Source organism: Schistocerca cancellata, chromosome 2, assembly GCF_023864275.1.
Source record: "Schistocerca cancellata isolate TAMUIC-IGC-003103 chromosome 2, iqSchCanc2.1, whole genome shotgun sequence".
In the NCBI taxonomy this organism is placed as follows: domain Eukaryota; kingdom Metazoa; phylum Arthropoda; class Insecta; order Orthoptera; family Acrididae; genus Schistocerca; species Schistocerca cancellata.
Window position 1 is genome coordinate 559,063,678 of NC_064627.1, and position 72,089 is coordinate 559,135,766.

Here is a 72,089-nt window from a genome sequence, read left to right on the forward strand (position 1 = left end):
CCTCTCATGAAATGAATGGGATGTATGACTACATCTACGAATGGCGGTGCCCTCTCAGTCTTGTTTTATTTCTCCCCCTCCCTCATATCCCCCTAGATAAACTGACATTTGAAGGGACCAATGCTATAGCTAACCAACGACGGTGTCATATCTGACCAAAGGAATGCAGGAACTTGTACTTAGTAATTTACCCAAAATAGTCTGGAGACGTAATTCTGGATCTGGAGAAATCATGTGTGGGGATTCCCAAGATTGAGCCTTCGGTCCACTGCTGTTGCTCACATATGTAAATGATCTTCTATCAAATCTACAGTAAGCAGAATTAGTTGTTTTTTGCAGGTGACACTAGTATTGTAATCAATCCAAGCATACATACAGGACCAGAAGAAATGTTAAGCAGTGTTCATAAATGTATCATTGACTGGTTTTCTGCATATGGCCTTACCTCAACTTTAGAGAGACAACATATTCCGTTCTGCACATCTAGAGGTACTACTCCAATGATAAGCATAACACATGGTGAGCAAATAATAAACAGGATGGAAACTTCAAAATTTATGGGTGTCCATGTGTTATGGTCTTCAGTCCAGAGACTGGTTTGATGCAGCCCTCCTTGCTACTCTATCCTACGCAAGCTTCATCTCCAAACAACTATTGCAACCTACATCCTTCTGAATCTGCTTAGTGTATTCATCTCTTGGTCTCCCTCTACGATTTTTGCCCTCCAATACTAAACTGGTGATCCCTTTATGCCTCAGAACATGTCCTTCCAACCAATCCCTTCTTCCAATAAGTTGTGCCACAAATTCCTCTTCTCCCCAGTTATATTCAGTACCTCCTCATTAGTTACTTGATCTACCCATCTAATCATCAGCTCTCTTCTGTAGCACCACATTTCGAAAGCTTCTATTCTGTTCTTGTCTAAACTAGTCATTGTCCATGTTTCACTAACATACATGGCTACACTCCATACAAATACTTCCAGAAAAGACTTTCTGACACTTAAATCTATACTTGATGTTAACAAATTTCTCTTCTTCAAAAAAGTTTTCCTTGCCATTGCCAATCTACATTTTATATCCTCTCTACTTCGACCATCATCAGTTATTTTGCTCCCCAAATAGCAAAAGTCATCTACTACTTATTTCCTAATATAATTCCCTCAGTGTCACCTGATTTAATTAGACTACATTCCATTATCCTTGTTTTGCTTTTGTTTATTTTCATCTTATATCCTCCTTTCAAGACACTGTCCATTCTGTTCAACTGCTCTTCTAGGTCCTTTGCTGTCTCTGTCCATATTAGTGGGAATTTAAAGTGGAAAGTGCATATTTTGGAACTCCTAAAACAAAGTAGTGCAGCCGCATTTGCACTTAGAATCACTTCAGATCTTGGGGTGAGACAAATCATTAAGTTGACATATTTTTCATATTTGCATTCAGTAATATCCTATGGCATAATTTTCTCGGGTAACTCATCTTTAAGCAAGTATTCATTGATCAAATGTAACGGTAATATGTGGTTCTCACCCATGACCATCTCGTAGGCATCTGTTTAAGGAGTTCGGCATCCTGACTAGCGCTCCACAGTATATTTATTCCCTCATGAAGTTTGTTGTAAATAATCCACTACAGTTCAAAAGGAATAATGATGCACATAATTACAACACTAGAAGCAAAAATACTATTCATTACTCCACAATGAGGTTTCCTTTAGCACAAAAACGGGTGCACAATGCTGCAACTCAAGTTTTTATCACTTACCAAACAATATAAAATGTCTGACAGACAGCAAAATAACATTTGGAAACAAACTGAAAAAGTTTCTTTTTGAAAATTCCTTTTATTCTGCAGAAGAATTTCCACTATTGCACTGTGTAAAAGGGGGTGGGTGCAGCTTAGTATATGATCACAATAATACAGACAGAGTAAGGCTCTTCTTGACAACATGAAGTGCTTTGGTTCATAAAACAAGCAATGACTGTGGATTCTGCAATGATGCAGCATTGATTTCTATTTGGCATCATACCATTGGGTGCCCCATATTTACATTCTTATTGCCACAGTAAACTGTTCTTGAGTCTCTTGGTATTAATGATATATTTACGTTGCTGATGTTACTAATTCTGAGGATGATATCAGCTACTTCTCACTGTTAAGCCATATCAAATTCCTGTAATAGGACACTTGCCACCAGCATGATGTAGGAGCTGAGTATTCTGTAATGGTGGAAGGCAGTGTCCACAATCATCTACAGATGAAAATACAAATACAAACATAAATTTAGTAAAGAAGAATAGTAATTGTCTAAGTTCCTACACATTTTATTTCTGCATTGTCTGTTACAACAACTTATCCTTTTGGCCTTAGAAGAACAGATGTTTTTACACATGGCAAACATTATTGCATTCATTTCATCCAAAGCTCATCCACGTATTTATTCTAATTACTTTCCTCAGATTACATTATAGAGTTACAGAAAATGTAACACACTCACAGAGACCACCTTTCACATGTCCCCATACATAACAAAGTTTTTAGCAGTACTGCAGCTCACTTTTTGCAATTAACATTATTAATTTAAATAAATTTTTTCATCATAAAATAAAAACATATAACAAATGAATTTACTACTGATAACTGTTGGTGAAACAGACAGAATTTTTAATGTAACAAAGAGCAGCATCCTCAACTGTAAGCCAAATAAACCGAAGAGAGGGAGGGAGGGAGGGAGGGAGGGAGGGAGGGATGGTTTATTTCAGTTTTGAAATCTTCTGCTTATTATTCTTTCCACACAACAGTACAACATTCTTCAGCCAACAAACAACCAGTGTTTTAGTACAAAATTTCACACACATTTATGTCCCGATCACAACATTTACACAGACTGGAAATGATGAATTGCTCTAGCTACCAGTGCCATGTGCATGTTGAATTCCTTCTGCCACTAGTTCTTGTTGTTTCTGGAGCTCAAGCAAAGTCTGTATTGCCAATTCCAATTGCCCTCGCCGTCTGCAGTCACTTGATGAGATATATAGCTATCAACAACAATAATTTTAATTAAAGATCACTAGGCATCACTACAACATACTAATTGGAAGTAAATTAATTCTGTCCTCAGAGAACACTTCTGGTGATTTGATACTAAGCACACCAAATGACATTTTAGTACGAGAAAAGTTGATCATTGTTTATACTGAAAAGAAAGAAACAAAGAAAAATATCTTCCTTAGATGTGTACTGATGACGGCAGGAAGTGCACAAATACAATATCGTATTTTATGCAAGAAATATGCTGGAATGGAAACTTAGTAAGAATGCATGTTGAAAAGGAGGAATGCATGTTGAAAACATTATAGTGAGTGTGTTTTTGTGTGTGGGGGAGGGGGGCAGCCACTTGTGTTCATTTCGTGACTGTGTAGAAACTGCCACCTGCATAAAATGAATTTGAGTAATTTGCCATGTACATTTAAAAAAAAATTATGTAATGCAAAATGGGCTACACACATGGTGTAGTAGAATCACACACAACCATTACTTAAAATACACTAGATACTGCAATGAATAAACAAATAAGAAGTCTGTAGATTCCTAAGAGCACAACAGCACCTTTAAATAACGCCCCCCCCCCTCTCACCCCCCGCTTCTTTCATCGACAAATGCCTACGGCTCTTTAACTCTTGGTTGTTATGGGTGGAACACTACACCAAAAATTTCTCCCCCATTTTCTAAATTTGCATTCAGATAATTTGTGCAGCATGGTAATATGACCATACAGCTTCATCTAGCCCACCCAAACTTCTTCTAAACAATTTGTATCCTAACATATATAAAATATGTATTTCTTTCCGACTGCTTCCATTCATAGCAACATTTTATGGACACTGTGAAATCCAAAGGAAACTGGAAGACCAGACAAGTCATACCATCAACTAACTGTGCTGTTATTAGTTGTACGAGACATAGGTGTGACTACCAATAATACATCTATAGGGAAGTGCCAATGATTCATTCACCGAGGTAGCATAAAGTACTGGTATTTGAAGATATCATTATTATTAATGTTATTAACATTATTCTTTTGCTCTCAATCTATGTGCAAGAGTCAGAATGAATGGTAACTGATGAACATGTACTATAAATGATTAATGGAAAATCTCATATAAAGATGTGAAACAAATACTAACAAAGAGATAGAGGGGCTGGCCAGTACTTACCTCAGCTCAGTACAGCCGATAGATACCACAAAACAGAACCGAAAATTTACATTCCTAGCTTTCGGAACAAATGTTCCTTCATCAGGGAGGAGAGAGGGGAAAGAAAGGGAAGAAGGGAAAGGAGATTCAGTTACTCACAACCCAGGCTATGAAGCAACAGGGAAAGGAAAACAGGTAGGGTAGCAAGGATGGAGGCATGGTCATCAGAGGCCTCCCTGATGAAGGAACATTTGTTCCGAAAGCTAGGAATGTAAATTTTCGGTTCTGTTTTGTGTGTATCTATCGGCTGTACTGAGCTGAGGTAAGTACTGGCCAGCCCCTCTATCTCTTTGTTAGAACATGTACTATAGTCAGTCAAATCTATCTTCTCACAAAACATACTGCTTAATATTATTCTTGTGTCAGAGGCCTCGACAACCATGCCTCCATCCTTGCTACCCTACCTATTTTCCTTTCCCTGTTGCTTCATAGCCTGGGTTGTGAGTAACTGAATCTCCTTTCCCTTCTTCCCTTTCTTTCCCCTCTCTCCTCCCTGATGAAGGAACATTTGTTCCGAAAGCTAGGAATGTAAATTTTCGGTTCTGTTTTGTGTGTATCTATCGGCTGTACTGAGCTGAGGTAAGTACTGGCCAGCCCCTCTATCTCTTTGTTAGAACATGTACTATAGTCAGTCAAATCTATCTTCTCACAAAACATACTGCTTAATATTATTCTTGTGTCATTCAGTTATCTTATTTTGTATGTAGAAAAGATTATTCCCTCGAGTAATACAGGCCACTGTAACAGTGAATGATGTGTGTGTCCACTGTAAGTATTGTTTAAGTACAATACAATGGAGGAAAATTCTGTTATTCAAAGAAAAAATTTAGTACAGAAATAATAACTGCTCAAATTGTGCACACTTTTGCCTTGGCAAAATTTTTTAGTCTCTTACTTGAACAGTGGTTGCCCTGTTACTATACTAACTTCTGTTGGGAAATTATATTCAATACTATGAAATACTCACAAACATTTAAACTCCTTAAGAAACAGTAATTAAAAAATAAGGTTTACTCATTCAAAGCTCCAATAAATAATAGTACATTAGTTTGACAATATGAAATGACATCCTAGATGACAATTTAGTAAAAAGTTCTAATTCCTAAAAGTCTCAGAAACAAGGAAAAATAAAGGCACATAATACACCAAAAACATTTAAGAAGATCACAATAACAATATATTACAGAGTGCACAAAGGATAAAAATATGTTATCCACATTATCACCTGAGGAGTTATCCATTCTTTGCACATAGTTTATAGAATACTGAATGTTTTCAATAATATAAGACTTACCCTTATCAAGCCAAGGTCATCTCCTTCATATTCAGCAGCAGCTATTGCAGACTCTGAACTTGGATTCAGTTTATGAAACAGATTAATCAAAGCTGTGGCCTCATTTAACCTGTTAAGGAATGCCAATGTCAATGAAAATGAACAATTTGTATGCAAAACAATATAGAAAACCAATGATGTACGTAAGGCTGCAGAATTCTATTAATAATTTAACCTGCACTGAAGTCTACATTGGAAATGCCAAAGTCTTATTTCGAATTTTTTATTTAAATTAATACACACATATTACTTTTACCACAGATAAAATAACGTACTGATACCTGAAGGTATTATTATTAAATTTATGTTTATGAATAATTCAAAATTCTGTGGCTTTTCTGATCAATGCATTACATTTATTTTCCTCTTCTTGGTCTGTACACTGCTTTTTCTATCAGATTATTTCTGTCACTGGTCTAGTTATTTGATGCCATATTTTCTTTATTGTATGAGGTATCGATCACTGATGCACACACATTTCAAAATGTACACTAGTTCAGAAACATCTTACTTTCAATTCTTACCAGTTACATTAATGTGAATAATGTCTATGTTCAACATCAATATGTAATAACCACTTACAGATAGCAGGTAGCAGCACTAGCAGTGGAGGGTACATACAGCACGTTGTAGGGAGGCGGAAACAGTACAGTCATTATTGTAATGCTGAAACAGACTGATTTACCTGACTTCCAAAAGGGAGTGATCATTGGCTTTTGAGTGAAGGGTGAAGCATTTCCAAAACAACTAAGTTTATAAACTGTTTGCATACGGCCGTGGTTAAAGTATACCACGGATGGCAAAACAGTGCTATCTAAAACCGGCTCTGAAGCAACTGTAGTGCACTGTGAGCCATAGATGAGGGGGTGAATGACAGCTGTGCAGATGCATATGGGCGACTAGATGTCCAATTGTTGAGCACGTCACCACCCAAATGACCCAAGGGGCTACCAACAATGTCCCTCCAATAACCGTTCAGCAAACATTGTTGCCTATGGGCCTCTACAGCAGGTGCATGGTTCATGCACCCATGCTGACTGCTGTTCACTGGCAATGCTGAAGGCTGGAATTTACATGCCAATACCACACTGAATGTCCACAGAATGGTGGCATGTGGCCTTTACAGACGAATAATTTTTATGTTCTATTGGACAGATGGCCATTGGTTCTTAGGAAGGGTGCAGCCTGGAGGAGAGAGTGTTATGGTCTGTGGAATGTCTTCATGGCATACTCTGGGAGATCTCATCATTCTGGAGGGCACAATGGATCAACATACCATATTTACTCGAATCTACGCCGCACTTGAATCTAAGCCGCACCTGAAAAATGAGACTCGAAATCAAGGAAAATAAAAATTTCCTGAATCTAAGCCGCACCTGAAATTTGAGACTCGAAATTCAAGGGGAAAGAAAAGTTTTAGACCGCCCCTCCAAATCGAAACAAAGTTGGTCCATTGTAACATGAGACACAACTGAAGTCGAATGGATGAAGATACAGCTACAGTAGTTTGGTTCGAGTCGTAAGCTTAACAGTTAAGCTTTACAAAGTAGCCATTGCTATGTGTCAGGCGCTCCGTCCGTATTTATATGGGTACCCTTCCTTTTTCACGTGCTTCGTCTGGTTTGAATCAATTGCTTATTTTGCTTTGATCTGATAAGTGCTGTTCTCTTTGTTATATGTGTTTATGTCACTCTAAGCTGAAAATGCATTATTGTACTGTGTCATGCATTGTTTGTCGCTTTCTGATAATGAGTGTTTACGACCTGTCGCCGCTCACGGCATGGCTTGCTTTTGTGCACGCTACTGTGGCTTACAAAAAACAAAAAGAGGAATTGTCTCATAACCAAAACAACAGCTGTTATTTGTTGTTACTTACACTGCTGCTTTCTTTGATAATGATAAATAGACTGCGTATGATAGAATTTGTTCCGAATGAGAGTTTAGCGAAAATTTTTCTCCGTTTGAAAATCTTTGCAGACGTCTCTTTAGTACATTACATTCTGCAGAGAAATTGATGACTGTATCATTATTCAGCATAAGAATAATATTAATATAAACATGACAGTATATGTATATTCTTCCGCGTTTGCTGTTGTCTCACTCTAGTTTCATAGTTTATTAGGCAGACAGGATTTAAATGAGATAGCAGCAAACACGAAAGAATACATGGCATAATGTTTACATTCTTCAACCTTTTCTTCTAATTTATTTACTGACGCATAGGTTTTGGCGCCAGTATTTATCTTTGTGCCTGCAAAGCATGCCTGTGTAGTGCTACATATATTAGACGGCAGAAGTTAGTTGTGGCGGCACCTACCAACATTTTTCAGAACTTCCACTTACTTTGCACTCGATTCTAAGCCGCACGCGGTTTTTTGGATTACAAAAAGCAGAAAAAAAAGTGCGGCTTAGATTCGAGTAAATACGGTAGGTATGCATCTATCCTTGGGGACATTGTCCACTCCTACATGCAGTTCGTCTTTCCTCAACATGATGGCATCTAGTAGCAGGACAATGCCATGAGTCACACAGCTCACAGTGTATGTGCATGGTTTGATGAGCACCAGGATGAGTTTACCATACTCTCCTGGCCACCAAATCTCCCAGTTTTAAACCCAATCGAGAATCTGTGGGACAACCGCAATCAGGCTGTTCACGCCTTGGATCTTCAACTGAGAAACCTAGAGCAGCTAGCCATGTCACTGGAGTCGGCATGGCACCACACCATTGTCGGTACCTTCCAGAACATCATTAACTCTCTTCCTGCTTGTCTTATAGTGGTCTGCACTGCAAAAGGTGATTATTCAGTCTTTTGACAGGTGGTCACAGTAATGTGACTGGACAGTGTATAATGTTCCAAACTTTACATGACTTGATTTATGAGATATAATTAATTTTTATCTACTAAACTGTGCATGTTTTGTGCAATATTCTTAACTGACAATTCTTAGGCTTATTTCAAGTAAGAGTTCAGGTAACAGTCATCACAAGACAAGTAAACTCAGATGCATCAAAGCACTAGGAACAATTGTGCCCAAGTCCTTTGATATCCTGACAATAAAAAGCTTTTTTATTTTACTCCGAGTTCTCAACTTTAACTGAGCAAGAGACGGGAGGAAGGAAGATCGGGGTTTAATGTCCTGTTAATATTGAGGTCATTAGAAATGGATGAGCAAGACACTACAACAACACTTCCACATAGCAGTGAAAAGTTCTACCAATAGCACAATTATGGATAATATAAGAGCAACAAATAGTTGGAACATAATTCCCAATGTTTACTAGTATTTATATGTCTCATCCAGCTATCTGGGCCCTGTTACACTAGTGTACCATTGCCAGAGATGAGACCATGGCTTCATGTCATAGGGAAAGCTCTGCTACTTTTGCACTCACACCTTGCTCCACAAAGATTGGCTTAACAGACAATAATGTGGACTACTACTTCTTCTTCTTCCTCTTGAGAAGCAATAATTTATAGGTTAAAAGGGATATTAAGTAACAACAAGTGAATTACAGTACAGGTATCAGAAATATGGGGAAAAAAGTAATGGTCAAATACAAGGCATATTTCATATTGATTTACACATTTCTATATATAAATACATGCACTAAGAACCTCTATGCACTTTCTCAATATAATCTCCACTGAACTGTACACACTTGCACCACCAGCATGGCAACTTCTATAGACCCTCCTAGAGCCACATTTTTGTTGAAATCTATCATATCCACTGCAGAACAGCTGCTTGCCATTCCTGGAATTCTGCAAAATGATGACCACACAGAGGTTTCTTCACAGCCTGAACAGCTGATAATCAGAAGAGGCCAAGTCAGAATAATATGGTCAGTGTGGCAGTACCTGGAACCCTATGTCATCTGATGGAAGCCATGGTTGTCCTTCTTATACCGGAGTGAGTGTTGTTGTGTTACAAGAACAAATCATTTTGCCCATTTAATTGGCAGTTTCTTTTGAATTGCACATTGCAACCTCTGAATCTCCTTATATGCCATGCTATTAATGGTGGTCCCTGGTTTCACCTGGTCAATGAGGAGGATGCCATTCTTGTCCCAAAAGACTGTGGCAATGTGTTTTCCTATTAAAGGTGTGTACAGAACTATTTCTGTGGGAGCTGCCTGTATGCTTCCACTGCATTGATTGGACTTTGGTTTCCGACTCTTGGTAACAGAGCCACATCTCATAGCCAGTCACAAGTTTGGACATGAAACCTACTGGGTCATGGCTGTGACGTTGAATGAGGTCACAGTACATGTGCTGTTGTATTTGTGCTACATTCTGGGATTTGGGAATTAACCAAACAGACACCATCCCAAGCTTAAGGTGTTCATGCACTATGTGCTGTAGGGTGCTTCTGGAAAGTCTTGTGGCCACCTCCATCTCTGTGAATGTGAAGCATCTATTCTCCCGAATATGCTTTTCTACTCTCAAAATGTCAACTGGTATTACCTGTAATTTTCCTTTCAGAACTTGTTCTTTTCTCCATTGATGTGCGTCCAATTTTCCAGCCATCCAACCAGTTGTACATGATTTTTCATGACAGTGCACGTTCTTTACACACTGCCACCAATTGCATGTGAATATCCACAGTGTTTACACTGCCTTTCTACAGAAACCATGGTATACAGCACTGTCCTTGATGGTTGGAGTCCATATTGTCCACTATGACAGCAACTGGAAAAATGGGCTGCACTGTGCAAGGATTACACTTCTAGTGATTGTCCTGTCACGTACAGGTATGAGTAAGCCTTGCAACTCATCATGTGTTAGATGGCACACAATGAGAAATGAGAATAAATAAAGTGTAAATCAATATGGAACACTCCTCATAGAATTAACATCAGGATATATGCTACACTACAGAGAAACTGACCAGTGAGGAAATTAAGGTCAGCACTTCACTGCAAACAGGAAAATTATTTTTAAAAAATTGTTGTGCATATTAAATCGATCTCATCCAAAATAGCAAGACTTGTTTTAAATCCAAAGAAACAAATGTAGAAAACAATGCTGTTCACCCCCTATCCACCAAGATTCTCACAAACTGAGGAGGAGGTGGTAGAAGACATATGACTGTGAGGGACATGACTGTGAAAATGAACTGAAGACTAGAATGAGATTTTCACTCTGCAGTGGAGTGTGCACTGATATACAACTTCCTGGCAATTTAATACTGTGCGCCAGATCGAGACCCTGTAATGTCCCCACAGAAAATTACCCTCTACCACGCACCAATTAATCATGGTCAATTAAATCATCCACATTTATTCACTTTGGAAAAGTATCTGATCTGGTTTTCTAGTAATATATGCGCCGAAAGCTCGGCGACGCCAAAGTATTTTCTAGTGCGTTTATTCTTTGGAATAACAGAGATACAGGTATGTATTCTCCAAGGTTGTTAGACGGGTAACTAGGACAGCTTCGGAAGTATCTGTTGAAAGATTGACGGGTTTCTAAAAGAGACATATTTGCTTTTCTTCTCGCTAAAGCAAGCTATTAGCATTTGTGCCACTAGCGGGTTATTTGAAGAGAGAGAAAGACTGTAAACGGAAAATAATTAAGACTTGGAATCAACAGAAATCTGGACATGTAGTGGAGATGGATTGAATATACAATTTCCTTCATAAATAAGGTTTGTGACCCCTTTTATTCTGGAGTGAATGAACGAATGAGTTCTTTGTCTGAATCATTGATGATCGCGTTGGCCCTGTAATTAGTGGGGAAGTTTCAGCTGTGTCGAAGAGAACCTGCAATCACCGAGTCTTTGTTAAATCGTCCAAAAAGGCTTCGTACACACCTGGAATTCGAAATCTTTCGTAAAAGGAACAAATTGTTCAAACGATTGATTTTCCCAACTGAATGCAGCGCTTAACAATAATAATAAATGTAAAGATCTCTTACAGCAAGCCAGCCGCTGAATACTAAGACGAAGGGCTCCACCAGAGATTCTATTGGGCTGATTTCACGTAATGAAATATTATATTTAAAACTGTACATAGATAGAGGAGAGAGAGAGAGAGAGAGAGAGAGAGAGAGAGCGAATGAAATTAGAGAAAATACTAATAATCCTCCATTAGTCTAACTTTTCGCCTGTCTTATCACGGATCAGCCTAAAGACAAAAAGGGAGGCCCTTACTTTATTGTATAGATTTATGTGTGAAAGTGAAGGGATCTTAAAGGCAACAGATACACGTCTATACAGACAAGACATTACACAAAGTTAGCGGCAAGCTGCATGCATTCATCATTCAGCATCTATTCTTCTTACATTAATACATTATAACCCGAACTCGGAACCATTGTCTTTCATGGGCATGTGCTCTACCAACTGAGCTACCCAAGTACGACTCACAACCCGTTGCCACAGCTTCAATTCTGCCAGTATCTCATCTCCTAACTTCCAAACTTCACAGAAGCTCTTCTGCAAACCTTGCAGAACTGTCACTCGTGGAAGAAAGAATAATGCAGAGACATGCTTAGCCACAGGCGGAGGACGTTCCAAAATGAGATTTTTCACTCTGCGGTGGAGTGTGAGCTGAAATAAAACCTCCTGGCAGATTAAAACTGAATGCCGGACCAACACTCGAACTCAAGACCTTTGCCTTTCACGTGCAAGTGCTCTATCGACTGGAAGTTTCAAAGGTAGGAGACGAGGTTCCGGCAGAATTGAGGCTGCAGGAATGGGTCGTGAGTCATGCTTGGGTAGCTCAGTCAGTATAGCACTTGCCCCCGAAAGGCAAATGTCCTGAGTCGGAGTCTTTGTCCAGCACACAGTTTCAATCTGTCAGGAAGTTTCAAAGTTAACGATACTTCAGTAGGAAGCTTTGGGTATGACATCAGTAGTGACGGATGATTTGTTAGTAGAATTTACTGAGAGAACAAGTTTGTCGTACATATACTCATCCAGAATCATCTTAATTTTCATGGCCTCTACCATATATCTTAGAGTTGGCGTTTTAATTACTGGATTTAGCAATGTTAGTGGTAGAATGTGGCTGGATGTCCTTCCTCTCACTATCTGCCACCCTCCCCCTCCCTGCCCTCCTCCAGATAGAATTTGTGAACCCCAACTGTTTACATCCAGTGTTATTTGTTACAAAATTATGCACATCTTTTCTAAATGTGTTACTGAGGTGCTATATCAGTATTCAGCTAGTTATATGTGGGAAAGCGCCTAAAAACCACATGCAGACTGACTGGCACACTTGTTCTCATTGTTAATCCACCAGTGCACCTTCCTGAATCCTGGAAGTGGCATGCTAATGAGCATGCATATCTGGATGGATCAATAGAGTCCTTCAGAATAAAACTTAAAAAATGAATTACCAAGGACTAAATGGAGCTAAAAATGAAGTGAATACTTATTTTGTATGAAAAGCAAAATTCACTGAGAAGATCACAACATTATGAAGACAGAACAGCAAGTTCTAGTGATAGACACAAAAGTAGAAACAATTTTTGTACTTGGTACTTGGAATTTTGTGTCCTCGTGGTAGTTGCTGGCCAGCCAACTGGTTTCCTTGTTTCAAGCTGCATTTTTATTAAAGAATAAAGATATTGTAGAGGCTGGGGGTAATCTTGGACCACTCGAAAATTTTCAAAAGGAAAGAGGGAAATTATTAAAAAAACAGATAAGAGTGTAATGCACCCCGTTAAGAGTGATAAATGTATTTCAGGTATACATTGCTTTCATTAGTCACAATGACAAACAGTGAAGTAACTCGACAATTTTACAAAACTTTGGACATTACCTTCCATGTTGGCGCAGCTCAAGAAATAACTCAGAAACACAGGCAATTCATAATGTCCAATGTGAAATTTTGGACAAAGTATGTAAAGTAATTCAAGATATGGAAAAAGGAATGGAAACTAGAGGTGATGGTGCTTTAATGAAAAAGATAATACATCTGAAGGCAACATGATATAAAATTACACTGTAAAACTATTTGGAGATATCTCAAATGCTTCTCTTTTGAAGATGGCATTATACTACTGCCTCTAGGTGAAATGTAAAAACTAAATAGAGCAAGTCTGAAATCAGGCTTAAAGACTAAAATAATGTATAATCAACATGGCAAAAATTGTAAAAATTAACATGAAGTTGTAAAAACAGTTGATATGTTTTTGTATTTAAGAGAGTCGAGGGCATAAACTAAGAGTACAGGAAAATAAATCTACAGAAGACAAACAATTATGGATTAAGGTGCTTTTGGTGAACTGTAGGGGCAATTAAAGTGTTTCTGTTTGAGGGTGTTGCTACAGCATGATGAAATATAGTATGACTCTGATGCGGGTATATAAGCAGCAACTGTGGGCAAAGGATCAGTGTGGCATTTGTGTCTTTCCCATGAGCGTGTAGTAAATGCAGAAACCTGAACTATGGTGATGTTATTACCAAATGCAACCAAACAGGACCAACATGCTGCTATTCTTTCCTCGGCTGCCAAAGAATAAACACCAGTAGACATCCATCAGAGAATGAAAAATGTGTATGAGGCAGCAAGTCGCTAGAAAACCATCATCGGGGAATGGTGTGCCAAGTTCTGTGCTGGTACAATTCGACACAAGATGCCAGTCCATTTGGGAGGCCAGCCTAATCCATTACACTGTCTCCAGAGGTAGACATTCAAGCACACACCCAACAGTCCTGATCTCTCCCCATGTGGTTATCATGCCTACGATCCCTTAAAAAAGGTCTTGAACGGTCAATGATTCCTTTCAGGCAAGCAGGTACGAATTAAGACAGTGAAAAATGTATATTTAACATAAACTTAACCGATAATTTTACTCAGTGAATGATGGTGAGATGTTAGTTTGGAATTGCTAGGGGAGGTGGAAAAACAAAATAGTAAATCAGGATACAGACTGGATTGTAAGACTTAATTATGATGAAAATGAAATGAAGCAGGGTGGGATGTACAACAAGACAAATGGATGAAAGCAGATGGACTGTGGTGAGTTCTTTGTGGTATTTAAGGAAATAGGAAACAAATGAGACAACAAGATAGTGGAAGGAGAGTGGATACAGTGGGCATTCATAAAGTTTTGAGACTTGTCTCGCAACAAAAAATTTACTAAACATTTTTGTTCAGCGAACTAAAAGTCTTCAAAATTCTTATGACCCTTGGGCATCAACACACCACTGCCAGTGTTTCTTCCATTGTTCACAGGCTCCCTGGAACCCTTCACATGGAAGGCTGTCAAAGGACTTCATCAAAGCTGCCTGGACCACTGGAATTGTGTTGAATTACTTCCCTTTCAGGTCTCTCTTAATTCAGGAAACAAAAAGAAGTTTCTGGGAGGTATGTCGGCCCTGTAGGGAGGCTGCAGCAGTGTTGCCACACGGAACTTTGCCAAAACATCACCGGAGGAGAGCGACGGGTAAGAGGGCACACTGTCATGGTGAAGAAACCAATCGAGTTTGATCTCAGGGCAGACATGGTGGACTTGGTCCTTCAAATGGCAGAGCACTTCAGCATCATGTGACAGTGACAGTCCGTCCTGCAGGAACAAACACACTTTCACCAAATTTTCATCAATTTGGCATATTGAGGTCTCCCAATGTAGGGATGGTCTTCAATCCTCGCAGCTATCTCTGAACCTCTTGTGCTGCACGCAAACTATTTAATGTAACATGGCTTCTTCCTTATAGGCCTCCTGAACCATATCAAAAGCCCCTCTAACAATTTTTTTCAATTTCACACAGAACTTTATCGAATAATGCTGCTCCAAATAAAGATGCATTTTAAACTTTAGGAGGTTTCGATGGAGGCACTGACATGCATTCATGCCACTATCGATCTGCTCATTCCACCATCTCAGAGGTAACTGTTGCTAGCGTGGTCTCACTACCTCACCCTATTGGTGGAATATGTGTGCATGCCCTCTCCTACTTAGGAAAAAAATCAGTCTTGAAGCTTTGTGAACACACTCTGTGTAGCATTCAGAAACATGCAGGAGGAACATAGATGCATATAGCCCTGTAGAGGAATCAGTTTTCCACTGTAGGTATCAAATGACAGACAACAAACTGAAACTCATCAGGTAGACAGACACAAATAAATTTTACATAATTAAAAAAAAAAAGGACAGACAGACAGGGGACCGAAGCATTGCTTTTTTTGTAGTTAAATACAGATTATGGTTTCTCAAAATTTCATTTTGATGAACACAACCTTAGTAAGTGTTGAAACCTAGGTCAATGTACCAAACAGTTATCTGCAACTGGTTGGCTGTACAATTCCTATGCTTGAAAATTATATATGGTTGCCAAGAAATGGCCATGTTTAACACTTAAGTATAGTGATCTACACTACATTTTCCTTCATCTTTGTCAGCTTTTCATCCCTTAATCTGGATTCTGATTTATGTCTTCACCCTCCAACTTTCCTCCAATTATTTCATCTTTTCTGTCGCAAAAGAAGAAGCTGTGGTTTTGCCATGAGTATAGCTTTTTTTTATTTATTCTTATACACTTCTTTTTGGTTAAATTCAGTGTTGAGCCTCCTAAAGTCAGTAATTTGGGGAAATGCAAGAAAGAAACTGTAGTATTTTAAGTTTTACACAATCTCTCGGAAACACTGAATTTTATAAATTCAATACCATAATTTTACCATAATCTTTAATTACATTATCACATTTTTATCTGCCTGTACTGTACTTCATAGCAATTATTTTTTATTGTACTTTTCAGTGTCCTTACTTGAAGTGTGTTGAACAAACTAATTATTATGCACTTACCTGCCATCAGACACAATGTCTAAGAGAAGAGAATCAATATTTCTGTGCCACGCAAGGTAGAAGGCTAATGGGCCAAAATGACGAGTTGATCTTAACTTTGAGAAATGACGTGATTTCTCCACATGGTCAAATGTTTGATCTCTAACTCTACAAAAATCTGGAGAGTCTGGATCAAACTGCACACATGCTCGATCCAGTATGAATTCATACTCTCCAGTATCGAGCAACGGCTGTAATAATATGAAGTAGAAATGTCAGTTAAACATACATACACAGAGCAGACATCTGGAAAAGGCAATGAGTAGCTTATATTACATGCTTTGTACTGTTTCATACTAACATTTTATTCTCATCTCTTACCCATACTGCTTACTGATTTTATGGAATAGTGACCTCAAGTTTTCAAGAATGAAGAAATGACACAGAAGCAAGTAATGTCAATCCACAAAAGGCAGAGCCTAATATTCCAGGAAACTCCAATAATCCACTACCTGAGTAAGTTTCACATCTTTCTCCCACACAAATGGGCTAAATGTCATGGGTTTCTGGTTCTCTCGCCTGTCTTATTATTTTAATAACTTCTACCTCTGTTGATCTGTTGTGGATAAGGGACAGCAGCTGGTCAAACATTTACCAATGAAAATCGCTAAACGGCCTATCTTTTGAGAAGTTACTTTATTTAGACACTGAGTTTTGGCATCTCAATAATGCTATCTTCATGCCACTATGCATTCCATGTACAGACAATCAGATAAATTGATACTTGCATAACTGGAGCCATCACTATCTGTATTCCGTGAATTCATTTTTGGATTGTTTACTTCGAAGGCTTGACAACAACTGACTGTTTTTAAGTCTTTGAAGTAAACACTCTAAAAACAAATTCACAGAATCCAGATATTGATGACTCCAATTATGCAAATACGGATATAGGGAGCAGGATAAATGGAATCGACTGAAGCATTTGTTAAATGCAAACAAGAGTGCCTTAACTGTCTAAAGTCATTCCCAATAAAATGGTACACTGTGTGCAGAGATATATTGTTCCTTGCTTAGACCAGCGAATAATAATGAGCATAAATTCTTGATGGACATGAGTGCACGTGCGTTGGCTGTTAGTATGACATAATGGGATGACTGTGTGAATGATTTCATAAATAGGAAGATTAGGATGTTAGAAGATACTACTGGCATTGTGCAAACGGCTATGAGTTGGTTTGATGCAGTTAAGAAAAATAGTGTAGAAGTAGCAGCTCCCTTGTGAAAATGTGGAGTCTGAAGTAGTTGTAGTGCCGAACAAAGCATGTGTGACTAGTACTGTTGTTGTTGTTTTGGGGGGAGGACACAAGACAGCGAGGTCATCGGTCTCATCGCATTAGGGAAGGAAGTCGGCCATGCCCTTTCAAAGGAACCATCCCAACATTTGCCTGGAGTGATTTAGGAAAATCACGGAAAACCTAAATCAGGATGGCCAGACGCAGCACTGAACCGTCATCCTCCCAAATGAGAGTCCAGTGTGCTAGCCTCTGTGACACCTCGCTCGGTGACTAGTACTGTGTTTTGAGGCTGTGGAATCTGGGCCAGATGCACAGGGAAACACGTGCTGGTGATTATTGTGCCATGCAGAGTGGAACTGCAGTGATTTTATTGTAGATAGTATGAAGAACGTACAAGTAGCTGCTGATGATGCTAGTTGTGTTGTGCATGTCATGGATAATGGGGTAGTACAGACTCTTGTGTGTCCAAAGGATGCACATTCCTCACCAATTCTCATGGAGTCACTTTCTGCAAACAGGGGAAGCAAGATGATGATGATGATGATGTTTGGTTTGTGGGGCGCTCAACAGCGTGGTTATCAGCGCCCGTACAATTACCCAATCTTTGCTCAGTCCAATTGCGCCACTTTCCTGGATGATGATGGAATGATGAGGACAACACAAACACCCAGTCATCTCGAGGCAGGTGAAAATCCCTGACCCCGCCGGGAATCGAACCCGGGACCCCGTGCTCGGGAAGCGAGAACGCTACCGCGAGTCCACGAGCGGCGGACGGGGGGGAAACAAGAGAAGAGGGAAAGACATTTATAAGGCTAGTGAGTGGACCGACAAGACTTAATCCTTTTAAGAATGTGCCAGAGTATCAAAGTGGATTTGAGGATTTGCAATGGTATAGGTAATGGGAGTAAGAGAAAAGGCATGAAATTTTTCTCAAAAGTATAGTCAGATTCAGAGAGTCATTGTTTCACCTGAAGGAGACAGCTGCAAGTGAGACATCATTGGAAGGGTCTATTATCATTAAAGTAGAACCATTTAAGCTGCATATGGCATCAATACAATTCAATGCAAATGGTAAAGTGCCGAAAAGTAGCAGGAAGTCAACTTTGAAAAGGAAAGCTATAATGAAGTATTGCATTGCAGGCTGAAGTCAATCTCTAAGTAACTGTAAGATAAGGGAGGTACTTGGAGCTACTGACCAGTACATTGTATGTGGTAGAGCTGCAAGTAGTTTGTGTGCAAATGTACTTTTAAGAATGTGTGTTTTTAGGAAACACAAGGGAAACTTATGTTTCAAATGCAAAGACCCAGTTGATGTACCAAAACAGTAGGTTAATACACTACCTGACCGGCAAAGAAAGAAGCTGCTGGGTATGACTATGAGGGAAGTAAGGGACAGTGGAATCCTAATAAATGGTGCAGTTTGTGACGTACCTGGAACAACTTTCCCCCTAGCCACGATTATATGTGCAACAATGATCCAATTGACACACCCTTTACTGTTCTGGCCAAATAAGCCACTGGAGATACTACTGGTCCAGAACCTTACCTTTTTGAGCAATACCTTAAACCAATACTCATTAGATAAATTTATATCATCATAGAAGGGGTGGACTTCCACAGAACAGATGTTGCAACACACCTAGCAGTACCAAGAGAAGCAGCATAACATTATGAATATAAGCATTTTAGCTACCAATACTGTAGCGATTCTCATCGCCATTTGTGTAATTTGTGTTTTTTGCAAGTGAAAGACTGAATCACACCTAGAATTACCTGTTGCATGGTTTAGTAATGTGACTGGAAATAACAGAGAGTAACAAGTAGAGTCATAGATCTATACATTAGTAAATAAAGGGTAAGGAGTCATCTGGGAATTAATGTAAAATATTAAGTAAATACACGTAAAGGACCATGCTTTGTGGAATTCATTTTAATTAAAAAGGGAAAAAATATCCAGCGATGGATGAAATAATTATGAAGATGGATATTAGTTTGTCAGAGGGAGGATCCGAGTGCAAAAATTCAGGACGAATTTTATAAAGACTGGGAGAATATTGCACAGCAGAACAGTATTAGCACGACGAATAAAATTTTTAAGCTGTCTCGAATGACATGTAAGCATAGTGCACCTGCACAGTTCGAAATGGTTGAGCAACAAGTATTAACACTTGGGAGAGGGTTGCAGGAACATGAACAAGCAACGACTACATTGCCACAGACGGTGCGAGAGAGTGTCAGACACACCCGATTCAGTAGATCATTTCAAAGGAGGCTTAACAATATTCTATTAACAGGCAGTGTGGAGTACAGTACTTTATCATGTAAGCACCTCTCCTCGCATATTCCTGTCCCCTTCTATTTTTCATCATTAAAAAATTATTTTATTAATATTATGCATAATTCCCTCTCCTGATTCATTCTTACTGAAGTGGCCTTCAAATGACTTGACAATGGGCAAAAATGGACACAGCAGTACTTGGCACAAAAATATTTCCATTGTCACAACATATTGTAAATTTGAAAAATGGAGCTGCAGACATTGCAGTTTGTTACAAGTCATCATTCTGTCAAAATATCCAAACTACACGGCAAAATTTAAATTAAATGTGTTATCTTACATCGATATAAATGGAGTGAAAGTTGCGGAAGGCATTTCTCCATTGATCCTAATGCAATATGGTACTGGTGGACAAAAAGATAAACTCATGGCTAGAAAGGCAAGCTCCAAATCTTTCTGTGGGCCTTAAACAGAGAAATATCCTGAAATTAATAATGGTGTACTTGCTTACATCAATGAACTTCAGAATGATGGTTGTGCTGTCTCTTATGAAACGATTCAGAACAAAGCTCGCGAGACAGCTGCCACACCCATCGTTGACAGAAAGGATTTTAAAGCAAGCACTGGTTGGGTGATTCATTTTATAAGATGGCAAAATTTCAGTCTATGAAGGAGGCTACACAGATTAGCTAATCGCGTTCCATGATTACATAATACAAGTGCAGTAGCAATATGACTGCTCTCCCAGGCTGGAAATGCTGTGTTTTTGGAAAGGCCACATACTACCACCCTTGCTTGAACTGGCTTAAAAAGTTTCCTTGTGAAGATGACTGGAGAAGAGAAACTAAGTTGCACAGTGATAATTGTGCATTACAGTAGACGGAAATAAACTTCCACCTATCTTTAAAAGGAAGACATTACCAGAGGAGATTACCACACATGGCATTCACTCATGGGTTCAGGAAATGGGCTGGATAACAGTAGATTCGATGGGGTTGGTTTGAGAAAGTCTGAGGAAGATGACTAGGGGCATTATAACACAAGTCCCTTCTTGTCCTAGACAGCTTCAGGGGTCACCTTGTGGAAGCTCTAAAGGAGAAAATGAAATTAAGTCCCATCCTGTCATCATCCCTGGAGGTTTAATGTCCCATTTTCAACCATTAGCTGTCATTGTCAACAAACCTTACAAAAAACATCTTTGACACCTGTATTCAAAATGGATGGTTGTGAGATCTCAACTGACTCCATGAGACAAGATATGGAAGCCATCAACACCGACGATGTGCAAGTGGAAGTGCATGGAGAAAGTAGTGTTGATATTGTTAAGAAGAGTTTTTAAAAAACAGGAATTTCTTGTACCACTGACAGTCCCGAGGATGACATTTTGTAGAATAATGAAAATGAAAAAGATGATGTGTTATCTGAGCCTGAAAATAGTGATGAAAGTGAGGTCACAGAATAGTCAGAGAAAAGAATAGTGAAACAATGCATTGCTACTATTCATTGTAGCCATTATGAAACCAGTTCTTTTGAGCCAACAGAAAATAAATACCGGTAGGTACCACTTTTTTCATAAATTACTATAAATATAGCCTTTACCTACCAGTAAATTGTTTCCTTCCCTTTCTGAATTCCTAGACGCACCACTCTACTACTCACGTAATTCTCTCTCTAATGTTTTCACAAAAAGAAGGGAGAATTACATGTTAAAATGTGGTAACTACATCTAAAGACTACACAATAACACCTTTCGAGCTCCGAACCTTGCATAAAAGATTGCTCTGAAACTAAACATTTGTCAATCAGAGAATGATGATATGCTCAAAAAGCTGGAGCAGATTTGGTCACACATGTGAGAGGAATCGCGTCATGAACCACTATATTACCCTCTCCTTCCTTCCACTATGGGCCAGAGTTTGGTCATTCCATCTGTATCACAGATACTGTGGAAGACCAGCTCCATTAGTTGCAGGATGACATAGTGACATACAATGAAGTGCTGCCAACTGCTGCCACTTTAGAGCCTAATTCTGTGAGTCCACGGCCGTCCAGCTGTGGGGTGCAACTTCGTCTCTGCAAGCTGTCACTCCTACCAGACACAATGTGACTGAAGATGAAGGCTAAGCAGATATTCTGCAGATGAAGAATGCATCTGTCTGACTGCAAGCTGTTCGACTTGGGAGTGGGGCACCTAGTGCCGCCAGCCCTGGGCAGTGCGAGAAGCACCTTATCGGCTGTATGCTGGGACCACCTCTTGAGCTGTCCTCTGTGCTGCTGTTGGGACTTCTGCCTTCTTACCATCACACCAACCACTAATACCTCGAAGCCAGACCTAAGCGCAGCTATACTTAACGAGAGTGCTGAGGCTTCAATGGACAACACAGACATGCTGGGCTGTCAAGATGCACCGACTGCAATTCTGTCCAATACGGGGCCACTGAAATGACCGTAAGCAACACTGGGTGCTTTGACCGCAAATTTCATGGCAGGTGCTGACGCGCCACTCAGCACATTGCTGCATTGTGGACATAGCATGGCTGCTACCAGGCCACAACGAGGAAGAGACTGAATCACTCTAAAACTCTCATCAACAAATGAATTTTAAATGAATGCTGCCTCACTGACACACTGGATGTGACACATATCCTCATCACTGCCTCGCCGTTCAACTGTCCTGTCCCCTTGCAGGGAGTCACATCCAGTGCAACCCTTATAGTATCGTTCCAATGAACTGAAGTCTGCCACCTGCATTATCCATGACTGAACCTATGTGATCTTTCTATTTCATATCTCCACTAATTGTTACACCCAGGTATTTGTATGAAATGACTGATTAAAATTGTGATTCACTGCAACAAAGTTACACTACAGAATTGACAGCCAGTCTTTATATTCATGTGCTTACAAATAAATAAAAGTACTCTTAAACTACCCCAGAATTTGGAATTATTACTTCCTTTCTTCTTGAGGAAAGGAGGATAGGTTTGGGGCAGTTAAAAGGAAAGACAGATCTCTCAGACTCAAGTATGAGGGGAAACCACAGGGGAGACAAAGATATTTTCAACTTTATTATAGTACAAGAGAAAGGTATTTAGCAAGAAATGTTACAATAAGAAAAAAAATCATACTGCATATTGAGGAACAAGCTAAGATCCAGTACTTCAGAAAGACAGTCTTAATTTCCCCTTTGGAACCATCATGGACAAAACCTGTTGTGCGCTCTAGATGTTGAGAGAATTGTAAAGCATTTCACAGGATGATCTCCAGACAAGTCTCAAGGCAAGGGAACTAATCAACTAAGCTAAGGATTATTTAAGACTCCATCAGTCTGGGGTGCATACTCCTCATTGTAAGCATAGACTGTAGAGCAGTGCTTTGGCCAGACACAATGTTGCAGGTTCCAGGTCAGATATGTGCATCTTGGGTACGAAGAGACTGTGATGTTATGCAAAGTGGTGGTTGCTGGGACTAAGTTATACAGAAACATATAAAATTAGAGCAAATGGTGGCCTTTATCTTGGTTGACTAGGCCACTAAAAGGATTCTACTTGAGGATCTATATTAGTGACAATACTGTAAGTGCGTAATGTTGAGGCATACAGGCAGAGGGTGGGTAGGATAGGGGGACATAAGCTGGTGCCTTACTGATACTGCTTGGATTCTCACACAGCGCCTCTCAATTGTATACGTACTGTCATTGGCACACAGGAAAGGGTATACTGTTCTACATCAGAATAAAATGAGGGCTTAATGTTACTTCATTATTTGCTTGGAAAGGAGCAAGAAAAATCATCAAAACAGTTTGTGACAACTCACTTGATTAGAAAATCAAGATATTACTACAGAAAGTTTTGAGAGCTTTTCCGTAAGAGGATGTAAGTGCTTGACCATTCGGTGCATTCATAAAAGCCTAGCAAACAATACTGAGATAAAACAGCCACTGATCATGCACAATTTAATTCACTATTACTGGTGCCCCACATCAGAAGCAAGCATCATCAGCTAATCAATGCCCTGGTGCCAAAACATTATGGATTAAAAGCACAGTTTGGTACCAAGTTTAAACACATGAAAAATTGGCAATTTTGAACTTAAATATGGGTAGTTTGTGGCTGTTTTATCAGAATACTAATTGTGATGGTCACTGTGTCCCTGGCACATGATGTCTGCATTTGCTAGCAAATGATGGAAACACTTTTTTTTCACTAAAGGGGCAGAAGTTTAACTCAGTGCCAGTCAGAATGCTGTTATGCATAAAAAGTAGAAGACTATTTTTAGAGGCTTCCCCCAGCTTCTGAAAGTGGAAATCAATGCGTTAATATATGGGATGCACATTTGCTGCTAATCTTTTCTTGTAAAAGATGATTTCACATTTAATCAATAGGTTGTGCAAAGTGAGCACCAAATACTACCCAAGACAAACATTTCTACTCAATATAACTGTTACAAAATTGGATCTGATTTTCTGGTCCTAAAATGTTCTTTGGATCAAAGGAGATTCCATTTGTCCTCATTTCTTGGAATGCCATCTCTCAAATACTAAACCTTAAAGAAATGGCCATCAAATATGCAGTCCAGTAGATTTCTTGCAAGTACTAGTGTAATATTCTACCAACATGAATTATATTATCCCTTGAAATAGTTTGGAGATGTACGGTATTCTACGATGTAACTAGTTATGATATAAAACTTTTTTTATATAACATTTCACTAACTTTCCTACAAAAACCATTGTTTTGATTGGTCTCAACAGATAAATGTCAAGTAATCTACAATAGGAATAACTTCAAAACATACCTTAAGGTTTTGTTCTTCAAACATATGAGGTGTCCTTAATTTGCGACCAGGAAGAGGAAAGTAGATTTGATTGCAACGGAAACGTTCATCTCTGTCCGCATGTCGTAAAGTACCATCTGGGTCTCGAGCAACAATCAATCTGTCCTATGGGACAAGCACACAGCATATGACAATGCACACACAGCAAAAAAAAAACTACTGACAAACAACTGACGGATTGAATCAGCATTATTAGCTCCCTGCTACAAAACCGTTACTTTTGCTTTTGAGTTCTTTCAAAGCAAATTTTTTTTCTGATGGGTGTCTAGGCAGTACAGGGCAAAGAAGGAAATTAAAATTCATTAAGCAAAAATTTGTCAGTTGAGCCAAAGTTCTTAGCAAATTGGTTCCAGAGAAATTGGGGAAATAAAGCCAGGGTAAATTTTGTCTCATTATTTCTGAAGTGAGCTGCTTTTCCTGAATCACTGGTAAAACAAGGAAGAAGATAAAATCATTTCATTTCAGTATTGGCCTGGAAATTGCATTCAGGCTGTAAAAAGCAAAGGACTTATAGGAAGTGACTTATACAGAATAGTAAACACATCAACTACTTCACCTATTTATCACCCCCCCCCCCCCCCCCCCACACACACACACACAGTTAGCTGAAATGACAAGACAGAACATCTCCGAAAGATTAGAAATATTTAAGAATGTGATCTTATTTTTCACATTCTAGGTTTCTTAATATCCACTGCTGTCACACATGATCCATGCTAAGCCACCTACATCTATACTCCGCTAACCATCTTATGATGTGATGGAGGGCATGTTGTGCACCATAGTCACTTTGCCCACTTTCCTGTTTGTCACAAATGGTCCCCTGGAAGAACAATTGTTGGTAGGCCTCCGTGTGAGCTCAGATCTCTCTAATTTCCCCTTCTTGGACTCTTCATGTGGTGAATGTATGAGAAATATATATACATTGGTTGACTATTTTAGCTAAGTATGCTTTCATAATTTTAACTGAGATGCACAATACCTCTCTTCTACCACAGGTCACTGGACCTGGATGAGCATGTCCATGACAGTTTAGTCCTTACTAAACAAATTCTCCAGTAACTTTATCAGTTCTATATGATAAGCATGGGTGGCACTAGGATTTTCGGACTCCAGATAAGCGTTCAGCATTCTTAGCTCCTTCCTCTATTTACTTATTTTAAACTTTGATTTTTTGTTTTTTTGGATGAAGTAAAAACAAATTAATGTTAGAGCATCAAAGAATGCCTTTCTTAAGAAACTTTTTTCATTTCTTGAAGTTTACATAAATTCCATACTTAATAAAAGTATACCTTCTTTCTAGCTTTTTTTAGATGTAAACTTTCATTATCCCAGTATAATGTGGGAGCTAACTTTCACTCTACTGTAATTGTAGCTATTCCAAAAAGCCACTCTTGCCACATTGTAGTTCTAAAGCAATTCTTAACTCTTGAAAGAATGGCCATTCTGCTTGGGTAACACTAACAGGCAAAGTGTAGAAAATCCATAAGGCTACCATTATGATCAAAATATGTTATTAAAAATGCACTTATGAAAAGCACTGAGGAGCCACAGATGAGGAAGTGGCTCAGATACAAATTAGCTGTGTGACAATTTTTTGACTGCAAATTTCTTTTTTCAAATCTTATTTATCAACAACTACGCTCTACAAAGATGCCATATTTTCTATGTGCTTTAATAGTGTAGAATTGTATAGGCTTAGCAGTTCCATAAAAAATCAACTGTGTCCATTTACGGCAGCATGCCTGGAGGTAAAGTTTCCTATGATAATATTGAGTACCTTTAGTTTCAAATTGTTCTCCACGGTCAGGTTTAAATGTTGTTCTGGTTTTTCACTACAAGATATATATAATTTTAGGGCGCAAAACTGCTACATCAATGGGAGCGAAAATCCAGAAGGAGGTCAACTAAAAATGGAAGTAAATCTTTGAAAACTGCTATCGAAGGGGAGTAGGTAAAAAGCGTCTCACCGTCCATGGTTGAGAGTAGTGGGGACAAAGCATGGGAGGATCACCACTTAAAAGATGTCGATGATTAAAGAGACAGTGCCCAATCTGGAGTCTAGTTAAAATTACCTTCTCCCGATGACGAGGCCAGGAGGAAGAAGTCCAAGCACAGGGAAGAGGTTTTAGTATATATATAGTATACTGTATCTGCTTATGGCATCAGATGTATTGGACAGCCTGGAGAACAGCGTAAAGCTCCACAGTAAAAACTGAACACTGATCAGGAAGCTGAAATCTAATAGGGTTGTTGCCAACAATACAGGCACTTCCAACACCAGAGGTGGTCTTTGAGCCGTAAGTGTAAATAACTGTGGCATCTTCCATTTGTGCGCATAGAGCAGCAAATGCCCAATGATAAACTGGGGGGGGGGGGGGGGGGGGGGGGGGGGTACTATACTATCCTTGGAAAGGTGGCACACATTATTTGCAAATCTCAAACAACATATTCTTCTTCCTCCAATTTTTACTCCCTTTTCATCTAGTGGACATTCGTCATTCATATTTTATTGTAATTGTAGAATGAAAAGTTTAGGAGTCAGGTAGCAGCCTTTCCTTATGCCTTTTCCTAGTCCTGTCCAATTAGTATTTGCTGCTCTGACTTTCACTGATATTTTTTTATTTAAATAAACTGAGGTTATAAGCTGTCTGTTTTTCCAATTCACTGTTTTTCCCCCTCATTATAGTTGAAAATTTATCCCAAGTCACATGATCTAGTGTCATTTCCTGCTCTGCAAAACACAAATGTACATTCTTTCCTTTTCAATAAACCACTCTCCCAAAATTTGCAAGAGTCCAAATGCATCTTTTGAAATTCTACGCCATCTAAAACAAAATTGCTCCTCACCCAAGCCAAATTCCCCTCTATCTCCTTTTACAGTCTTTTATTATTAACAATATGCAATCAAATAAACACACCAGTTGCACATTTTGTTTTTCTCCAAATGTGGTCGAAACTGGCTGTGGCATTTAAAATAAAAATGTAAGTATGACTGCTGAGTTTATTCGAGTGTATATCAACATTATAGCTGCAGAGCTTGCACCCACATTGCCCCAAAGATGGACAAAAAATAAATGTTATTAATGATTCTTAACATGACTTTGCTGCATGTGAAATAAAGTTAACTTCCCTGTACCACTGCATTTCTTGGTTCCTTGTCTCTTTGATACTGGACTCGTCACCATAACCAGAAAGTCCTCTGGCCATTCACCACTATCATATAATTTGTTACATAACCTCAATATTTCTCTTACTCTTTCTTGACTTAAAACATTTCAGTATTTCACCTGGTATTGTATCTGTATACCTACAGCTTACCCATTTTCATTCCATCTACTGCACTCTCCACTTCTTCTATTACATTTGGTGATCTTTTCTCCTCCTCATTGTCATAATTATTATCGTCATCATAATATACAGTGTTTTACATTTCAAGTAATAGAGTTGTTGGCTTGTAATGTGTGTTACAGTTGTTTTACATACTCTTTACATCTCTGGGGAATGCCTTCATGATCTTTGTACACTATGTTCTTGTTTTCACTGAAAATTTCTATAATAGCACTTCCTTGTCTGTTTTGGTACCATGTTGTATTCTTTACTACACTGTGCAGTAAATCATATTATCCCTTCTTTAATTTTCAACTGCACTGCAATCACCTTTTAGCCATTATTTACTTTTTTTATACCCTGATATGTTTACCATTTCTCTATGCATGTCATTATTCATCAAGTGGTTCATCTTTTCTTTCTTGCAACTTCATTGTTCTGGATTTTGAATATTCTTCTCTCCTCTGTCTTCGGTGTGATGCCTGGTTTTTTCCTCTTTTCTAGTTTACGTATCGTATACTTCTCTGCCCTGCTTTTATGATTCCTTCTTTCAGCACAGTCCAACAATCACTGACATTTTTTGATGGTTCTTTGTCTTGTAATGAGTTACTAAGCTAAAGTGATAACATTTCCTTAACTCTTTATTTTCTTGATCTTATCTTCTCCAGGTCGCACTTCTTCACCATGACAGTCTTCTTCAGTTTTTTTCAGTTTTTTCTTACCTCTGCTGTAAGGAAATTGTGGTCACTGTTTAATATATGCACCTGATAGAGTCCCACTTCTGCTTTCTTCCACCTGTCTAAAATCCATTTGGTTTCTATATTTATCTCATGGTGATTCCCGGTCTTGATCCTCCTCCTGTGATTTTTGAACCACATATCTATCTCTACTAGCTGTCTTTCCCTGCAAAAGTCAACAAGCCATTAGCCTCTGTCATTCCGCCTTCCGAAACCATAAATGCCAACTATGGTTCCTTCCTTCCCTTCTCCCACCGTGACATTCCAGTTGCCCATTGCTATTTTGCATTGTCCTTGATTATTTCCCATTATTTTCTTTATTATGTTTCCTTTATGAGCTGATGATCATGCTCTGAAGCTGGCCTGTATACCAGGATAATAAATATGCCTTTTTGTACTCCTTTCAGCCTCACATCAATAATCCTATCTCACATTTTCCATGTACTTAGCCATTTCCTTTTGTCATAATCACTACTACTCCATAATTCCTCTTATTTATACTCTTCCATCTCTCTTTTAAGGTTTTCCAGTATGTAGCAGTGTCCTGACATTCCAGATAATGATTCTTGTTTTGATATTGAATCTCCTGTCACACTGTGCAATACAAAAAAAGTCAGAATTCCAAGAACAAGGCGAGGGCAACTTGGAGCGTTACTAGGTTGTGTTGTTGTCATCACTCCAGCGACTGGTTTGATGCAGCTCTCCAAGTTACTCTATCCTGTACAAGCTTCTCCATCTCCCACTACCTACTGCAACCTACATCCTTCTGAATCTGCTTAGTGTATTCATCTCTTGGTCTCCCTCTACAATTTTTACACTCCATGCTGCCCTCCAATACTAAATTGGTGATCCCTTTATGCCTCAGAACATGTCCCACCAACTGATCCCTTCTTCTAGTCAAGTTGTGCCACAAATTTCTCTTCTCCCCAATTCTACTCAATACCTCCTCATTAGTTGTGTGATCTATCCATCTAATCTTCAGCATTCTTCTGTAGCACCGCATTCTGAAAGCTTCTATTCTCTTCTTGTCTAAACTACGTATCGCCCATGTTTCACTTCCATATACTGCTACATTCCATACAAATACTTTCAGAAAAGACTTCCTGACACTTAAATCTATACTCGATGTTAACAAATTTATCTTCTTCAGAAATGCTTTCCTTGTCATTGCCAGCCTACATTTTATATCCTCTCTACTTCGATCATCATCTTATTTTGTTTCCATAATAGGAAACTCATTTACTACTTTAAGTGTCTCATTTCCTAACCTAATTCCCTCAGCATTGCCTGATTTACTTTGACTACATTCCACTATTCTTGTTTTGCTTTTGTTGATGTTAATCTTATATTCCTTTTAAGACACTGTCTATTCCATTCAACTGTTCTTCCAGGTCCTTTGCTGTCCCCGACAGAATTACAATGTCATCAGCAAACCTTAAAGTTTTTATTTCTTCTCCATGGATTTTAATTCCTACTCCAAATTTTTCTTTCATTTCCTTTAGTGCTTGCTCAACATGCAGGTTGAATAACGTGAGGGATAGGCTACAACCCTGTCTCGCTCCCTTCCCAACCACTGCTTCCCTTTCATGCCCCTTGACTCTCATAACTGCCATCTGGTTTCTGTACAAATTTTAACTGACCTTTTCCTCTCTGTATTTTACACCTGCCACCTTCAGAATTTTAAAGACAGTACTCTAGTCAACACTGTCAAAAGCTTTCTCTAAGTGTACAAATGCTAGAAACATAAGTTGGCTTTTCCTTAATCTATCTTCTAAGGTAAACTATAGGGTCAGTAATGCCTCATACGTTCCAACGTTTCTATGGAGCCCAAACTGCTCTTCCCTGAGGTCGGCTTCCAGCAGTTTTTCCTTTCATCTGTAAAGAATTCATGTTAGTATTTTGCAGCCGAGACTAATTAAACTGATAGTTCGGTAATTTTCACACCTGCTTTCTTTGGAATTGGAATTATTATATTCTGCTTGAAGTCTGAGGGTATTTCACCTGTCTCATACATCTTGCTCACCATAGGTAGAGTTTTGTCAGGGCTAGCTCTCCCAAGGCTATCAGTAGTTCTAATGGAATGTTGTCTACTCCCGGGCCTTGTTTTGACTTAGATCTTTCAATGTTCTGTCAAACTCACCACGCAATATCGTATCTCCCATTTCATCTTCATCTTCTTCCATTTCCATAATATTACCCTCAAGCACATCGCCCTTGTATAGACCCCTCTATACACTACTTCCACCTTTCTGCTTTCCCTTCTTTGCTTGGAACTGGTTTTCCATCTGAGCTCTTGATATTCATACAAGTGGTTCTCTTTTGTCCAAAGGTCTCTCTTAATCTTCCTGTTTGCAATATCTATCTCACCCCTTAGTGATATATGCCTCTACATCCTTAAATTTGTTCCCTAGCCATCCCTGCGTAGCCATTTTGCACTTCCTGTCAATCTCATTTTTGAGACTTTTGTATTCCTCTCTGCCTGCTTCCTTTACTGCATGTTTATATTTTCTCCTTTCATCAATTAAATTCAATACACCTTCTGTTACCCAAGGATTTCTAGTAGGCCTTGTATTTTTACCTACTTGATCCTCTGCTGCCTTCACAATTTCATCTCTCAAAGCTACCCATTCTTCTACTGTGTATTTCTTTCCCCCCATTCTTGTCAATCAATCCCTAATGCTCTCTCTGAAACTCTCTACAACCTCTGTTTCTTTCAGTTTCTCCAGGTCCTATCTCCATAATTTACCACCTTTTTGCAGTTTCTTCAGATTTAATCTACAGTTCATAACCAATAGATTGTGATCGGAGTCCACATCTGCTCCTGGAAATGTCTTGCAATTTAAAACCTGGTTCCTAAATCTCTGTCTTACCATTACATACTCTATCTGAAACCTTCCAGTGTCTCCAGGCCTCTTCCATGTATACAACCTTCTTTCATGATTCTTAAACCAAGTGCTAGCTTTGATTAAGTTATTCTCTGTGCAAAATTCTACCAAGCATCTTCCTCTTTCATTTCTTACCCCTATTCCATATTCACCTAATACTTTTCCTTCTCTTCCTTTTCCGATTACCGAGTTCCAGTCCCCCATGACTAAATTTTCATCTCCCTTCACTATCAGAATATTTTTTTCTCTCTTCATACATTTCTTCAATCTCTTCATCATCTGCGAAGCTAGTTGGCATATAAACTTGAACTACTGTGATAGGCATGGGCTTCATGATTATTTTGGCTACAGTAATGTGTTCACTATGCTGTTCGTAGTAGCTTACTCGCACTCCTTTTTTTTCATTCATTATTAAACCTACAACCGCATTACCTCTATTTGATTTTGTATTTATAACCCTGTATTCACCTGACCAGAGGTCTTATTCCTCCTGCCACCGAGCTTCACTAATTCCCACTATATCTAACTTTAACCTATCCATTTCCATTTTTAAATTTTCTAACCTACCTACCCACCCAAGTAAGGAATCTGACATTCCACACTCCGATCTGTAAAACGCCAGTTTTCTCTCTCCTGATAACAATGTCCTCCTCAGTAGTCCCTGCCCAGAGATTCGAATGGAGGACTACTTTACCTCTGAAATATTTTACCCAAGAGGACGCCATCATCATTTAACCATACAGTACAGCTGATTGCCCTCAGGAGAATTAGAGCTGTAGTTTTCCCTTGCTGTCAGCCATTTGCAGTACCAGCACACCAAGGCTATTTTGGTTAATGTTACAAGGCCAGATCAGTCAATCATCCAGGATGTTGCCCCTGCAACTACTGAAAAGGCTGCTGCTGCTCTTCAGGAACCATGCGTTTGTCTGGCCTCTCAACAGATTCCCCTCCATTGTGGTCACACCTACAGTATGGCTACCTGTATCGCTGATGCACGCAAGCCTCCCCACCAATGGCAAGGTTGTTCATTGGCAGGGGGGGGGGGAGGGGGGAGGGGGGCAGGGAGGGGGAGGAGGGGGCGGGAGGGAGGGAGGGAGGCGTGAGACAAATATAATCACTACCATTAATGATACTGAACTCCCAGAGGGCAATAGAATCAAGACAGATGATACAAAATTAAAGTCATTGGCTACTATATTCTATGAATTCTTCCTAACAGTAGCTGAAAACACAGACAAAAACTCGTCAATCCAAAGCAGATACAATAACTTACTTAGACCGGCAGAGCATACTTAATCACCAGACATCAGCTTCGCCAGTTCATATGTTAGAGACATCACAAAAATCATTAGGCCAGTAACATGTAGTAACTACTGACTATGATAGTATCTCAGCCAAAGTACTAACTAAATTCTTATGCCGACTTTGTAGTGCCAGCCTTGAGTTACCTTTGTAACCAGTCAATGAGCCAAAATGGAAGACTGAAATATGCAGTAGTAATATCAATACACAAAAGAGTAGATAAGTGACTCACCTCTATGACCAATCTCACTCCATCCTGTGTCTTCAAAGTTATTTGAGTAAGTAGCTTACAATAGAATAATGAACAACCTTTCTGAGAATAAATTTTCAACAACAGCTCAGTGTGGCTTTTATAAAGGCTTCTTTACTGATAAAGTAATATATATGATCTGTCAGAGTCAATTCTAGTAGAACTGAACACCAAAAATATCCTGTTGACATTTTCTGTGATCTTGCCAAGGCCTTTCGCTATGTAGATAATAAAATTCTGTTAAGCAAACTAAAAAAGGCATGGCGTAGCACCCTCCCCTTGCATGGAAAGGGTCATATCTTGGAAACAGAAGACGGATGGTCACATTAGCAAAAGGCAAACAGGAACAGGACACAATAGTGATTTACTGGGGGCACTGGAATACTCTTAAAAAAACTGTAATGTTTGCTAATGATACAAGTATACCCACAAAAGGTCTGAAAACATCCATACCAGACACAGCCAGGAGACTAATGGAAAAGGCTCACAATGGTTCACAGCCAACACTTAATCTTGCAAATTCTCATATTATCAATTACACACATGTAAAACTAACTTACAGTCACCAGAAGTGCAGTTAAATGGACATACACTGGATGAGGCTCTGTGTGTGTTCTTGGATATCCAGATGGCTAATAAACTAAGGTAGCACCAGCATGCGGATATGTCAACTGAAAAGCCAACTTCTGCCTGATTTCAATGAGAAGTCTCCCTCACTGGTACTTCCAGCTAACATAAAATGATAATTATTCCATAGAAGCATGCAGTAAGAATACTGTGTACAACTGATAACTGAAAATCTTGCAGAAACATAAAAGTTTTCTGGGTATGGTACTGTGTCTTAATGTATAAAACTGCTGCTGCTGGAGACAAACCAACATTTTGGCCATGGTTGCAACGGCCTTCTTCTGGGTTTACTGGTGTGTTCTAGCTATGTAGTGTCAATTATATTTTGTTGTCACTGTTCACTGTGCATAAAATTATGTCATAATTAAAAAAAAAATCGTTTCATTGGTCGCTTAACGAAGAAGGAGAGGGAACTTTATTTATTGACTGAATAGGAAAACATCTTTGCCAGGTTGGGGTACAGCTTGTCCTCTATAGTAGTGCAGGATCCAGGACATGCTAGGCTCCACTAACGTCATGGTGGATGCATTACACACTGCACGCGTGTACAAGGTAGAATGCGAATGTGGAGAGGCACACATCAGGGAGACTGGCAGGCCAATAGCAACGAGCATTAGGAAAAACGAGCGCCATATTCGTCTAGGGCAACACAACAAATCTGCAGTGGCACAACATGAAGAAGACAACAGAAAGAAAAAAATTCAGCGAAGCCTATGTGTTGGCTGAGCAGCTGGTTATGACGAAATGCAAAAATCAGAGAGGCCATCGAAACACTTAAACACCCTAATAACAGCATCTTTGCTGCCAGCAATCAGAGCCCAAGAGATGTCACTATCAACATAAGGCACAAGCACTACTGGCGAGTAACTGCCGCCGCATGGCTGACGTCCAGCATTTGGTAAACAGCAGCCAACTTCTCATTCGACAGTGACCACCATCATGGCACATAACACAAGAGCCAATAGACAACAGAGGTTACGTTCTCCCTCCATTGCAATAAACTATTAAAATAAAGTTCCCTCTCCTTCTTCCTTAAGTGACCAATGTAACAAACTATCTTTTTAAAATTATCACATAGTGGCATGCACAGTAAACAGTAACAACAAAATATAAGGGACGCTGCATAGCTAGAACGCACCAGTAGACCCAGAAGGTCGCTCCAACCATGGCCAAAACGTTGGTAATTCTCCAGCAGCAGTAGTTTTATACATTATGACATGGTACCATACCCAGAAACACACACACACACACACACACACACACACAAAGTAATCAAGAAGTAATTATTATTATTATCAATCTGATTATAGTCATAACATCTTGTTACTCATAATACACTTTACTGAAGTAGCTGACACTTGTTGCCTGGGCCTGCTAAAGTACAACTTAATGCATTCCAAATCCCTGAAGGCACTTCTACACACACACACTCCACAAACCACTATGAATTGCATAGCAGAGGGTATGTCCCATTGTACCATAGCAGAGGGTATGTCCCATTGTACCAGTTATTAGGGTTTTCTCCTGTTATGTTGACAGATGAATTGTGGGAAGAATGATTTTACACGCCTCTGTACTTGTTGTAATTAGTTTAATCTTGCTTTCACAATCCCTAAGGGAATGATAGATAGTGTGTTGTAATATATTCCTAGATTCATCAGTTGAAGTTGGTTCTCAAAACTTTCTTAGCAGGTTTTAATGGGACAGTTTCCGTCTATTTTTGAAGAGTTTGCCAGTTACTGCTAAAACATCATGCATGAGTTTATAAGAGTCAAAAGCTAACTGCACTGTACTTAACAGAGGTGGGAGTGGGGATGGTGAAAAACATACAGGTCAGAAAATGAAAGGCGTACAAAACTAAAATGGAGTGAAGAAAGGAGTAGTTACCGTGAAAAAATGCTGAGATGGAAGAAATTACAGTAAATGAAGGTCAGGTGGGCGGTGAGAACCAAGGACATGTTCTAGCGCTTGATACCACCTGCAGAGTTTGGAGAAACTGGTGTCTGGAGGAAGAATCCAGATAGCGCATGTGGTGAAACAGGCACTATGTCTCCACTTTCGTGTTGTAGAGCATGACCTGCAAGAGGATATTGTGTGTTGCCGATATACACCCTCTGCCTATGTCCATTCATCCTAACTAATAACTGTGTGGCAGTCTTGCTGATGTAACAGGTCAAACACATATTACATAACAGCTGGCCCACGACGTGTGATTTCACAAGTGGCTCTCCCCATGATAGTATATGTTTTGCCAACTACACGGCTGGTATAGGTGTTGGTAGGAGGTCCTTTTCCTTCACTCCCCTTCTGGAAGAAGGAGCCACTGGCTCCAAAAGCTTGCATACTTAAACCTTTGTGTGTGTTCTCCTGCCACTGCTTGGTGAGTAGACTTTTTTTATCTATCTAGTCTCATTATATTGTCAAAAACTGATTATTTTCATTGTTAAAAAGTGTAACTTTCAATGCACATTTAAACTTTCATTTTAAATGTCTTACTTACTTTAGCAGTAACACTTGAGTGTTGATTTCCTTTTCTTTTCATGCAGTTATTGTCTTCAACTGAACTACAACTAGTTCTCTGACTTCTATTATTGACTCTTTGGTGGGTTTATTATGAGATATGTTAGTACTTTTATAATTTGGAAAAGGAATACAATACCACTTTATTTTATTCAATGGCCCATTCTGTACAAATGAGTGTCCATGTAAATTCATATATCAAGATTCAAGGTGAGAGAGTAATTTAAATATTGCACATTGTATTTTTCATACACAGGGATATTTTTCACATATGAAATTATAGTTCAAAACTAGTAGCTACCAAATCACACAACTTGCTGCCTGTAATCCATATTTTCTAGTGTGAATGCATTATTTGTTTGAAAACCAGACAAAATGCCATAATCAGACATAATTCCATATCACAAACAGAATGGCCCCCTCAATGAAAACCAGCAGGATTCTGGATACCAGGCACACAAAACCCAACTCAGACTTTTCTCTCATAATATCCTGAAAGCCATTTATCAAGCCAATTAGACGCGGTTTTTCTTGAGATCCAAAAAGCATAAAAGGTGGGTGTTTTATTAATGATATCTCTACTACTGGTGATAATAGAGATCCTGAGTAGGGACGTCAAAAGAAAGGTGTGAACTGAGTTGTAGTTAAGAAAGTAAATGCCCACTTAACGGTGATTTGCTCTGCCCATGTTAATTTTGCTAGGTGGTTAGGGGACTGCTTTATTTCATTTCTAATTGTTGCCCACTACCGAAGTAATCTAGTGCGAACCCATTTACATTCCCTTTTGTTACGCTCAATACCTTTTATCTTATTAAATTAAAATATTTTTTTCTTTCAGAGATAATTTGGAGGAGGAGCACAAGAAGAGGCAGCACATGTTTAGGGGCAGATTAAACAGAAGATTTCTCATGAGTAGAGTGGCTATTTAATCCCAATAAGGTATATTGGCCACTCCACAAAGCACTCCAATTATTCCACTAAGTAAATATTAATTAAAACAGATCCCTTAACATACATAAGGTAGTGAATAGTATTCTTTCATCTGTGTATCAGCACAAATGCCTCCTGGGGTGAGGTGCGGGTGTGGGTGTGGGGGGGCTTAGGGTGCAGATGCTGGTGGTCTCCTGAAACTGAATAATTCTGCATCGTAATTGGTTGGCCAGTTGATCAGAGGGAGGGGACCAAATAATGAGGTCATCCGTCTCATCAGATTAGGGAAGGATGGGGAGGAAGTTGGTCATGCTCTTTAAAAGGAACCACCCCAGCATTTGCCTGATGGGGTTTAAGGAAACCATAGAAAGCCTAAATCAGGATGGCCGGATGTGGGTTTGAACGACGTCCTCCCGAATGGGAGTCCAGTGAGCTGACCACTGCACCACTGTGCTTGGTGCATCATAATTCAATTAATCATAGAGACAGGAAAACCCACAGGAATTTCTAGCCCACTAGGAGAAAGAGACTAGAACCAGGGAGAACACAGAATGTTACACCCATCCCCATAACCTGCAAGTTGAAACCAGAACTGCCAGTGGGACTCAGTTCACCTGTTGAGAAAACTGCTGGGTTCCGTATCAAGGAGAAGCAAACACAGAAGTGTAGGAGTGCATTAAAAAACAGTTCAAACATACAGTGAATAATGGTACCCCTTAGGGAAATTGCAGCAAGGGATCAGAATGAATACCCTTTGCACTCAGTTTGTATGTGTAGCATACTTATTCAACATGTTGAAAAGCTATTCTGGCTTCTGTTGAGAAAACAGGGTATAATCAACTGCAGATTGTGGTGCACACTGGGAAGGACAATGCCTATTGTCTGGGGTTCGAGGTCATACTTGGATAATTCCAGCAACTGGCAAAAAAGGTTGCGAATGACAGCCTTGCTCAATGAATTTCAAGGAAGTTCACACTCTGCAAAATTTCCCCACTCTGGTTCTGAGTCGATTGAAAGGTTTGAACCTGAGACTCTGAAGATTCCATGACAGGCTTGGCTGTCTCTTCCTAGACTTGTGCCATAGAGTTGAGAATTATAGGGTGCCCCTAAATGGGTCAGGTGTACCCTACACATCAGAGGCTGCTGCCCAGGTAGCTGACTGTGTGTGGGACACATAAGGGACTTTTATATTAGGTGACTCTTCATCTACTCCAGATAATGATAGCAGTGTAAGATCCAAATAAATTGTTAAAACTGAACTCTGCTCCAGAGCCGAGTACAGCCCAATTAGATTCTATACTCAATTTACTGTTGAGTTAGCCCTTCTGTTGACTATAATCTATCACAGATCCCTTGAAGAAAAAACTACGTCCAGTTCTTGGAATAAAGTAAAACTCAAACCCATTTATAATAAGGGTAGCAGAAGCAATCCATAGAACTACCATCTGGTATCTTATCTATTTCTTATAGGGCCTTAGAATGTACTCCGAGCTCAAACATAATGAGCTACCTTGAAAAGAATGGCCTCCTCCATGCCACCCATAGAGCAAGTGAAACCCAACTTAAACATTTGTCACACAACAAACTGAAAGCCATGGGTCAAAGTGATCGACAGATGCATTTGATTCACTACTGCATCTACGCTTATTACCAAAAGTACACAATTGTATCGCGTAACAAGTGAAATTTGTGACTGGATTGATGATGTTTTGGTAGGAAGGACATGGTAAGTTATCTTTGATAGAGAGTCATCAGTAGCTGTAGAAGTAGCTTCAGGCATGCCCAAGAGAAGTATGATAAGACACCAGCTAGTCAGGCTGTTTTGATTCTTGGTAGTGAGACATTTTTAAAACCTATTACAAAACTGAATGTTTAACAAGTGATGGAGATACAAGGTGTACATAAAGTCCGGGAACACTTTCAATTATTTATTGCACAAGAACCGAACATTGTACAGATATCATACATACGCCATTTTGAAGAGAAACCCTGAAAGTTTACATACACCGCCACAGCATAGTTTGGTAATTTGCCGACTGTCAGCTCTAGTCGCAAACATGGCAGCCATGCTGCAGAAGGGGACAGCTGTTCCATGAAATTTCCTCCCCGATTACCAGATCTCACTCCATGTGACATATTTTCTGTGGGGACACATAAAAGATCTGGTGTATGTACCGCCTCTACCACGTGATGTAGTTTAGCTCCGGGAGAGAACACCTGGAAGCAACTGCCACAGTCGACGATGCCAAGCTAGGACGGGTATGGCAAGAATTCGATTACCGTATTGACATCTTCCACGTCACTCATGGTTTGCATATCAAATGTTTGTAAAAAAAAAACTTTCAGAGTTTCTCTTCAAAATGCAATATGCATGACATCTGTACAATGTTTAGTTCTTGTGCAATAAATAACTGAAAGTGTTCCCAGACTTTATGTACATCTTACACACAATATGGTAGTCACTAGGAGAGATGCTGCTGCTGCTGTTGTTGTTGTTGTTGTTGTCGTCTTCAGTCCAGAGACTGGTTTGATGCAGCTCTCCATGCTACTCTATCCTGTGCAAGCTTCTTCATCTATCAGTACCTACTGCAACCTACATCCTTCTGAATCTGCTTAGTGTATTCATCTCTTGGTCTCCCTCTATGATTTTCGTCCTCCACGCTGCCCTCCAATACTAAATTGGTGATCCCTTTATGCCTCAGAACACGTCCTTCCAACCAATCCCGTCTTCTAGTAAGTTGTGCCACAAATTCCTCTTCTCCCCAGTTATATTCAGTACCTCCTCATTAGTTACGTGATCTACCCATGTAATCTTCAGCATTCTTCTGTAGCACCTCATTTTGAAAGCTTCTATTCTCTTCTCGTCCAAACTATTTATCATCCATGTTTCACTTCTATACAAATACTTTCAGAAATTATTTCCTGACACTTAAATGTATATTCTCTTCTTCAGAAATGCTTTCCTTGCCATTGCCAGTCTACATTTTATATCCTCTCTACTTCGACCCTCATTAGTTATTTTGCTTCCCAAATAGCAAAATTCATTTACCACTTTGAGTGTCTCATTTCGAATCTAATTCCCTCAGCATCACCTGAGTTAACTCGATTACCTTCAATTATCCTCGCTTTGCTTTTGTTGATATTCATCTTATATCCTCCTTTCAAGACAAGGGGTAAAATACAGGGAGCAAAAGGCTATTTAGAATTTGTACAGAACCCAGATGGCAGTTATAAGAGTCGAAGGGCATGAAAGGGAAGCAGTGGTTGGGAAGGGAGTGAGACAGGGTTGTAGCCTGTCCCTAATGTTTTCAATCTGTATATTGAACAAGCAGTAAAGAAAACAAAAGAAAAATCTGGAGTAGGAATTAAAATCCATGGAGAAGAAATAAAAACTTTGAGGTTCACTACTGACATTGTAATTCTGTCAGAGACAGCAAAGGAGAGACGATAAATCAAACAAATTAATCTGGGGACAGAGAGGAGTGTGAAAGATTATTCTGACTAATATAAATGAAGTGCAGGTGGACAGAGGTGGCAGCAGCAGTATGGATGCATATCAGTCATGCACAGAGAAGGCTAATGGAGATCTTAAGCCAGCAGTGGATGTACAATGACCAACAGTTGTTTAGGAAATGAAATCGTTAATATACAACAAGCTGGATTAAGTTAAAAGCAGACTAGAGGAAGAATGAGAACTAATCTTAGTTTCGAGCAGTCAGGTAATGAAGAGTTTACCATTTTCAGTATGACATTAAGTAATATTATCTTGACCAGTTACAAGTAAATGTATACATAATTTTGTGCATTTACCAGTAGTTTACATTTATCATAATCTTATTTGCAATGAATGTTACCAAGCATGAATTTTTAATAATAGATAAATATCAGAAGTGCTATAAGCTATTTTGTTCCATTACTTGCCTCATTGCAAACACCAAATGTGATATCTGTAAACAGGAATTTTGAATCACAATAGCCTTGTAATTCTGGATCCTTACAAATCTCTCGACGGTCGTCTGGAGTTGGTAAAAGGAAAGGTGGCATCTGCAATCTTTCTTCAGCCCGCTGCCATGCTTCCTCTACTGCCTGTTATTGAAGAATGGGGTGACAATTTACATTTAAACTTAATAAAGATTCACAGAAAAGTTACGTAGAGACCCCCACCCCTCACGAAATCTTAGTTGTGGTAACACACTGACCAGTAGTGCAGCTCAAGGTCTAGATTAGCTGAGAACATAACAATTTGGTTATGAGATGGCGAAACCAACAAATGTTAATGCAGAAAATCTGATTGTGGTAATAAATTGCAGGGTAGCAAAGACTATTGTTTAAGTTTGTGTCGTACTGAAAAATGCAAGGTGGGTCCAATACGTAACTTTTACCCATATTTGTTGTCACACACAAGAAACTATTTTTAAAATACTTTCTGCACTGTATACATAGAAAAACATATTTGGCTCTACATGTTAATATCTTATTTCCCTAATTTCGATATACATTAAAACTGGATTGCCATTATGCTATTTGATCGATAATCTACAACATAGTCTCCAACATAAATTGGCAAATAATATGGGGATAAATTGGGGGAATTTACAAACATGTTGCGCATACAGCTTAATTGTTTATAATTATACAAAAGAAAGGGAGACAAACAAAAAACTGACTCTCAAGGTATTTTCGTTCTGCTTCAAAAACCTATGAAATGGTGCATATACATAAGCACTACTGTCGCTGGTTGGAAAGTTGTTTCACAGATGCCAATCTCGAGTTTTCTAGATTCTGACGAATAAGGCATCTTGCTGATTTATATCATTAGAACACATAGTGTAATTAAAGTCAAAGCCTGTTACGCCGAAACAATGTACATTTGACTTACCTTGTTTACTTCTTCCGTTGACATAAATTTGTATTCTGGTTCTTTTAGATCCTTTCCTTCTTTTCTCGCTCTGAAAACTTTATGTAAATCAACCCTTGTCAATTTCTTAAGCAAATTTTGCACATCTTTGTTAAAGAAGAACGGTGCTGGATCTCTATCTGCAAAGAAATGAAAAGCATTAATTTTCTCTTATGAAGCACTGCGAATTACTACAATAATTACTTTCAGTCAAATAACGAACTCGCTGCTATTAATCGTAGAAATGAGCCATGGAACAAGAAACCAATTAACATAGTTACTCACCAGCATCAGTACTCGCTTCCGTGGAGAAACCTCTGGCAATGCTCAATCTACAAAAATGCGATTCCCGTAAGTTTGCTTGCAATAGCCTGTACGTGAATGATTTAAACAACAGTCTACAGTTGCCGGCCATGGTTTGTTTTTGTTTACACCTCCATGGTCTTTCAAAGCAGCCAGATAATACCGATGAACCACTTCGTATGCAAAGATATACCGAAGCTTCACAAAGACGATCGCGACTTAGGTGTCTGACAGCACGACACTAGCGCATTAGCACCAGCAATGGCGAGAAAGCAGCTGTAAGATTAACGTCCGTTTTTAATCACTTTTCTAGTTAATTATCGAAATATTTATTACATTTTTGCGCTAGTAAATTTTCAAACGAGGTGAATGATCATGAAATAAATGTAAAAACCGACGAATCTCACTGATTAAATGGCATAAGCTAAAACTTATTCGTGAAGAAACACTTTCATCTATGTGTGCAATTTCATCTTTCTCGCTGAAAGCGTTAGAAGATAAACACGCATTTCATGCATGAGAAGCATGTATTTATTTTCTCTGTTCTTATTATGATAGACACTTACCTTGACATGTAACAACTTTATATGGAGACTAATGATTCGCTCGGTCTTACACTCCACTCAGGTTTCGAATACACGGATATTTTTGTTAACGTCATTACTTTTGCTTCAACAGCGAATGTGTTATTATTTTTGACGTTTGTGGCTCAGATGCAGCAACAAGCGTGAAATTGGTTTCCTTCTATCTTAGGAAACAGTTTTATTGCTTTTGACAAGTTTCTTTTGCTGGCCATTTTCGCGGCAACTGTATACAAATTACGCTAGCTCAAAAGAAAAATTCCTTTTGCATGGTTTTTTTAGTTGATGCACGACGTCTTTCTGCAAAAGGTTAGGTCTTCTGCTGTTTACCAGCAGATTTTCGTTCTTAAATATATGTGTGTTGCACGAAAATCATGAATGGACTGTTATGTAATATGGCGGTTCACACCTCCCAGGGTCCTTAGAAGGCATAAAAAAAAGCGAATGTGGTGTCTTGTCGATGCAGCTGTTAAGTGCGCTACAAAAATCGTTCTACCAGGCAATCTAAACATTACGATTCGCTTTCGCAAGATTACACCAAGCTCGGAGAAAGGAGGAGTTGCCATATATGTCAAAAGTTATCATTGTGCAAAAAGTATAGAAACAAAAAAGTTTTGTGTAGAGAAACATATAGAAGCATGCGCCTGTGAGCTTAAATTAAATAAAGGCACATTTATAATTGTAACTGTATATAGGTCCCCATCAGGAAATTTTCATCTATTTCTGAAAAATTTGGACTCCTTGTTGTGCTATCTGTCAGACCGGGGGAAGCAAATTATTATTTGTGGGGACTTCAATGTAGATTCTCTGAAAGAGGGTAATAGGAAAAATGACCTGGAAGTATTACTCGGTTCTTTCAATTTGACACCCGTTTTTGATTTTCCTACTCAGGTGGTAAAAGACAGCAGCTCACTGATAGATAACTTCTTTATAGACCCAGATAAGTTTAAACAGATAAATGCTCAGCCTGTTGAGAATGGTCTTTTTGATCATGGTGCACAGCTAGTTACAATATATGACATAGCTCCATTCAGCAATACTAAACAGTCCTCAAAAGTAGTACGTTCAGTCAACGATTTAACAATTACAAGTTTCAGGGAAAGCCTACAGCAGTTAGACTGGGATGAGGTGTACTGTGAACCTGATGCCAATTTAAAATATAATTTATTTCATGACATTTTTGTAAATGTATTTGAAAACTGTTTCCCCAAGAAAATAGTTAAATATACTCGTAAGAAACCTTGTAACAAACCATGGCTTACTAAGGGTATAAAAATATCTTGTAACCGGAAAAGGGAAATGTATCTGACAGCAAGAAAGAGTAGTGACCCAGAAACTATCAAACATCATAAAAACTACTGTGTTACATTAAGAAAAGTTATTAAAAAATCCAGGAATATGTGTATCATGTCTGAAATCAGCAACTCTGATAATAAAATTAAAACAATTTGGAACATTATCAAAAGAGAAACAGGTCAACCAAGAGCAGAGGAAGACAGTATTACCATCAAATTGAATGAAAACTTTACGAACAAAAAGTCAGAAGTTGAAAATATTTTTAATAATCATTTTCTAAATGTTGTGGATATAGTAGGATCCAGGTGTTCATTAGAAGATGCTAGGCTGTTAATGGAAGAGGCCATACCTATGCAATTTGATACAATTGAAATCTCACCCACTTCTCCCTCTGAAGTTAGGAAAATAATGAACTTGCTTAAAAGCAAAACTCTCATGGAATTGATGGCATTTCCAGCAAAATACTAAAAGCTTGTTCTCAACAGGTAAGTAAGATTCTCAGCCACCTGTGTAATAGCTCTCTGGAACAGGGCATTTTCCCTGATAGACTGAAATATGCTATTGTTATACCTTTGCATAAAAAGGGGGATAGATCTGATGTCAACAATTACCGTCCAATCTCCCTTCTAACAGCTTTATCCAAAATTTTTGAGAAAATAATGTATTGAAGAGTAGCTTCACATATCTGTAAAAATGAAGTACTAACAAAATGTCAGTTTGGTTTCCAGAAAGGTTTTTCAACAGAAAATGCCATATATGCTTTCACCAATCAAATTTTGAATGATCTGAATAACCGAACACCACCCATTGGGATTTTTTGTGATCTCTCAAAGGCGTTTGATTGAGTAAATCATGAAATTCTGCTAGACAAGCTCAAGTATTGTGGCATGAGTGGGACAGTGCACAAATGGTTTAATTCGTACCTAACTGGAAGAGTGCAGAAAGTTGAAATAAGTAGTTCTCATAACATGCAAAGATCAGCACATTCCTCAAACTGGGGAACTATCAAGAATGGGATTCCACAAGGGTCAGTCTTGGGTCCTTTGTTGTTCTTAATATATATTAATGACTTGCCATTCTATATTCATGAAGAGGCAAAGTTAGTTCTCTTTGCTGATGATACAAATATAGTAATGACACCTGACAAACAAGAATTAACTGATGAAATTGTCAATATCGTCTTTCAGAAAATTACTAAGTGATTCCTTGTAAACGGACTCTCACTGAATTTTGATAAGACACAGTACATACAGTTCTGTACAGTGAATGGTATGATACCATTAATAAATATAGACCTTAATCGGAAGCATGTAGCTAAGGTAGAATATTCCAAATTTTTAGGTGTGTCCATTGATGAGAGATTAAATTGGAAGAAACACATTGGTGATCTGCTGAAACGTTTGAGTTCAGCTACTTATGCAATAAGGGTCATTGCAAATTTTGGTGATAAACACCTTAGTAAATTAGCTTACTACGCCTATTTTCACTCATTGCTTTCATATGGCATCATACTGTATTTTGGGGTAATTCATCACTGAGGAATAAAGTATTTATTGCACAAAAGAGTGTAATCAGAATAATAGCTGGAGTCCACCCAAGATCATCCTGCAGACATTTATTTAAGGATCTAGGGATATTCACAGTAGCTTCTCAGTATATATACTCTCTTATGAAATTTGTTATTAACAACCAAACCCAATTCAAAAGTAACAGCAGTGTGCATAACTACAATACTAGGAGAAAGGATGATCCTCACTATTCAAGATTAAACCTAACTTTGGCACAGAAAGGGGTGAATTATACTGGCACTAAAGTCTTTGATCACTTACCAAATAATATCAAAAGTCTGACAGATAACCAACAAATATTTAAGAAGAAATTAAAAGAATTTCTGAATGACAACTCCTTCTACTCCATAGAGGAATTTTTAGATATAAATTTAAAAAAACAAAAAAAAACAAAAAATTATTTAAAAAAATAAAAAATTAAAAAAAACACAAAAAATAAAAAAGTTGCTATATTAACTTAAGTATGTTGTTAAATTAACTTAATTATGTCATGTATTGGAAAATTTGACTCGTTCCACATCATTACGAGATATCGTATTCATGATCCATGGAACTAGTATCAATCTAATCTAATCTAATCGGCACACTGCTACTACAGTGGATAACAAGAAAGAGGCAGAGTTTCTTTATTTATTTATTGAATTTTTTTGCATGGAACCTCTCCAACTGATGACTTTTGCAAACGACTTTGCAATTTTTTACACACACACACACACACACACACACACACACACACACACACACACACACACACACACATGAATATAATAGAGGGAAACATTCCACGTGGGAAAAATATATCTAAAAAGAAAGATGATGAGACTTACTAAACAAAAGCGCTGGCAGGTCGATAGACACACAAACAAACACAAACATACACACAAAATTCAAGCTTTCGCAACAAACGGTTGCTTCGTCAGGGAAGAGGGAAGGAGAGGGAAAGACGAAAGGATGTGGGTTTTAAGGGAGAGGGTAAGGAGTCATTCCAATCCCAGGAACGGAAAGACTTACCTTAGGGGGAAAAAGGACAGGTATACACTCGCACACACACACACACATATCCATCCGCATATACACAGACACAAGCAGACATTTGTAAAGGCAAAGAGTTTGGGCAGAGATGTCAGTCGAGGCGGAAGTACAGAGGCAAAGATGTTGTTGAAAGACAGGTGAGGTATGAGCGGTGGCAAATTGAAATTAGAAATTAGCGGAGATTGAGGCCTGGCGGATAGCGAGAAGAGAGGATATGCTGAAGGGCAAGTTCCCATCTCCGGAGTTCTGACAGGTTGGTGTTAGTGGGAAGTATCCAGATAACCCGGACGGTGTAACACTGTGCCAAGATGTGCTGGCCGTGCACCAACGCATGTTTAGCCACAGGGTGATCCTCATTACCAACAAACACTGTCTGCCTGTGTCCATTGATGCGAATGGACAGTTTGTTGCTGGTCATTCCCACATAGAAGGCTTCACAGTGTAGGCAGGTCAGTTGGTAAATCACGTGGGTGCTTTCACACGTGGCTCTGCCTTTGATCGTGTACACCTTCCGGGTTACAGGACTGGAGTAGATGGTGGTGGGAGGGTGCATGGGACAGGTTTTACACCGGGGGCGGTTACAAGGGTAGGAGCCAGAGGATAGGGAAGGTGGTTTGGGGATTTCATAGGGATGAACTAAGAGGTTACGAAGGTTAGGTGGATGGCAGAAAGACACTCTAGGTGGAGTGGGGAGGATTTCATGAAGGATGGATCTCATTTTAGGACAGAATTTGAGGAAGTTGTATCCCTGCTGGAGAGCCACATTCAGAATCTGATCCAGTCCCGGAAAGTATCCTGTCACAAGTGGGGCACTTTCGGGGTTCTTCTGTGGGAGGTTCCGGGTTTGAGGAGATGAGGAAGTGGCTCTGGTTATTTGCTTCTGTACCAGGTCGGGAGGGTAGTTACGGGATGCGAAAGTTGTTTTCAGGTTGTTGGTGTAATGGTTCAAGGATTCCGGACTGGAGCAGATTCGTTTGCCACGAAGACCTAGGCTGTAGGGAAGGGACCGTTTGATGTGGAATGGGTGGCAGCTGTCATAATGGAGGTACTGTTGCTTGTTGGTGGGTTTGATGTGGACGGACGTGTGAAGATGGCCATTGGACAGGTGGGGGTCAACGTCAAGGAAAGTGGCATGGGATTTAGAGTAGGACCAGGTGAATCTGATGGAACCAAAGGAGTTGAGGTTGGAGAGGAAATTCTGGAGTTCTTCTTAACTGTGAGTCCAGATCATGAAAAATGGGAACTTGCCCTTCAGCATATCCTCTCTTCTCGCTATCCGCTAAGCCTCAATCTCCGCTAATTTCTAATTTCAATTTGCCACCGCTCATACCTCACCTGTCTTTCAACAACATCTTTGCCTCTGTACTTCCGCCTCGACTGACATCTCTGCCCAAACTCCTTGCCTTTACAAATGTCTGCTTGTGTCTGTGTATATGCGGATGGATATGTGTGTGTGTGTGTGCGAGTGTATACCTGTCCTTTTTTCCCCCTAAGGTAAGTCTTTCCGTTCCCGGGATTGGAATGACTCCTTACCCTCTCCCTTAAAACCCACATCCTTTCGTCTTTCCCTCTCCTTCCGTCTTTCCTGACGAAGCAACCGTTTGTTGCGAAAGCTTGAATTTTGTGTGTATGTTTGTGTTTGTTTGTGTGTCTATCGACCTGCCAGCGCTTTTGTTTGGTAAGTCTCATCATCTTTCTTTATATATATATATATATATATATATATATATATATATATATATATATATATATATATATATGTGTGTGTGTGTGTGTGTGTGTGTGTGTGTGTGTGTGTGTGTGTGTGTGTGTGTGTGTGCACTTATTAAGTTTTGTACAAACAGAGAACACACACATTACATGCTTCAGTAATATCATATACATGGTACCAATATCAGTTTACTTATAAAAAACAAAGGACTCGGATATTAGATCATAATCACTACAAATGTCCAGTGTTTACACAACAAAATATACAGAGATTCCTATTTAGTTTAATATTAATATTCACTCAAAGAGTACAAGCACTTATCTGTCGAGATTTTCTCAGTTTCACTTTGAATAAGTTCCCTTTGTGATGCATTATAGAGCTCAGCAGTTTATTATACCATACCTGGCCATTAATGCATGAACTATTGTCTGTTGTATTTAGCTTAGTTTTTTGTCTGCAGTAGCAGCCTGTCTCTTTCTTGTATTATAGATATGAATATCAGAGAACTCAGTTGATTTTTGTATGTGTCACAAAAAATGTAATTAATTAGTAAAGATACAAGATGTTGAGGTATTTATGATTTCTCTGAAGGAATCTTTGTATCCTATTCCTTGGATAATCCTGATTGTGCTTTTCTGCAGGGTCAATATTCTGTTTATATGTATATTAGCAGCACTGCCCACATCTCTATCCCATAATTAATAGTTGTTCCATAATAAATTATTTTTATTGTCTGATGAGAAACTACTTTTGATAGCAGACTAAGTAGATTTAGTGAACTACCGATTTTATTGCATGTGAAATTGATAAATTAACCATCATAGATTTTCATCTAGTAAATACTGCTTAATTCCACCTATATTACTGACACAGCTTGACTTGTTCACACAACATAAATTCCAGTCTATTGTTTGAGTGCTCACTCGCCATCTATCAACGTAGCAAAGAAACTGTAGTGGCAGCGACTATGCTCTCATAACCTCAAAGTGTATTCATTTATTCAGAAATGGAGGAAATTCTATTATGTTATTTGTTTGTAAAAAAAGTAAACACAATGTGAGACACAGGAAGACCAGTCAAAATGATCTAGACACTGGCTGCTTAAGCGAAGGTAGCTGTACAACATAAATTTACTTTATGAGTTGTAGGGTGAACCCGACTATTGGCGGATTTATTTGACGACGGAGTTGGAATTTTATAATTAACTTTTCACAGTCATAACTTCTCATATTATTTGGAAAACTACTTGTATGAGGATATCAATTTCTCCACATGCGCAGCTGATGATGATGATAACACTCCTGTCAACAGGAGTTCCAGGATCTAGAATTTTCAGGATCTAGAATTTACTACTACAGTTTTGAAAGAAGCATTGAGTGAAATTATATTCCAACAAATTAAATTTTGTTGTTGAATTAAGTACCATGCAGAGAGACGGGCATATCCTTCAGCTTGGTGTCTTAAGGTGGATGGAATAATTTTATTATTCTTTTATATGAAACAAAGGAAGCTCCTTGGAGTCCTACTTACTTCACAATCATTCTTCTGTCTAAATACATTTAAGATGGCTATGTTTGTAGCTTTAAGTTAATTGTGAATAACAATCTTGCCACTGAGGTAAAATGACTTACTATTTATTGAATATGTATGTTAAAATCACTAATTATCTGTACCAGTTTCTTGCATTTTTCAGCAGTTTAATTGCGCTGAGAACCGAAAATTTGGTGATATAAAGATTGTGTGCATTGACATGCTGTCATAAACATATTTTTTGCATGCTTTCTTGTTGAAACTGCAGTGTAAATTGTTTGTTATATGAAGTTCGATTATTCTTGCTGTAGGCTGTGACATATTACATGGCACTATGTTGTATTCTAATAGGGTCAACCATCATCCAATGTATCATCTCCCATAGCAATCTATGCACCTGGTTTCATCATAATGGGAAAAATAATGGTAACAATGCTCAGAGTCAGCTTCAATGATGAGTTTGTTAAATTATATCTTAACTGAAAATTAAACATAATCATTCACTCTCCCACTGCAGCCTTTTGTGATTTATCTTACTTCAGAGCAGATGGTATTCTGGGACGCAATGCAGTCTATCATTTCGTCTTTATGTTTATCAGATTTACAGGATAAAAAATCACAATACCCAACACGTGAGAAACTATTTATTCTGTCCTAAAAGATGATTTCATGAAGGCAAGAAAGTACTGCAACTTAATCCTGACAAGTTAAGGATAATATTTTTGCAGTTCTAGACATGTTTCAGATACAGAGTATTCTTAGAATACATATATGTGGCCAATGAACTATGTTTTAGTTTGTTTGAGAGTCACGATTTTTCAGTTTCCTGCCTGAAGTGTACTAGCAACTTTTGTGGCAGAAAATAAAACTACATTCTGACCTCTAGACAGGAAGTCATAATATATCTGGAAAGTTTTACTTCTAGCATTGTGATAGTGAATTCCACAATTACCACTAAATCAGTCTCGTTATGAATCACATATTATAGCCTGTTAAGAAGTAAAACAAGTGTAATAATTGCTATGTCTCTGAAGGCACTGCTTCAAGATCTTACATTAATAGCTTAAAACAATACTCTGACTGCCCTCATCTTTAGAACTACAGGACGACATTTTATTTGCTATTCTGTCACGTAAGATTATGACATACAAAAGTACTTAGTGAAAGTGTTCTAGTAACCCCTGGCCCCAGATTGAATAGATTTCACTACTTTACTTAGATCTTTATAGTAAACAGTCTTTAAAGAATTTTTATAAATAATGTGCCGCTTCCCTGTTTCCTGTACAGTCAACCACTCGTAATTTCTCTGTTAAATTGTAACTAGTAGCTGCCTTCTTATCTCTGTCACTGTATTCACTGCTTGTAATTTAACACAAACATGTATGACTCCTATACATTTCGATGAATTTGGAGATGAACTACCTAGAAAACTGACATGTATCTATTATTTTAAAATTCACTATGCACACACAGACAAGCAGCATCTGACCAAGCGCCAGATTTGTAGCGATCTCCTGTCCACACTCTCCAACTATTCTGCGCCAGTGTTATTTGACCCACAGATTTGAGTAATTTTACTCAAACTACAACTCCAACTTCCAGTTTTGTGCACATCTTATATCTGCACAAATCTACTGTTCGCACAAGAGGATCCATCTATTCATATGTGACGTGTACATCAAATTGTGCAGACAGATAGTTGTATGGGGATAGTCTTGTCATGCATTGATTTAGTAGATTTGCACAGATATGAGATGTGTGCAATTCTGGAAGGTGGAGTTGGAGGTTTGAGCAAAACTGTTTAAGTCTGTGGGACCAAATACTATCTGTGTGGACAAATTGGGGCATATGGACAAGAGATTGCTGCAAATATATGGCTTGAAACTTGCTTGAGTCAGATTTTTGTTCAGGCTAGCGTTTATCATCTTTATGTACACAGTGAATTCTAAAATGGTTTGCACATGTCATAGCATTAGGAAGTTTATTGTTGATCGCTGAATTTATGGAAACAGATAGCAGCATAATGTGTTTGTGGAAAGTTAAGATCAAGAAATACAGCGTTTTGTTAAGAAGGCAGGTGCTTTTAATTCCTTAATAGAAAGAATAAGAGCGGTTGCCCTATGGCAAACACAGAATTATAATCCTTTCATACTTACTATACCTAAAATGGCCAGTTATGCCTGCTTTGTGCTTAGAAATCTCTCTCGTTATGTTGACCAGCGTAAGGGACTGATAACATACTTCCATTCAGTACTGTCATGTGCCATGGCTTTTGTGTTAGTGTAACTACACTCCTGGAAATGGAAAAAAGAACACATTGACACCGGTGTGTCAGACCCACCATACTTGCTCCGGACACTGCGAGAGGGCTGTACAAGCAATGATCACACGCACGGCACAGCGGACACACCAGGAACCGCGGTGTTGGCCGTCGAATGGCGCTAGCTGCGCAGCATTTGTGCACCGCCGCCGTCAGTGGGAAGGGGCAGGTACTATGGTATCATCTTCTGGAGTGACTGGGATATCTTCAATAGGCGATTCTGAAGCATCCAACAGTTCACTGAAATACTCTACCCAATGCTCCAGTACCTCTTGATCATCGGTTAATAGTGTCCCATTTTTACTTTTACACAGATTGATGTGCAGCTTAAATACTGTTCTTTCATTATTAATTTTCTGATAAAATTTTCTAACATAATTTGTTTTTCCAATTGTCTCCAGTTCTTCAAACTGCTTTCTTTCCCATTCCCTTTTCTTTCTCTGGAGCACTTTCTTATCTTCTTTCTTTTTATTTTGATAATTTCTTACTGCTAGATGAGTATATGCCAATGGCCTTGCCACAGTGGTGACTCCGGTTCCCAACAGATCACTGAAGTAAAGTGCTGCCAGGCTGGACTAGCACTTGGATGGAGGACCATCCAGTCTGCCGAGCACTGTTGGCAAGTGGGGTGCACTCAACCCTTGTGATGCAAACTGAGGAGCTACTTGATTGAGAAGTATCGGCTCCAGTCTCAGAAACTGACATCTGGCTGGGAGAGCAGTGTGCTGACCACATGCCCCTCCATATCCGCCTTCACAGCCTGTCGGGAGGAGTTCAGTTTAGTTTAGTTTAGACAAGTACATGATTTCTCAAGCCTTTTCCTGTAGGCCAGATTTTTCTCCTGATTTATTCTCTTACGTTCTTCATCAAACCAGGAATTCCTTGGTGGTTTTCCTTCTTTCCCTAACACTTCTTCAGTTGCCTTAATGACTGCATCCCTGCAAGCAGTCCATTCTTGACCTAGATTATCACTTGCACTAGGGGTGCATAACGCAAGATCCTCAGCAACCTCCTCAGATTATGTTTTGGAGATGTCTTCATTTTTTGGCTTCGATACCATATACTTACTTTGAGGTGTTCCTTTGACTTTTCTTGCATTGGATATCCGAGCTCTTAGTTTCGCAATTACAAGGTTGTGGTCTGAATCTAGATTACTCCTCTGTATGTATGTACATCTAGTAAGTTTGAGGAATGGCTGCTGTCAATAATTACATGATCAACTTGGTTGAAGGTACGCTGATCAGGGCTACACGATGTTGCTGTATCAATCCTTTTGTGTGGGAACATAGTGCTACCTACAGCCGTATTATGTAACAGTGCAAACTGAATGACTGTGGCCATTGTCATTTGTGTATTCATGGAAGCTGTGCTTTTCTACTGCTGTTAGGAAAAGGTCTTCTTTACCACAATCTGTGCATTGAGGTCTCCAATAATTATTTTAGTGTCATACACAGGGCATTCACTTTCGGTGTGCACCATCTTTTCATTGACTTTAAACCTGTATATGACACAATACACCAGGCCAAACTACATGAGGCAATGTGGCAATTTCAAGTGACTGGAAAATTGGTGCGTTTAATAGAGGTCACCCTAAAGTACCCCCATTGCACCGTGTGAGTGCAGTCCAGGCTATCACCTCAGTTTCCCACTCGAACTGGGCTAAGGCAAGGACATGGCTTTCCTACCTACTTTTCAAACTGGCACTTGAAAAAGTGGTATGCGAATCGGGTATTCAGACAAGAGGTACTATCTACTGTACAGTTGCTGGGATATGCAGATGACTTGGATTTAACAAGCAGAACACTTAAGAGATCTTCAGAGTGTACTTTTAGGTCTAAGACTGAGTGCAGAGAAGATGAGCCTGAGAATTAATGAAGGAAAGACGAAGTAAATGTATAATGGAACTAATTAACCCTTACAGCCCACAATAACCCTTGATGGATTGACATTTGAATGAGTAGAATGTTTCACATATCTGGGCTCAAAGATAGAAAGAAATGGCACCACCTTTACTGAAATTATGGCTCGCATAAGTGCTTCTAACCGATGCTACTGTGGAATGTTGCGACATTTTAAATCTAATCTTCTATCACGAGTGACTAAGCGCCAACTTTACAAAACGCTGATACGCCCAGTACTTACTTATACTTACTTATGGCACAGGAACACGGACAATTACAAAGCAGGGTGAAAACAAACTGAGATTACATGAAAGAAGTATACTGAGGAGGATTTTTGGACCTGTATTTGAAAGTGGGACCTGGAGAAGGCGAAGGAATGACGAAGTTTATGACTGCTATAAGGAGAACGATGTGATCAAACCACGTTCAGGTTATTTTGCACTAAAATTTCATCCTGTTTCGCTTCTTTTTCGAATGTATGCATGTACCTCTCACAAATCAGTTGGAAAATCCATTAATTGAAAAGTTTTTTTCCTTGAGAAATTATTGAAGACGCGAATTATTAGTGTGTGTACAAAGCACTATGTTACCTCACAGGGTTGGGGTTAATAACAGTCTGGTGAGGTAATCTATATAAAATAGAGTGTTTCGTGAATTCTTGAATGATTTTATTGCAGCAGCCTCTCAGTTACACGAAGAACAATTTATTTTACTTAAATTATAACATTTATTTTCTGTCAGCCACAGTTATAAACTTGATATTTGGTGAGGCCAAAAGTTATTTGTCACTGTGTGTGTGAAACTTTTTCTAATAAATGTTGCACCATAGACTTTTTCAGAGGTTGGAGAAATTATGATGGAAACCCTTTTATACCCATACAAGACTATGTTCTTATTGGGCTCAATGGATACTCAACCTGGAGTATGGTGAAAAATATTCATACCATGGGTCGTAAAGAACCTGTTCCAATTCTGGATGATGACAGCTATTTTTCCAACGCAAGCCACAGGCCATCGATAATACTGAAATCTGACAGTTGAGGAGGCCACAGAAGAACTAATTTTTATCGCCGTCTTAACAAAATGTCTCGTATGATCACAATGCAGTGGTACTGTAGAAAACAGATTAATCAGTGAACAGGCAACACCAAGTTTGAAGGTAGTGTTACTGCTGATTGGAAGAATGTGTATAATGTGACAGATGTCAGTTTTAAATTTAATGAATTTATTTATAGATGAGTTTCTATCAGTCTTTAATAGCTGTTGTCCCAAGGAAACAACAATGTTTGGTACTAATAAGATTTCGAAAAAGCACAGGATTACAAAAGAAATCAAAGCATCTTTTGCAAGGAAAAGAACATTGTCTGAAATGGTTTGGACAAAAAATAAAGTAGGACTGATTTCATCTTGCAAGATATACTGCGCTGCATTGAGGAATGTTATCAAAACATCCAAATATCTCTGTAAAATGTCTTACATAGCAAATCAATAATTCAGGAAATAAAAATTAAATCTGTCTGGGCAATGGTTAAAAGATAAACCAGGAAAACAGTTAAGGATTGCAAGGACTTGGTTATTAAAGAAAACTACTGAATAATGAGTGAAGGCAGCCAGGTAGACAATGCATTTAATAATCACTTCCTTGAAGTAGTTCAGAAGACTCGTATGGACAGCTCAAGAGATAACAATACAATGTAAGCAAGAATCATTGTCTATAGACACCGGCAAATTACAATACTCCATATTCTATCAAACAAATTAAGAATGTAATTAACTCTCTAAAACCAAAAACTCTCACAGAGGTGATACTATCTCGAGTAAAATACTAAAATATTATTCTTCAAATATATGCCATGTTTTCTGTCATATATGCAATACATCAATATCAAAGAGGATATTTCTTGACAGACTGAAATATGGTATTGTCAGAACATTTTACAAGAAAGCTAATAAGAAAGATATTAATAAGTACCATTTGAGCTCCCTATGTACCTGGTTCTTGAAGGTACTGGAGAAAATTATGTATGGAAGGACCATAACACACCTCTTTGAAGGTGAATACTAAGTCAGTCTCAGTTTCGACTTCAAAAGGGTCTCTCTACAGAACATCCTATTTTCAAATTCACAAACAAGATTATGCAAAATTTGAATAACAAACTAGAATTTTCTGTGGCTTGTCGAAAGCATTTGATTGTGCAGTTCACAGTATTCTCCAGAGAAGCACAAATATTATGGTACCTGCCAAAAAATTCTCCTGTCAGAGCACAAAAAAGTTGAATATGCTTCTCTTTAAAAGACTGGCAGAAAACTGGGGAACAAGATGCCTCACTCCTCATACCATCTTCCCCATCAAAAGTTTTGAAATGCAAACATATTTGTGCTGTTTTAACACAAAAAATTGTAAATCCTTTTATCCAGTTTCTCTTTATACTTAAGCCTGCATACTCAGCACATCCTTCTCACTGTCACTGTATGCATCTCTCTTCCATTGTCTCCTTTTTCTTCCACTGTCACTCTGGTACCGCACTCCACGGAATTTGAATCCGCGCCAGACGTCATGGACGTCGAAGACCCCTAGAGGTTTCTGCACCATCGCGCCATAGGTGTGGCGGCGCGCGCCTCCTGGCCAACTTTTAGTGTGAGGGCGGCACAGTGGAACACGTGGTTCCAGTGGCCAATAGCGGCGCCCCCGATAGCGTACTTAAGCGCCTACCTCTCGCTCAGCCAGTGCTACCCTACCTATCAACTCGTCCAAGTTCTGGTCAGCCTTCCGTCGCCTTACCGGGCCTAAACCCTCCCCCCACTATCCTCTTCTCCATAATGATCACCCCTTCCCTGACACCCTTAGTAAGGCCAATCACTTTGCCTCCTACCTCTCCGATATGTTTTCCATCTTCGATGATCCCCAGTTCGATTACTCCCTCATCCCGGATGTCCGCTATCGAACTGACACCTCTGTCCCTCCCCTCGCACCTGGTTTCCAGTAGGTGGACAACATTGCACACACGGAATTCAATGCCCCTATCACTACACAGGATCTTATTGCTACACTCCGCACTAAACGCAACACCGCTCCTGGTCACGATCGTGTCACCTACCGTCACCTTCGTGAAGCTCCTGTCTCTTTCCTCTCCACTCTGGCCAGGCTCTACAATGTAGGCCTGTCCACCGGCTGCTACCCCGACCTGTGGAAAACCTCCCATATCCTGATGTTCCTTAAACCTGGCAAACCGCCATTCGCCGTCTCCTCCTACCGTCCCATCAGCCTTACCTTGGTCTTCAGCAAGGTCCTGGAATCTATCCTCACCCGACGCATCCACCAGCATCTCCGCCAGCACCGCCTCCTTCCCGTTACCCAGTGTGGCTTTCGGCCGTCCTTCTCTTCCGATGACCTTCTCCTTCACCTCACTCATCTCCTTTCCGACCAGCTTAATTCCCGTCGCTCCGCAATCTTCCTCTCCCTGGACCTCGAAAGTGCTTATGACCACGTATGGCATTCCGGTCTCCTCTTCAAGCTCCAAACCTTCGCCCTTCCCATTAACTACGTCCGTCTGATCGGCTCCTTTCTCTCCCACCGTCCTTCCTACGTCACCATCCATAACACAGATTCCTACACCTCTTTCCCCTCCGCCGGTGTGCCCCAAGGCTCCGTCCTCTGTCCCCTTCTGTACCTTTTGTACACGGCGGACATGCCGCCGCCGTCACCACCCGTCCACCTTCTCGAGGTTGCCGATGACACCGCCTTCCTTGCCCTTGCCCCCACCCTGCAGCACTCCCAACACCTTCTCCAATCCCATCTTGACCGGTTCAACACTTGGTGCAACCAGTGGTTGCTCAAGGTCAATCCCTTCAAAACCCAGGCGATTATTGTAGGCAAAACCACCCCCTCCTCCCGCCTCCTTGATTTCTATCTCACCAGCTATGGCCGTCCTATCGCCCTCACTCCCACCCTTAAGTACCTTGGCGTCATTCGCCTCTCCTAGACCCCCCATCTCCAGACAATCCAAGCCAAGGCACGCTCCCGACTCCGTCTCCTCAAGCTCCTTTCCGGCTGTACGTGGGGTCTGGACCCCTCCACCATCCTCCACACCTATAAATCCCTCATCTGCCCTATCCTTTGTTATGCCCATCCGGCCTGGATCTCCGCCCCCCCCTACCTTTTATAAATCCCTCCAAATCTTTGAACGCCATGCTCTCCGCCTCGCCTATCGCATTGGTCTCCCCTCCCCCACACGGATCCTGTACGATCTCATCCCCTTCCCCCACCTCCTCCTTTTCCTTGAAAGGATATGGATCCTGTAAACCTCCCACAAACTCGATCCTCCTCACCCGTTTGTCTCATCCATCCTCTCCCACCCCTGCCCGCTGCCGCGCCTGTATTCCCACGTCCCACCCGGTCTTCATCTCTCCACCCTCCTTACCCTCTCCCAAGGTGGCTTCCACCAGCTCCCCCTCCCTGATGATGTCCTCCTCCCCTCCATCTACCCCTCCTATCAACTTTGATCCTCCCTCCCACTTCCTGTGTCCTTTCCTTTAGGCACCCTCCCTCCCATCTCTTTCCTTTTCCCCTGTCCCCTTCCTCCACCCCTCTTCCCCTGGGCTTCCCCTCCCCCTTCCTCCCTTCCCCCTATCTCCCCTGCCCATGGCATCTGCTCTCCCCTCTCCCACCCCCTCCTCCTTTCTTGGCAGGTCCCCAGACTCGTACACGGTTAGTGAACTTTCGCACGCCCGAGATCAACGCCTCGTGTTTCTGTGTGTGCCGTCGTTTTGTGCAGTGGTTCAGTGTTATTCGTTTTTTGCACCTACGTTCACGTGTTACAATCTTCGTCTATGTATGTGTCCAGGTGTCTGAACAAATTTTATATTGGATTCTACGCCCGTGAACGGCTCCATGTATTTTAAAAAGTGTTAGTCTCCGTTTCTATGTCCACCATGTTTTTTCTCTAAATGTCTTCATTTGTATCTTTTGCGTTTCTCTGAGGCCAAAGAGCGGCGTAGTATGCTGCTGCTGGCCTGCCTGTAAACAGGTTTAAAAATAACAATAAAGAAAAAAAAAAGCTCAGCCAGCCAGTCTAATCTCGCTTACGTCTGTTGACACATCACCTCGCATTAGACAGCTCACTTACTTGTTCTGTGTACGAGTGGACGTATTTTTTAGGTTTCCTTGTGACTCCATTGTTTGATATTGTTGTTGTTCGTTCTGTCCTTTGTTGGTCGTGTCCATCCTCTCCCATTGTGTTGTTGTTCATGGGCCTCTCCACGGGTCCCACTGCGCTTTCCTTCATTTCAACCCCACGACCATCCCGGTCGCAGTTACAACAGTCACTTTCTCCTGTCTGTCTCTCCCAGTCTCATTGTCTTCAACCCTTCCTCTCACTCTTGTCTGTCACTGCCTCCTACTCTGCCAGTTTCACTGTCTCTCTGTTCCAATACAATTCTCTTTGTACCATTCTTTTTTCCTTCCATTGCCACTGTCTCTTTCTTTCTCACTTACAGTCTACTGTGTTTCCCTTCAGCCACCATTGTCTCTTCACCACACATGCCTTTGTGGATAGTTTGCTCTGATTTTGAACTCTAACTGGGAAACGTTAATAGGTGGGTGTAGGGGATGGGGAAATTTTTCTATCTTCATCCATCTCTCTTTCTTTTCCACCATCACTGGCTCTCTGCTACTCCCTTTCAGCACAAAAAAGCGCGAATTTGTTTGCCTGCCAAAATCTTTGGTTAGGAAGGCGGCGTGAGTATTGAATTGAGGCTGCTAATTCCCCAATTTTCCGCCAGAGTCTTGTGAAGAGGAGCATATTGTTTTTTTTTTTTTTTTTTTTTTTTGCTGTTGTCAGAGCATGTTTCAGCTGGTTCCCTTCTTTTCCCTGTTACACCAGAATGTGCTGCTTCTGTAAAAAGAATTCTGTAGATGAGTAAAGTTATGACAGTTTATTTTTATACTTCAACACATTTATATATGCTGACACATACAGTATACACAACAAATAACTATGCGTAATGTAAGGTCAATACAACTCCATCTTCCATCCATCAACTGTTCACTTTACAGTACGTCTCTGTGAACTGTTTGTGTAATATTCAGGTACTACCATAGGCAGAAAGATTCCCAGTCTGCCCCTGATAGAACATGTGTGGAGCCAGCTTGGACGTCAACTTCGTTCCGCTGCCAGTACCCAGCATATCAAGGTTACTTACAACAGTTGTGGATCACCTTGACAAAGAAGAGGACGTAACGGCTTTATGACGCTCTTCCCAACCGAATTAGTGCATCTATCCACGCTAGAATGGATACAACGTCGTACTGACAAGTGGACTCATACTGCCACATTCATTGCAAATTTAACTCGATTTTGTACGTGCCATGTGTGGACAAGCACTGTCTGTTGAAAAATGACATCACAATACTGTTGCATCAGGGGTAACACAAGAAGATTCAGGATGTCTGTGTAGTAGAGTTACACCATCAAAGTTTCTTTCAATCACTGCCAGCTGTGACCTGAAGTCATACCCCATTGCTCTGCACATTATGATACCAAGAGTAACACAGCTGAGCCTCTAAAAAGCATTGGAAGAATTAGACATCTCTCCAGGTCACCTCCATACTCACAATGATGTCATCTGGAGTAAACCAGAACAGCAATTCATCAATGAATACAGTGTGACGCCATTCATCAGTAGTCCATGCTTCACAGTGAAGGCACCATTCCAACTGCAGCCATTTGTATTATGATGTCAATGGCATGGGACGGTAATTCCCTAGTCAGGCTGCTATTAGTCTCTGATCCATTGTGTGGGAGTACACAGAGTGTTGAATCGAGAACATTACATGTTCGCAGACAGTAGGCCTGTTCAAGTTGTCATCAATGTGAACACCCAAAAATTTGGAGAAATCTACCCTGTTAACCGAGCCCTGTTCATATGCTACATCAATTGTCGTTATGACTATATTCAGATTACAGAACTTGACATAGTGAGTTTTTTCAAAATTAAGGGAGAGTCCATTTTCTGAAAACCACTTAATAATTCTTTGAAAGACATCATTAACAATATCTCAGCTGCTTTTTCTGGAATGGGATTTATTATAACACTCGTGTCATCTGCAAAAAGTACTACTTCCGCTTGCTGAACGTTAAGTGAGAGGTCATTCACATGAGTAAGGAACAGCAGAGGACCTAAAATTGAACCCTGTGGGACTCCCTTTGTGATAACTCCCCATTCACTAGAATTTACCACCCTGCCAACATTGTTTGTGATATTCAGCACAACTTTTTGCTATCTGTTCATTAAGTATGATACAAACCAGTTCTGTGTAAAGCCTTCAGTCCCATAAAACCTGAGTTTTTCTAAGAGTGTGACATGATCCACACAGTCAAATGCCTTGGAGAGATCACAAAAAATACCAACTGGCGATAATTTGTTATTTAAGGCTTGTACTATTTGATGGATAAATGTGTAGATGGCATTCTCGGTCAAGTAACCCTTCCAGAATCCGAACTGTGACATGCTGAGTAAATTATTTTCACATAAATGTGAGACTACTCTTGAATACATAACTTTTTAGAATATTTTAAAAAATGAAGTCAGCAATGAGATTGGTCTATAATTATTTAAGTCATTCTTGTCACCTTTCTTATGAAGATGTTTGACAACTGCTTATTTCAATCTGTCTGCAAAAATTCCCTGTACCAGTGAAGCATTACATATATCGCTAACGACTCCACTTATTAAATTAGAACAATGCTTCAAAATTCTGTTAGAGACTCCATCAACACCACATGAGCTCTCGTTTTTCATTATATTTATAATTCCCTTAATTTCAGTGGGGGATGTTGGTGCTATTTCTAAAGGCCTAAAGTCCTGGGGAATGACATTTTTAACATATTTTTTTGCTTCTTCAACTGAATCCTTTAACCCTATTTTTGCTGCCACATTCAGAAAGTGATTATTAAAAATACTCGCAACTTGTGAATTATCACTCACAACATCATGATTTAGCTTTATTGCTTTGGTATGCTGTGCACTGTCAGGCAAACATCTCTTGTTTGACAATATTCCATATAGTTTTAATCTTATTATCTGCATTATTAATTTCTGTCAGAACACATAAGCTTCTCGACTTCTTAATGACTTTCCTTAAAATATTCCAGTATCTTTTGTAGTAAGCAAGTAACGTCAGATCTTGACTTATTCTGGCCTGTCCATATATTTCCCTCTTTCTCTTACACAATATCTTAATTCCCTTAGTAATCCATGGCTTACTTGACTTTGTAATGGCTTTTTTGGATTACGTTTCAGGAAAGCAACTCTCAAATATTGAGACAAATGTATGGTGTGATAAATTGAATTTGGCATCAGCATCATTTTCTGTGTATACTTCCTCCCATTCTACTTCTTCTATGGTTGCACTTAAAGCTCCGTATCCTGTTAGAATTAATAAGCTTCCCTGCCTTGTATGAACCTGCCTGAATCCTTTAAAGTGCTATATGTGTTATTTCCATTAACTGTGCATCATGATCAGATAGCCCATTAACAACTGGGTACACATTAATTGTCTCTGCCTGAGAACTGTTTATGAAAATGTTATCGATAAGTGACCTACTATCCTGCTGCACACCAGTTGGAAAATTTACAACAGATACTAGATTGAAACAACCAAACAAAGATTCTAGCTCATTTTCCTATCTGTATCTTTTAAAAAATCTACATTAAAATCACCACAAAGCACTAACTGCTTCTTTTTGTCTGACAGGTAGCTCAATAATGCCTCAAGATTTTTCATGAATAGTTGAATGTTACCTTGAGGGGATCTGTAGATTGTAACAATTACTATAGAAGTATATTGCAGTAGCAACTCACAAACACATGCTTCAAGGATCTGATCTACACAAAAACTATTTGTTTCAATATTTTTGACTTTGTGTCCAGTTTTTATATAAGCAGCAACTCCTCCTTTTTCCATGTTGACTCTACATGAATAAGATACTAATCTGTAGTCACTTAAATTTAACTTCTCCATCCCTGCGGTTACATGGTGTTCAGAGAGACACAAAACATCTATACCTTCAAAATTTACCCCATTTTCTAGGCATACAAAAAGCTCATCTATCTTATTTTTCAGTCCTCTAATGTTCTGATGAAACATACAAATTTTATTTCTTTGCATACTGCTACAGACTTTATGACACTGTTCTGTTTTAATCTCTTTCAATACTCTCTGTCTGTAACCTGACTCTTAACCTAAAAAATGTGTCCTCTGACTCCAGTAATCACAGGTATTTTGTCTTGTGTGCATGTGGTTCCCCTTACATTTTCTGCAAGAAAATCAACTAATTTTTCATTCCACCTCCCATTCAGGTGCAGGCCATGACTAGTGTAACCCCACCTCCTAATTGCATCAACAGGCAAAGCACAGATATGAGATTTAATTTCTGCCAACAGTAACACCACTCCCTCCAGCTCTCTGTTAACATGGTTAACAGGCGTATTAACCCAGAGCTGGTCATGGCGCTGCAAAACATCCACAAACCCCACACGAGTGTGAGCTGTTGCTGCACCTATTACATCCAGGTCACACCTAATACTATAGTCTGAATTGCTAGCCAGGCTCTTTCCTGCTCCTCCTACTATAAGAACATGGTCCTCGGCATCAAAATCTTTGCACAAGGCCCCTAGGTTTTCTGTAGCCTGGCTAAGCTTATCACTAGGTTTCACAATGCTTGTGACCTGATAATCGACTCCAAGCCTATCCAGTAGCAACTAGCCTACACCTCTCCTGTGACTGCTACCTAATAGCAGGACTCTTTTCTTTCTACTTGACTTTATTCCCGACCTAGCATTACAATTGTTACCATGAGTCTGCTGCACACTACTTTGCCCAAAAACCTTTTGAGGCTCTTCTACTTCAGGTAACAAATCAAAGTGATTGCTCACTGGAATCTGAAAAGTGATTTCTGAGGTTTTATCCTTCTGACTACGACTTGTTTCCTGTTCACAGCTCCCATTGTCTCTTTCCCCATCCAACCTGTCTAATTCAAAATACACTATTACTAGTTCAGCCTGAAGGGCACAAATCTTTTTTCCCTGTTCCATGATTTTCTTGTCACAGCTACGTAATTTACAACTCCATTGGCGAGCCTCATCTGGCACTATAACAGCTTCTCCGTTACAATCTCCCCAGTGAGACACCAACCCACAATCCCAACATTTTACTCCTGTGCTCACTAATCTATGACAACATCCACATTTGTCACACATGATGACTGATTAAGTAATACAAATTACACTACAAAGTAACAGCACAAATACAAACAATATAAATTACAGTATAAACAATTCCCCTACACCAATTAATAATTAGCAGAAAGTAACTTAGCTTGTGGTAAGATGAGCAGAGAACTTCTGGACGTCAGGCGAATGTAGCAGCAGTGATACCGTATGTTGTTATCCTGAATACTTCATCTTTGCACATATGTTTGTATAATATCGTTGCTGTCATGTTGATATAGCTAAGTCAAGCGATCGGTCTTGTTGTTCCTCATATTCATGACTCATTGACGAAAATTTCTGGTGCTGAAACCTGGGAAGGGGGCTTGTGGGCCACTATTGGATGAAACACTGTCGCCTTCTTGTCACTAATGGAAGACGGAGCTCCTGCAACACCACAAAAATATGAAATGCAATTACATGCTGTAGAGCAGGCATTATAAGGAATATTATTACATGGCCCACTACTCTCATGGCTGAGAAGACAATTATTATGGGCCGCAATGCTTACTGTTGTCGTTAGAGAACCATTGGGAAGTGCCTTGTCTAATCCAAAAGAATCACATAATTGAGCGCATTTAGTTCAAAACTTTGCTTGTCATTTGTTCGCACGCCATAGGCATTAATATCTCTGGCTGTCAGCGAGTCACTTTGTTATGATCTTCACGCAGCCAACCTTTGCTCAGTTGAAGCAGTGTCTTGTTTCGCAACGCGCATAGTGAAGTATTTGAAAACTAATAACAACAACGGCTGTCAAAGAGTTACATGGTTTGAAAAGAAAACGATCTCAGCAGAGAAGTCTTATCACGCGCATAGTATTTGTGATTGAAGATGGATGTTAAATATCGCAAGGAGCGCCTGGAGGAAGAACTGTCGTTTCTCACGCAGCATGACGCTACTATACACAAACATCTACTGGATGAGAAGTATAACACGGGTTTAGTTCTTTGCGAGAAGTATCTTGGAAAAGGTGAAACACGCAATTTTTGTGGCTCAAAATTATATCGAGAAAAAATAACCTGCTTCTACCGCGACATTGCGTTAGGATAGTCCAGTCTCGTCTGTGGAGGAGGATATTAGTGTTTAACGTCCCGTCGACAACGAGGTCATTAGAGACGGAGCGCAAGCTCGGGTGAGGGAAGGATGGGGAAGGAAATCGGCCGTGCCCTTTCAAAGGAACCATTCCGGCATTTGCCTGAAGCGATTTAGGGAAATCACGGAAAACCTAAATCAGGATGGCCGGAGACGGGATTGAACCGTCGTCCTCCCGAATGCGAGTCCAGTGTGCTAACCACTGCGCCACCTCGCTCGGTTCCAGTCTCGTCTGTGGTTCAGATTCATACGACTATTAAGTTGCCGCCTTTTAAGCTTGAATCCTTCTCTGCAGACAGTGAGAGGTGGCCCACGTTTCGGGAACATTTTACAGATGTATCGATACTAATCCTTTCGCGTCAACTTTCGAAAAACACCTGTCCTTAAGAGCAAATGTCGAAGGCGAGCCCAGACAAATGGTCCATGGCACTTCATTAATTACTTCTACTTACGAAGACATTAAGCACATTCTACAGCAAGGTATGGTGACCGTAACCGCATAATACATTCTCACTAGGACTACTTCGAAGAACTGCGACCCATTCGAGTTGAATGTCCTAAAACTATTAATAAAACATTCATACAATGCAATAGATGTGTTCCAGCTCTGAAATCTTTGGGTGAGGCTGTAAATGCCTATGGCAAGGTTCTCACGCAAAAAATTTTCACGCTTTCCCCACAGACATTTGTCGGGGCTCAATAACCTACGTCAAGAAGGGCATATTATTTGAAGTGAACGTACTACGTTTAATGCAATTTTTAGGTGAAGAGGTCGATGGTGCGCTCACTGTGGAAAAGACACATCAGGACATGCCGTTCCAAGCATATTACCTCCTGCTGCAGCCACTCTTCACGTTAATCCCAAGCAAGGCTGTTCGAAGCACAACATCACACGTACTGTGAAGTCTTATTGCGTTTTTTTGCTGAACATAGCGAACGCCGGACACAAGACTGCTAGATAGTAAAGGAAATTCCAGAGCTCTTCAAGATATTCAGCTGAGAAATCGGTGTATTCTTTATCTCAATCAAGGCCAACTATCAGAAACTGTTTGAAGAAAGGAAGAGCCGCCTGCTCTTACTGTAAAGGCGGTCAACAACGATCAGTTTGTGAAGATTAGACTCAGTCCCGCCAACTATGTGATTCCCTCAGCGTCCCCTTTAATAGTTCAATCGGCAATATCGTCACGGGACGCTCAAGGTTCATGGACCCTTAGACGGCATGCGTGTTTGTAATACGGCCCACAGGTGAGAGCAGACTCACACACTGTATTTTAACTGTAGGCAGCCAGTCCACATTCGTCTGTCGAAATTAGGTAGATAATCTAAATCTAAGGTTATCGAAAGTCGGCTTTTGTCAGTAGATGCACTGGAATCTTCTTTGACATCCATACCTCGCAGATTTGAGCTTTTCAAGATAAGTAGCACATGCAAGGACATACTTGTTAGGCTCAATGTCTTCGAGAGACTTTCTTCATTCAGGCTCCACAGCTGATCACAGATGAACCTAGATTCAGCTCAGCTCCTACTTGAAACCGTTACGAACCACTGCTTACGCTCTTCGTTTCAAAAGGAAACTCCGTGAGGAAACAGACACGTGCGAATAATTAACTGTAAGAGAGATATCAGAGGATCGTTTCCACTGGATTAAGACAGTGCAAAAAGAATGCTTCTCCTCGGAAATCATCGCTTTGGGCAAAATCTTCCACTTTCTAGCACAGCAAAGACAAACCGCATCCACCTATATTTAGATGGTGGTCTATTACGTTTAGGAAGCCGTCTGTAACACGCCGTGACTTGTAACGAAGAACGGCATACCCTTATTCTAGAAGTAAACCATCACTTAATCGAGCTTCTTATCGTGTACCAACATCTCGACCTACACCATCTTGGATTAAGTGTGGTTCTTTAATAACTAAGAGAGTCCTTCGTATACTACACGCCCGCTGTGTGATCAAAATGTAGTTGTCTTCCCTGTAAAATTGCACATACCGCTGCTGACCGACAGACAGAAGCGTCACTACCAACCGAGAGAGTGAAACCTCACAAACCGTTTGAAGTTTCTGGAATTGTTTGCACCGAGCACCTCTGTTCAAAAACAGCCATTGCTATACATAACTGTTACATTCATTTAATCACCTGTGCCCATCTGGAACTAACCACCAACTCAACAACGGATCGGCTCTTATTAGCCCTTCAAAGGTTTATAGGTCGGCGTGATACAGTGATAACGACCAAATTTTCAAAGCAGCTAACCGAGAGATGACAGAAATATCTCTGTTGACAAGACACGCCAGTTCGTCGCACAATAGGCTATCACTCGGGTATTTATAGCACCATGATCTGCTTGGTGGGGAGGATGGTGGTAATGCTAGGTTGGCTCGACTAAACGGCGACTCTAGACGTTCTCATTTGTTGCAGCATGGATGAGGAAGGGCTACAAACAATATTCGTTAACATAGAAGCCGCCCTTAATTCAAGAGGACGAAGTGCTTACTCCAGCTCACTTTCTCGTTGGAGGGAGACTTACTACCCCGCCCCACAGGCCATGAGCCTCAAAAAACAACAGGTTTGATAAGGTAATTTAAGCTTCAACAGAATATAAACGACGACTTTTGGAAGCGGTTGGAGCAAAGGGTACTTATTCCTCCTTCAGACTTCCCATCAAGTCAAGAGCCCTGGCAAACCACTGAAGATCCATTCTGAAGATACTGTACTTCTACAAGAGGATGTCCTTCTCTGCCATATGTGGAAGAGGGCAAGAGTAAATGAACTATGAACAGGTCGAGAGGGACTACCTCGAACTGTCAGTCCAGCTGTCCAGTCCAGCTGGTCGTCCCACTGGATGTCGACAAAGTGAGGAGGACGTGGGAGATCAGCAACACCATACATCGTTGTCCTGAGTACTTTATCTTTGCACTTATGTTTATGTAACACCGCTGCTGTCATGTAATATAGCTAAGTCAATAAACACTTTGGTTTAATTGATCAGTCTTGTACTGCCTTGTATTCATGACTTGTCAACAACAATATTAAACACAGTCAACACTAATGTCCTCCAGTGGCACTCTATCCGCTCAGGGTGTGTACGAAGTCACACTGAAACTGTATCTTCTGGCTGGTCACTTTTTTCTGTCACACAGTGTGCAAATGGTCTTCCCATATAAAAAAAAAAATTAGAAACAATTCTCTTTGCTGATGATGCAGGTGTTATAATCAAGCGTTATGGAGTAATTTTATAACCTGAAAATATAAATAATACTTTCTACATCTATATTTACATCTACATCCGTACTCCGCAAGCCACCTGACGGTGTGTGGCGGAGGGTACCCTGAGTACCTCTATCGGTTCTCCCTTCTATTCCAGTCTCGTATTGTTCGTGGAAAGAAGGATTGTCGGTATGCTTCTGTGCGGGCTCTAATCTCTCTGATTTTATCCTCATGGTCTCTTCGCGAGATATACGTAGGAGGGAGCAATATACTGCTTGACTCTTCGGTGAAGGTATGTTCTCGAAACTTTAACAAAAGCCCGTACCGAGCTACTGAGCGTCTCTCCTGCAGAGTCTTCCACTGGAGTTTATCTATCATCTCCGTAACGCTTTCGCGATTACTAAATGATCCTGTAACGAAGCGCGCTGCTCTCCGTTGGATCTTCTCTATCTCTTCTATCAACCCTATCTGGTACGGATCCCACACTGCTGAGCAGTATTCAAGCAGTGGGCGAACAAGCGCACTGTAACCTACTTCCTTTGTCTTCGGATTGCATTTCCTTAGAATTCTTCCAATGAATCTTAGTCTGGCATCTGCTTTACCGACGATCAACTTTATATGATCATTCCATTTTAAATCACTCCTAATACGTACTCCCAGATAATTTATGGAATTAACTGCTTCCAGTTGCTGACCTGCTATTTTATAGCTAAATGATAAGGGATCTATCTTTCTATGTATTCGCAGCACATTACACTTGTCTACATTGAGATTCAATTGCCAATCCCTGCACCATGCGTCAATTCGCTGCAGATCCTCCTGCATTTCAGTACAATTTTCCATTGTTACAACCTCTCGATACACCACAGCATCATCTGCAAAAAGCCTCAGTGAACTTCCGATGTCATCCACCAGGTCATTTATGTATACTGTGAATAGCAACGGTCCTATGACACTCCCCTGCGGCACTCCTGAAATCACTCTTACTTCGGAAGACTTCTCTCCATTGAGAATGACATGCTGCGTCCTGTTATCTAGGAACTCCTCAATCCAATCACACAATTGGTCTGATAGTCCATATGCTCTTACTTTGTTCATTAAACGACTGTGGGGAACTGTATCGAACGCCTTGCGGAAGTCAAGAAACACGGCATCTACCTGTGAACCCGTGTCTATGGCCCTCTGAGTCTCGTGGACGAATAGCGCGAGCTGGGTTTCACATGACCGTCTTTTTCGAAACCCATGCTGATTCCTACAGAGTAGATTTCTAGTCTCCGGAAAAGTCATTATACTCGAACACAATACGTGTTCCAAAATTCTACAACTGATCGACGTTAGAGATATAGGTCTATAGTTCTGCACATCTGTTCGACGTCCCTTCTTGAAAACGGGGATGACCTGTGCCCTTTTCCAATCCTTAGGAACGCTACGCTCTTGTAGAGACCTACGGTACACCGCTGCAAGAAGGGGGGCAAGTTCCTTCGCGTACTCTGTGTAAAATTGAACTGGTATCCCATCAGGTCCAGAGGCCTTTCCTCTTTTGAGCGATTTTAATTGTATCTCTATCCCTCTGTCGTCTATTTCGATATCTACCATTTTGTCATCTGTTCGAAATCTAGAGAAGGAACTACAGTGCAGTCTTCCTCTGTGAAACAGCTTTGGAAAAAGACATTTAGTATTTCGGCCTTTAGTCTGTCATCCTCTGTTTCAGTACCATTTTGGTCACAGATTGACTGGACATTTTGTTTTGTTCCACCTACCGCTTTGACATAAGACCAAAATTTCTTAGGATTTTCTGCCAAGTCAGTACACAGAATTTTACTTTCGAATTCATTGAACGCCTCTCGCATAGCCTCCTCACACTACATTTCGTTTCGCGTAGTTTTTGTTTGTCTGCAAGGCTTTGGCTATGTTTATGTTTGCTGTGAAGTTCCGTTTGCTTCCGCAGCAGTTTTCTAACTCGGTTGTTGTACCACGGTGGCTCTTTTCCATCTCTTACGATCTTGATTGGCACATACTCATCTAACGCATATTGTACGATGGTTTTGAACTTTGTCCACTGATCCTCAACACTACCTGTACGTGAGACAGAGCTTTTGTGTTGAGCCGTCAGGTACTCTGTAATCTGCTTTTTGTCACTTTTGCTAAACAGAAAAACCTTCTTACCTTTTTTAAAATTTCTATTTACGGCTGAAATCATCGATGCCGTAACCGCTTTATGATCGCTGATTCCCTGTTCTGCGTTAACTGTTTCAAATAGTTCGGTTGTGTTTGTCACCAGAAGGTCTAATATGTTATCAACACGAGTCGGTTCTCTGTTTAACTCCTCAAGGTAGTTTTCAGATAAAGCACTTAAAAATTCATGAAAATTCATGAAAATTAGTAATTGGTTCTCCGCAAATGCACTGTCATTGAATTTACTTGATAGGTGAAAAGTAATACATAAAACTAAGTACTGCACACAACCTAAGTGTTCCACTACATATAATTCCTGATGGTAAATCAATAAATGAAACCGAGTATTCTAAATTATTAGTTGTTTATTTTTATTAGAAACTGAATTGGAAGTCACAGGGATCTTCTTAAATGTGTTAGCTCTGCAACATTTGAGTTATAGGTAACATCAGATTTTTACAGTTGAACACGTAAAAAAGTTGTCTTACCTGTACTTTTCCTATTTTCATTCACCAATGTTCTCTAGCATGATATTCGGGAGTAACTCATCACTAAGGAAAAAAAGTGTTGCACAGAAATTTGTGAAAAAGATAAAGGGTGGTGTCCGCTCTAGGATCACTTATAGACAGTTTAAGCAGTTGAACGTAAATCTGCTTAACAACTTCTTCTGCTCTGGAGAAGAATTTTTGAGTGTGTAGTTGCTGCGTCCTTTTCTGTCGCCTGCACCATGGCCAACGCCTACCCTTCGAGATGGTTTCGAAATCTACCACCGAAAGGAAGAGGAATGCCTTGTACCTCTGATGCTTGCTGTTCCGGCACACCCGCTAAACAACAATGCCCTTCGGGTTGCTGTCGCGCCAGATGCCTGCAGCTGTCTGTTCGACTTCA

The 72,089-nt window shown here is 39.8% G+C and overlaps 1 protein-coding gene across 2 annotated transcripts; it reads right to left on the reverse strand.

Annotated features, from left to right (window-relative positions):
• Positions 1–1,916: 1,916 nt before the first annotated feature.
• On the reverse strand, positions 1,917–42,739 carry LOC126162152 (28S ribosomal protein S22, mitochondrial). Of its 2 annotated transcripts, XM_049918452.1 has the most exons (7): positions 42,502–42,736; positions 42,199–42,356; positions 41,241–41,405; positions 24,700–24,843; positions 16,348–16,577; positions 5,550–5,658; positions 1,925–3,037 (listed from the first exon to the last, which is right to left on the reverse strand). In XM_049918452.1, the coding sequence occupies exons 1-7, from the start codon at positions 42,629–42,631 to the stop codon at positions 2,906–2,908; spliced, it is 1,068 nt and encodes a 355-aa protein (XP_049774409.1). In that variant the 5' UTR covers positions 42,632–42,736; the 3' UTR covers positions 1,925–2,905. The 2 variants fall into 2 exon arrangements, with proteins under 2 accessions (XP_049774410.1, XP_049774409.1); XM_049918453.1 differs by lacking the exon at positions 41,241–41,405 and having other exon boundaries at positions 1,917–3,037; positions 42,502–42,739.
• Positions 42,740–72,089: the final 29,350 nt, after the last annotated feature.

What these genes read in the sequence shown, in the direction of transcription:
- LOC126162152 (XM_049918452.1), bottom strand. Translation starts at nt 42,631, where the DNA reads ATGGCCGGCAACTGTAGACTGTTGTTTAAATCATTCACGTACAGGCTA. An exon ending in GGAAGCGAGTACTGATGCTG is followed by an intron (nt 42,357 to 42,501) that starts GTGAGTAACTAT and finishes ATTTCTTTGCAG; the next exon opens with ATAGAGATCCAGCACCGTTC. An exon ending in ATGACCTTGGCTTGATAAGG is followed by an intron (nt 3,038 to 5,549) that starts GTAAGTCTTATA and finishes TGTTGTTGATAG; the next exon opens with CTATATATCTCATCAAGTGA.